The sequence below is a fragment of the Canis lupus genome, chromosome 38 (genome assembly GCF_011100685.1).
Source record: "Canis lupus familiaris isolate Mischka breed German Shepherd chromosome 38, alternate assembly UU_Cfam_GSD_1.0, whole genome shotgun sequence".
Classification (NCBI taxonomy): domain Eukaryota; kingdom Metazoa; phylum Chordata; class Mammalia; order Carnivora; family Canidae; genus Canis; species Canis lupus.
In genome coordinates this window covers 16,374,365-16,446,453 of record NC_049259.1, presented here as the reverse complement: position 1 = coordinate 16,446,453, position 72,089 = coordinate 16,374,365, and the positions used below count along the sequence as shown (strand labels likewise).

The 72,089-nt window shown below is 39.3% G+C and overlaps 1 long non-coding RNA gene across 1 annotated transcript; it reads left to right on the top strand.

The window, feature by feature from the left end:
• The first annotated feature begins 20,292 nt into the window (after window positions 1–20,292).
• Window positions 20,293–44,835, top strand: LOC111094601. The gene is made up of 2 exons (XR_005385535.1): window positions 20,293–20,363; window positions 44,659–44,835. It is a non-coding gene; the product is annotated as an uncharacterized LOC111094601 (long non-coding RNA).
• The last annotated feature ends 27,254 nt before the right edge of the window (window positions 44,836–72,089 follow it).

Genomic DNA, 72,089 nt, shown 5'->3' with positions numbered 1-72,089 from the left:
AAAACTAAACATAGTCATCCCATGATCCAGCAGTCAAGTTTTGAGGTGTTCAATAGTTGATTTGCAAAATTATATAATGTTTATAGCAGCTTTATTCATAATCACCCTAAATCAGAAGGAACCAAGATGTCCTTCAAGAGATAAGTGGATGAACAAACTGTAGTAAATCCATAACATGGAATGTTATTCTATGATAAAAAGAAATGTACTATCAAGCTCTGAAAAGACATGTACAAATCTTACTTTTTTATTGCTAAGGGGATGAAGCCAATCTGAAAAGGCTACATGGTATATGATTCTAAGTATATAACATTTTGGAAAAGGCAAGATTACATACAGTAAAAATTGCAGTGATCGCCAGGGTGTTGGGGGCTGGGGGAGACTTGAACAGGCAAAACTCAGGGCTTTTTCATGGCAGTGGAACAATTCTATGCAATGCTGTGCTGGTGGATTCACAACATCATTTGCCAAAACCCACAGAACTTACAGCACTAAGAGAAAACCTTAATGTAGGTGAATCTTTAAAAAATCATTTAGGAGGATGGGGTGACTGGGTGACTGGCATTGAGGGGGGCACTTGAAGGGATGAGCATTGGGTGTTATGCTACATGTTGGCAAATCCATCTCCAATAAAAACATATACAAAAAAATCATTTAGGAGATCAGAGATCCCAGAAAAGAAAGCAGACTGCGATAAGAAAATTAAATTATATTACAAATGTATGACATAACCTCACTGTAGGGAAGACGGGCAATGATGCTGACCTAAGCAATTTTGGAAATGATTTGCGTCCTCAAGACTAGAGACAAAAGGAACGGCACATAAATCACCAAACTCTACTAAATTAAGTTGTCTTCCATAGGGGTATGAATCAACAAATCTGATACTCCTATTCATATAGCCTGGAACTGAACAATTAGGAAAATAGATGGGAGATGGGGGGGACCAAGTGTCTCACTGCTTTGCAGATAAGTAAGGGGAGATGCTAGAATGATCCATATGGTAATGATTAGCATTCAAAACATCAGTATGATCTCATGGGTAGCTTAATATAGATTCAGATGGTTATATAGAGAAATATTTATGGATATGTGTCTATACATGGGTTAGTATTCACACACATGTATTTCCTGACTCTGTTAGCTGAGAGAGCCAAGAAACAAAGATGCTCTGATTGCAAGGAATACACCCAGCACTCGATCTTGCTTTCTAATACTATTCTGCAATAAAGGGAGCCCTTTTATTCCTTAAAGAAATGGTTGGTTCTGGGACTGGAGCAGGAAATGTACAACATGATCCTGAAGCATGTTATAGTGCCCAAAGGTAAAGAAGTGCTCAAAAAAAAAAAAAATATGTGATAGGGGCTACACCAGAGGAATGTAGGAACCAAATGAGAGACTTCTAATAGCCAAAGCTGCAATAATTTAGCAACAAAATAAATAATCATGGGCTATACAGCCTAAAGTAGAAAATAGATCTCTATGAGTCCATGCTGATATGAATAAATGATCGAGTAGACAAGTGAATGAAGAAGAGACAAATCTCCCATGAAGAATTCCAAACAATTTACATACATACTCCATCCTCAAGGAGGGAGAGCATAAATTCTCAGTCCCTAGCTATGGGTTGGGCATGGTGACTTCCTTCCAAAGGATACAGTATGGAAACAGGGGGGGATGAAGAATAACTTTACAATGGAGAAACCCAACAAACACCACCGCGGCCAGATAATCAAAGTCAGTATCAACACTGCTAAACCCCTCTAATCGTGAGGGAAAATATTAGACAATTTCTAATAAAGGGACATTTTGAAAAAAAAAAAAAAAAAAAAAACACCTGACAACTCCTCAAAACTGTTGAGGTCATCAGAAACAAGAAAAGTCTGTGAAACTGTCCCTGCCAGGAGAAGCCTAAGGAGACATGACAACGAAGCATGATGTGGTATTCCAAAGGAAATTCGAGAACAGAAAAAGGATATTGGTTAGAAACAAAGAAAATCTGAATAAACTATGGGTTTTAGTTAATAGTAATCTATCAGTATTCAATCATTCATTGTAACAAATAAACCGTACTGATGTAAGATTCCATAATAAAGGAAATTGGGTGTAGGGTATAACAGTAGGTCTCTGTACTATTTCTATAACTTTTCTGTAAATCTTAAACTGTTCTAAAAAAAGTCTATTTTAAAAAAGACAGCAACATGGGGGCACCTAGGGGGCTCAATCAAATGAATAACTGACTCTTGATTTCAGTCATGACCTCAGGGTTGTGAAGTGAGCCCCATGTAGGGCTCCACACTCAGCAAAAGAATCTGCTGAGATTCTCTCTCTCTCTCTGCCCCTCTCCCTGTACACACACTCTCTGTCTATAAATTAATAAATTAATTAATTTTTAAAAATAAAGATTTCTCTTCACTCTTTAAAAAAATAAATGAAAAACAAAAACAAAAACAAAAATAAAAAATAAATGAAAATAAGAAGACAGCAACATGATTAAATGAATAATATAATGGGTGGGTTTGTCCTGGGATGTACTGAAATTACTTGTCTGTGGGAATCAAATTCTGCAGATTAATAATCCCCTGACTCTGGTTGACTTTAGACGTTTAGACTCAGTCTAAAACTGTACTTAAAAAAGAAAAAAAAAAGTAAGTCAAGGGAAGTCATTATGTGAGTATGTGATCATACTCATTATGTGTGAGTATGATCCAAATAATGAGGAAAAAGGTCTGAACTTGGATTATCCTGAATATCCACAGCTACTGAATTCATCCCCCAAAGCCTGGGCTTGCTTTGCTTTCGATCCTCTTCTGAATATGTGGTGATATGGCCTAACCACCCCGAGCCACTCCCAGCGAGCTAACAGGACAGTAGTACCTCTGGCTTGAGCTGGTCTCCATCCACACTCCTCTCTCTGCACCCACACGGTGGCCACCTCGGACTCTGAGAGCAATGTTTTCCTGTGAAGAGGAAAAGGAATTTAACAGGACCAGTGCCACTGACTTCATTAGCCTTAGGCCCTAATGAGCTCCGGGAGCCAGACTTTCCATTAGCAACCACTTTGACAGACCGTCCAGGACAACTTGGGGTTTACAATGGCAAAAGTCAGGTTCACCTCTTAATCTTCTGCTCCTTTCAAATGGGTGTTCCATCCCAGGGATGTTCCTCCTAAATGACAGACACACTACCGTTTCCAAGCCACACTCGCCCATGGAGAAAATGATGACACAGACTTGCTGCCACATGCAGAGTCTGAGACACCATTGTTTGGTAACAGGGTGTGAGGTGCCCCGAGGCAAAGTGATCTGAGATTTCCTGTGCTAACCATGCGGGCTCATTTTTTCCAGTTACTTTCTACTAAGGCCAAAAAACATTACCAGAGTTCCCCCAGGGTCTCTAATTGCCCTGGCGGCTTTGATAATTGCCCTGGGCTCTTTCCCCTGAAGAGTAAACAATGATGTGTCCTTTTAGTTTTCCCACATCCCTTGGTCCCAACCCTCCTCCCTATCGGTGTGTGCCCAAGGAGACCAAGACCCTGATCGTTGGCATAATAGTTCCTTTTCCACATAGTGTCAAGTGTTTTGGGGTGTTTGCTTTCATCATCTGATTTTCCTCCAATTATATCCCCTCTACTCAAGAGAGCAAAGAATTCACATTGGTTTAGATTCACAGAGGCATATAAAAGACCTAATTAATGCATCTCAGGCAACTGATTATATCATCCGTAGATCTCTAAAAGCCTTAAAACCTCTCCCCCTGCCTTATAACCCTAGTTGCCCCTTGTCAACTACCATCTACTCTCGGAAATGTGGCTTCCTCCCACTGCATCGTCCCTCTCAATGCCTTCCATATTTGATGGACAACTCCTAGATGTGGGGAGGGGGTTCTTCAGCATTGCCTCATTGTCATCTTGTTGGATTAGTTGACAAGGGTTGTTAACTGTACCCCTGGTTAAAAGTACAGTTAACTTCCTACCTGGCCAAAGATACTTTGCCCTGTTAAACTATTTTACGACTTGAACAGGCACCAGGTGTGGAGGCAAAAGTATAATGAATTTGGGCATCTAAAGAAGCTGGAACAGAAAAGAGAAAGAAGGAGTTCTGGTGAGCAGAACAGGAAGCACCCAAGTAGAAATGCCACTTCCCAGGGGCGCCTGGGTGGCTCTGTTGGTGAAACACCCGACTTCTTCATCTCAGTTCACATCTTGATCTCAGTCTTGAGTTCGAGCCCCATATTGGGCTCCACACTCAGTGTGGAGCCTACCCAAAAAAAAAAAAAAAAAAAAAGTCATATCCTGTAGAGTCTCCATTGCCTCCTCCCTGGAGGGTATTTTTTGTTTTGTTTTGTATTTTTATTCATGAGAGACACATAGAGAGAGGCAGAGGCATAGGCAGAGGGAGAAGCAGGCTCCCTATGGGGAGCCTGATGCGGGACTCGATCCCAGGAACCCATGTTCACAAACTGAGCCAAAGGCAGACGCTCAACCACCGAGCCACCCAGGTGCCCCTCCCTGGAGGGTGTTGGAAGCAGCTCTGGGGAGTGACAATGTGCACAATGAGTGATGACCATTCAATGGCCCTGGAGACAGACCACAATTTGAATGTCCACTCTGCCATTTGTGGGCGGTGCTATTCAAGACAAATAATGAACTTTTCTAGACCTAAGCTTTCTCACCTGCAAAATTGTAAGAATAATAACCCTCTTGGGTTTGTGGAGATGATTAAAGATTGTAATATGAGTAAAGTGCCAGACAAATGGTTAAATGCTTAATATATGTTAACCGTGACTTTTTCCCAAGCTTCACTGAGATATAATCAACATATAATATTGTGTACGTTTAAGGTAACTGTGACTTTCTTAGAACAGGGTACAGATGGTTTCAGTGTCCTTGATTGGTTGGTAGATTGATTAATTGACCAGCTTTATCACCACAAAAAAAGTTTAATGTTCTCAAATTCATATCCCATTAAAAATCTAACTTTTGGGGGACACCTGGGGGGCCCAGTCAGTTAAGCAGCTGCCTTCGGCTCAGGTCATGAGCCCCAGGTCCTGGGATCGAGCCCCACGTCAGGATCCCTGCTCAGCAGGGAGTCTGCTTCTCCTTCTGCCTCTTCCACCGCTCCCCCTGCTTGTGGCTCTCTCTATGTCAAATAAATAAATAAAATCTTTACAAATAAATCAATAAAAATAAAAATCTAACTGTTTTCTTATCAAGCTTTTTCTTTTGTAGCTTTGTACCAGTCTGCTGGAGCTGCCGTAGCAAAATACCATAGGCTGGGTGGTTTGAACATGTATTTGTCCAGTTCTGGAGACTAGAAATCCATGATCAAAGTGCCAGCAAGAGCTCTCTTCCTGGCCTCAGACGACTGCCTTTACACTATGTCCTCACATGGCCTTTTCCTCAGTGTATGTGCAGGGTGGGTGGGAGAGAGGGGGGAGAGAGGGAGGCTCTTTGGTGTCTCTTCTTTTTTTTTTTAAGATTTATTTATTTATTTGAAAGAGAGAGAGAATGAACAGAGGGAGAGGCAGAGGGAGAGGGAGAAGCAGGCTCCCCACCAAGCAAGGATCCCAACATGGGCCTCGATCCCAGGAGCCCGAGACCATGACCTGAGCCGAAGGCAGACGCTTCATGCACTGACCCACCCAGGCATCCCTCTGGTGTCTCTTCTTATAAGGACACTAATTCTGGCAAAATACGGCCCTACCTTTAGTTCATCTTAATTACTTCTTTAGAGGACTCATCTTTAAATATAGCCTCACTGGGAGTTAAGTCTTCAAATATGCATTTTAGGACAAATATTCAATCCATGACTGGTTTCTGTAATTTCTTGCTCTCAGAAGAAAAGGAAATGTTATTTAAATGATGGCATATATGTCCCTTGGCAATGCAAGAGTTTCTCAATTGTCTACACACGATTTTATGGAAGTAGGAAAAATTAGATGCCTTTGACTCTCCTTATCAAACAAACTTTTGAAATACCTACTCTTGTGGACTGACTGCAGCAACAGCTCCAATTTGTTCACCCTTCCTACATCCTCATCCTTTGGCAGTGGCTTCTCACTGACTCTGGGCCCCACCATGTGATTTCCTTTGGCCCTTGTACCGATGCATTAGCAGAGTTGTAAAAAAGCTTTGAAGCTTACATTGAAGCTTACCTGCTTGCCTCTCTTAAAACCCAGCTGCTACAGGAACAAGTCCAGGTCACCCTGCCAGGTAAGGGACAGCCCAAGGGGGAGCTGAGGTTCCCAGGCCAACAACCAGTCTGTGTCCAGCTATTCTAACAATTGACTGCAGAAGCTTGAATGAACCCAGTTGAGAACAGCCAAGTCTGGCACAGATAAATAGTGCTACCAAAATAGCCCAGTGTAAATTGCTGACCCACAGATCATGAGCTGAATAATTTTTTATTGTTTTAAGATGCTAAGTTTTGAGTTGGTTTGTTACTCAGCAACAGCAAACTGATACATCTACAAAGTACTCAGGACTGGGCTATACTTTTTAGGAAATACAGAAGAAGCATAAAATATAATTTTAGGTGAGAAGAGGCATTCTTTTTTTTTATTGGAGTCCAATTTGCCAACATATAGCATAACACCCAGTGCTCATCCCATCAAGTGCCCCCCTCAATGAAGAAGAGGCATTCTATATATGGTATATATCCTGCAGCTTTCATAAGAAGGAAAATTTCACTTTTAGTTGGATGCAACATGATAGTATTAATAGCAAAGTGTGAGAAAGTAAGATAAACACTGAAAATTATTATCTTCATATGATTCCCGCATTTTGCATCTCATTTAGAATGAAAAGCAATGAGCTTTATGAGAGTGGATAGCGCAGGAAAAAGATAACAGGAATATTTATTTGCAGCCAAGAAAAATCTCTCGCACTGGTTCACTTCATGCTTTGGGAAACAAGTCAGATCACTTTTTCTTTCATCCAAATTAGTTTGCCCATTCCTTGAAATTACATATGATGACATAATCCAAGTCCAACTTGGCAAAATAAAGAATCTTCAGCTCAAGTCTGGTTTCTCTTCAATTTTCATTTCCCCGGGGTCCCATTCATATTTCTTACAGACACTTTCCCTTGTGACCCAATCTAATTTGATTCCCTACCACATCTCCTCTACCAAGAGCATCTAAAGCTGTTTTGCAGAGATCCTATAAATAATGGTTGGACAATTTTAAAAGATAATATTCAGAAAAGAAGCCTGGAAAACGGGATGGAAAAAGAAAAGGCTCTTTTCAGGACAGCGTCTACAGTTGTACCTGGATCTTACCCGCCAATCTGAGTGATCTCTTTTCCCAAGTGAATTAACAGAACTGACCTGCTATTTTGGCTTTATACAGAAACAGCCGCAATCAGGTAAAAGAGGAAGGAAAAACTGACCAGTCAGAATGAAGTTCTGGGGAAGAAAGAGGCCTCTGGAGAGGGCTGGTATTTGATGAAAAAGCAAAATGACAAGACTAAGGATAGTCATCTGCCATTTTATAAAGTTAGAGAAGGAGCCGGTGTTTGTCTCCATGGTGAGATCTGACATCTGAAAATGGCCACTTTTTGACATTATATAAAGAATTCCTAAGCCTCTCCCTCTGTCTTCTGGCCCCATGGCTCCCTCCCCATGGGCCTTGCTGCCTACCAAGCTCTCTTCACTCTAGCCTTTAACTAATAACACATTAGAGTTGCTTGTGAGGGCTGCCACAGCAAAGTGCCACAGACTGGGGGGCTTGAGCAACAGAAATTCATTTCCTCACAGTTCTGGAGGCTACAAGTCCAAGATCAAGGTGTCAACAGTGTCGGTTTCCTCTGAGGGCCACACTTCTTGGCTTATAGATGGTCTTCTTCTCCTTGCGTCTTTACATGGTCTTCCATCTGCGTGTATCTTTGTTCTAATAGTCTCTTCGTATAAGGATACCAGTCATACTAAACTAGCGTCCACCCTAATGATCTCATTTTACCTCTTTAGAGATCCTATCTCCAAAGACAGTTGCATTCTGAGATATTTGAGGTTGGGACCTCAATTTATGAATTGGGTGGGGGAGGGGACATAATTTAGTCCATAATACACTTTTACCTCAGAAGTCCTTTACCTCGAGACCCACTTATCTTTTCTCTTACTTCCTTAAATCAATTTCATCAGTTCCATAATTGTACAGGGGGATGAAAACACTTTCAGGTTATATATATATATATATATATATATATATATATATATATATATATCAATTGGTTTCAAGGTGCATCTCAATTTTAGAAATGTGAAATGCAAAAAATAAAATAAAATAAAAAAATAGAAGTGTGAAATGCGAGAGAAAACTCAAAAGAGGGATCCCTGGGTGGCGCAGCGGTTTGGCGCCTGCCTTTGGCCCAGGGCGCGATCCTGGAGATCCGGGATCGAATCCCACATCGGGCTCCTGGTGCATGGAGCCTGCTTCTCCCTCTGCCTGTGTCTCTGCCTCTCTCTCTCTCTCTCTCTCTGTGACTATCATAAATAAATAAAAAAAAATTAAAAAAAAAAAAAGAAAACTCAAAAGAAATATGGTTACAGATGACTTGGAAAACTAAAATATTCCTGCAATACTCAAAGAATTGAATCTCAAATGGTCAGAATTAAATGGCAATCGTTGTAGCCCATTTACAAAGGGAGAGGGAGATGGTATCTATTACCTTCTACAGTTAGTTACATCTTCTAAATATTTTTAACATCACTGAAGAGATTCTCAGGGTCGGTTGGACCTAGAGAGTGAGGAAGGGAGCAAAGGAGCTGCTCCTGCTCACATAGAGTTCCTTCATTAAGAAACAGAACACTGTACATTGACCACTATTAGACACAGGGTTATTTTTTTTCCAGAACATTCTTTTTGGATTCCAAAAGTGTTCTAGTTCTAGTTTAATTACATAAAGTAGGCAGCCAATAAATGCTGACTGACTGATTTGATATAATCACCTCAGGGGTAGCAACACAGGAGCAATATTAATGCCAAGTAGCCTCCATCTTTATTTATGAGTATGAGGATGTGTAGATGTGTTCCCCCTTGATCCTACAGGGACTTCTAAATGAGAGGAAGAGTTCCCTGTAAGGACAGCCACTTCCCAAGGGTAAATGTGAAGCCAAAATTCCAGTCTCTCTCAAGTATTTCTCTTGCTACTACAACACTTCACCCTCAAGTGAATAACATCAGTGTTCAAATTGAACATGAAACATGGAACAAATAGACACTGAACACTAACTGCTTCTCTTGACTGATTTCCCCCAAGATGGGCAGCCTCCACCTTGCACTGCCATCTCTCTCGAGGCTTTCACTTGCCTCCCAAATTCCGCCAACAGGTCCACCCACCCAGCGTGCTTCCTTCAGGAACATTGCTAATGACCAAAGACAGGTAAAGATCAAAATCAATGTCTTTTCTCCACTCAGGGTATTTCTTTGTTTCTGCAGTTTCTCAAATAACCCTTTTTGGAAATCATCTGAAAAGGGTGTCATTCTTATTTTGATGTTTCTAACCACACAACCCATGCTGGGACTGCCCTGTAATTGTTTTGCTTTGGTGAACTGATCAAAAGTCCCCTGGCTAATTATATCATCTGGGAAGCAGGGAGAGGCCGTGGAGGAAAAGTGAGTGCCATTCATACTAATTTGGCTCCAGCTACAAGGTCGCCACTGTGCAAACAGCCTAATTCTTTGGATGTTGACCAAAAAGAAACAAGAGGGAGAACCAGCACAAGCAAGACAAACAGGCTGCTATTCCTGGACCCATAAAAATATACCTTTGGAAGTGGCCTAGGGAGGGAAAAAATATTTTTTAATTCCCACCACGGCATTTATCAGTCTCGTGTCTTCCTGAATAAACAGTGCTCAGTTGGAGCTGAATGATACACGAAGTTTTCCAGCTAAATGGCTTTTTTGTCTGTTATCAAGATTGGATAGATCCAATCTATCCATGTGGATTGTTGTCCAGGCGCTTGCTCCTTCGGGTTTATGGCAAAGGTATAAATTGTGCCCATATCATCCCTTCGTTTTTGGGAGAAGGGGGCACAAGGACTATCATGAGGCATCTAAGTAAGTGCTGGGAAACTTCTTGGTCTGAGTGGTCTTTCTCAGGAGTCAGCTTTGTCCACCAGTGCCTCTATTCATGTGGGATATAATGTTATTTCATTTTCCTCTGGTCGTCTTACATCCCTGGAGAGAGCTTGACTCATGATATAATTATATGCTTGGCCGGTTCCCACTGAGAGTCGCTCCAGACTGCCACCAGCCTGCCCCCCGCTGATCTTGCACACCAGTGCCAAAGAGCACAGAACTCGGCCAGAACCAGAGTGACACTTTCTGCAGAACGGTTAACGATTAGGTTCTCGGAGAGCAGTTCGCAAGGACTATCCTGTTTCCTCCAGGGGAACGGTGAGCCCTGGAGGTTAGTGACTCACTACAGAACCAGCTTGATTTGTGGTCTCTGGGGCTGGTCAGCACAGCCTGTTCGGTCCTCTTTGGTGGTTCAGAAAATGGCTCCTGGAGGACAGATTTTTCAAATGTTTGGGAATTTAGACTTTATTTCAAAGAAAATATGAATACTGCCATTCAAGTCACAGCATGGACTGGAGGAAGGCTGCTTTGGGAATGCCCCCTCCAGCCCAATGGTTTGTTAGTGCCTTTACTTCCACCACCTGTCCTGGACAGAGGTTAATCCGGGCCATGGAATCCCAGCTCTAAGAGGACACAGGGAAATCATTTCTAGCTGCTTGACTTCACATGAGTCAATGGTCTTCGTACTTTTTGCAATTACTTCCAGAGCTGGAAGCTTCTTGACCAACGCATTTGAGAGTCACAGCAGAATTTTCTCTCCTAGCCCTGGATGTCTTCCTCTTCTCTTATACCCCAGACAAAATCAGACTGTTTCTATCCGATCTAGTTTTTCTGGGTCCCAAGGCTTTAGTCAAATCTTGTGCCTTTCTCGACCTATAACCCAACATAAATGTTCCTTGTTTTTTTATCATAGCACCCAGTTCTTCCTTCATAGCTTTTACCATTATTTGCAATTATATATGTATTTGTGCACTTACTTGTTTAAAGTCGGTCTCCTTCAACTAGGTTTCAATTCCATGAGCAAACACGTATCTATTTGTCTATTTCTTAATTTCACTATTACTAAACCCAGAGTTTCACATAGAACCTGAAACAAAGTTAGCCTTTAATATACATTAGTTATGATTAACATTATTAGCATCATCATTATTAACTGAATGGATAAACTTTTTAGCATGTACTTAGCTAAATTTTTCATGCTTTTGAAGACAGTCCCCATTCTCTGGACACTGATTTTTTCCAATTTTTCTCTTAGACTTATTTCCACATGTATCATAAAGGATCCTAGATCCTTTCTAAAGGGAAAACTTAGGAAAAGTAGTCCACATATTTTTCTGACATTTTAATGTTGTGTTTTCCTCTTGTCTGTGGGATCATGGGGTTAACCCAAATTGCAGAAGATCTCAGAAGCTTCACACTCATAGTTCAGTTGCATTAAGAGCATCCAAAAACTGTGTCAAATAGAAATGTTTTCTACCCAGTTATCTTCTTTACCCCAATGATCCTGCTGAATTGGTTGGAAAGCATTCCACTGGATAATCTTGTATTGCTACTTCTTGAAACTAGGTCCTGAGGCTCAATAAGAAAAGGAGGCAAATGGTCAGAAATAAGGGTAACATCAGACCAATGCTACTCCTCCTGGGGAGTCACTGGGGAGAGCCTATCACCCAAATGCAGTGTGATCACACACACACCCTCCACACCTCAGTGGCCCTATGCTAATTCACATTTCCTATAATATGCTTTGCACCAAGACCCCTGAAGGAAAAGGTCCTATTGTGGTTTCATTCCAACTGATTTCCCAAAGCACAGCTCTTAAGACAACATAGCAATCATCTTACCTGCCTGTTTCTGTGTAGCAATTGTAAAAAGCTCTGTCCTTGGGATTAGGATACATGGGCTCTCATCTCAGTTCTGCCATTTATCAACCATGTATGTTTAAACAAAGATTTCCCTTTTCTGAGACTCAGATACCATAACTGTAAAGTCAGGATACTACTCATAGGATTGTTGTGGTCATTTTAAAAAATAATAATTATGCTAATAATAACAACAATAATCATGCTTCAGAAATCACAGTGCCTAACACTTTCTAGAATCCTCATAAGTATTTATAGAATCTGTTCAACTAAGGGTCCTAGCGTAATTCTTAAGGTGACTGAAATGTGATTTTTAAAAACTGCTATCAATATCATCAAATATTTTTTGAACTACCACTCCTATCAAAGCAATTGCAATGCAATTAAGAAAAAGGCCTTGACCTTTTAAAAAGCTTTTGATTTAGTCAAGGGCACACAACAGAAAGATTATGTGATGCATGGTAATAGAAAGAGATGTGCACTGAGCATCAAATTAATAACCTGAAAACAAATGCCTCCAATATCCCAGATGTCAATTCTTCCTAAGGCTGGGGCTAAGGTAGACATTTTCTGGGAAGAGATAACATCACTTTTATTTTAATTAAACTTTCCTGTGTAACAATCCATTCCAAAATTTAGCAGCTTAAGAAAAATGATTTGTTATTTTTCATGACCCTGTGGGTTGATCATGATGTCCTTCTGGGAACCTCTAGGCTCAGTCCCAATGTTGCATCAGCTGGAGGGTCTGCTGCACTAGCAGTTGCTAAGGGCTGTTGACGGAGGGTCTCAGTTCTGTCCTACATGGCCTCAATCCTCCACTAGGCCACTCGGCTGTCCTTGCATGGAGATCTCAGATAGCATCCCAAGAGAGCAAAAGTATAAGCTCCAAGTCTCTTATAGGCTCAAGCTGCAAAACTCACACAATATCATTTCCCCTGCAGAGGTCTAGTCCAGATTTAAGGATTAGGAGAAGTCACATTGCAAAGAAGCATAAATACTGAGATAAGAATTGGTAACCATCAAAAGTTCTCCCAGAGCTTAGTTTTATAATTATCTGTATTTATGTAAATTTGTCTTGTCTCTATACTGACAATCTCTTCAGAGCAGGTAAGATGTCTTATTAAGTGTTAATTAACTGCTTGTCCTGGACAGAGCAAGGTCTCAGTAAGGATTAACTAATAAATAAAGGAAGACACAAATTATGAGCAGGTATGATATTATGTGTATGCATACTAATAGTGTGATAAGAAAAGTAGTTTTGCTGCCTTCCACTTCTGGCATGAGAGAATAACAGACTAGATTAATCTTTCCAACTTAAATAATCAAATAAGAGGAAAGATACAGGAAATAATCATTTTCAGACAATAGGCAGAACAGGAGAATGATCCCTGGAAATGGGAAAACAAATGAGGCGAGAGCTACAGGTGCTCCACATTAGGGTCTGTAAAGAGTTTCCAGCGTGTACTTCAGGAAGGAAAAAGCCAAACAGAGCCTGGGGCGGGGGGTGCCCTGAGTTGAGAAGACAGTAGTCACAGTTAGAAGAGTCCAAAGTGGCTAGAATTCAAGGAGAAGAACATCAAAGGAAAAGAGAAAATTACCTAGAGAATGGGAGCTCTGTCTATCTTAGATTGTCCTTGAGTATTTGACTGAAAATTAATTGGCAAAACTTTATGAAGAAACTATCAAGGCCAGAGAAAAAAGGTAGAAAAAGCAGGCAGGACTCAGACAAGACTAGAGCTCACAAAAGACCAGCTAGTGGTCTGCTTGATGCAGAGTGGAAAGACTTCGCTGTGGGATATATTGTGCTCTCCTAAAATTCATATGCTGAAGCCCTAACCCTAGTATCTCAGACTCCATTTGGCCTAGGGTTTTTAAGGATGAGACCAAGTTAAAAAGAGGCCTGTAGGATGGGACCTAAGTCTAATATGATATCTGTCCTTGTAAGAAGAGAACATGTGGACCAACCCTGCTGACACTGTGATCTTGGACTTCTAGCCTCTGGAGCTATAAGACAATAAATATTTATTGTTTAACCCACTCAGTGTATGGTATTTTATTATGGCAGCCTTAGCAATCAAATGCAGACCTCATAACATATGAGGCATTGAACTTAGATATTCAAAAGAGTATTGACTCAGAAGTTGATCCAACTTAGCTATAGACTGAAGTCTGCTTTGGATCCATCTGACAAAGCGTCAAAGCAAGCCACAAACTATTTCCAAGTAACTTGAGTACATCCCAGTGCAAAACTAAAAAAATATTTAGAGGGATACAAAAGAAAAAGAGAAGAAATCTCACACCTAACAATGTAAAAGCTCACAAGTCTGACATCCCATCAAAAAATTACCAAGCATGCGAAGAATCAGGAAACGAATTTATAACGAGGAATAAAATCAATCAATAAAAAAACACATCTAGAAATGAAGAATGCAGATAATGGAATCACTAGATAAAAACAGTTATTATAAATATAGCCCAGTGTTTCAGATGATAGAGAAAATCAGGAGCATAATAAAGATAGTTATGGGAGATAATTATGAAAATTGTGGGATATAGGAGTGCCTGGGTATCTCAATCAGTTAAGCATCTGCTTTCAGCTCAGGTCATGAACTTAGGGTCCTGGGATCGAGCCCCACATCAGGCTCCCTGCTCAGTGGAGAGCCTGCTAGCCTGCTTTTCCATCTCCCTCTGCCCCTCCTCCCCATGTGCGCGCTCTCTCTCTCTCTCTCTCAAATAAATAAAGTTTTTTTTAAAAAAAAACTATACTGTGAGCTATAGTTATGAAAGGATAGTTAACAAAAGATATTAAAAAGATCCAAATTAAAGTTCTCAAATGAAAAATGCAATGTACAAAATGAAAAATGTACGACATGAGGTTGCCCGCAGTTGGTACACTGCAGACAAAAGTGCACAAACTATCAGGGGGCCATAGGACAACATGAAGCAACCTAATACACGTATAATCAGAGTCCCAGGAAAAGGAGAAAAGCAAAGGAATAAAGAAGATGCCTGGGTGGTTCAGTTAGTGAAGCTTATGCCTTTGGCTCAGGTCATGATCTCAAGGTCCTGGAATCGAGTCCCACATCAGTCTACATGCTCAACAGAAGCATCTGCTTCTTCCCCTCTCTCTGCCCCTCTCCCCTACTTGTTCTCTCACTCTCTCTCTTTTACTCTCTACCTAATAAATATAAATAAAATCTTTTTTTTCAAAAAATAAAGGAATAAAGAAAAAATATTTGAAGAAATAATGACTAAAACTTTTCAAACTATGATGAAATTATAAACACACAGACCCAAGAAATTCAGAAAATCCTAAGAAGAAAAATGAAGACAATTATACCAGCACATGCCATAATCACATTATTTAACACTTAGTAATAAAGAGAAAAATCTTTGTAAAAACCATAGAAGAAAAGGACATATTACCTACAAAGGAAAAAGATATCTCATTGTGGTTTTGATTTGTATTTCCCTGATGGCAAGTGATGCGGAGCATTTTCTCATGTGCTTGTTGGCCATGTCTATGTCTTCCTCTGTGAAATTTCTGTTCACATCTTTTGTCCATTTCATGATTGGATTGTTTGTTTCTTTGCTGTTGAGTTTAATAAGTTCTTTATAGATCTTGGATACTAGCCCTTTATCTGATATGTCATTTGCAAATATCTTCTCCCATTCTGGAGGTTGTCTTGTAGTTTTGTGGACTGTTTCTTTTGCTGTGCAGAAGCTTTTTGTCTTGATTAAGTCCCAATAATTCATTTTTGCTGTTGTTTCTCTTGCCTTCATAGATGTATCTTGCAAGAAGTTGCTGTGGTCAAGTTCAAAAAGGGTGTTGCCTATGTTCTCCTCTAGGATTTTGATGAATTATTGTCTCACATTTAGATCTTTCGTCCATTATGAGTTTATCTTTGTGTCTGGTATAAGAGAATGGTCTAGTTTCATTCTTCTGCAGGTGGCTGTCCAATTTTCCCAGCACCATTTATTGAAGAGACTGTCCTTTTTCCAGTGGATAGTCTTTCCTGCTTTGTCGAAGATTAGTTGACCTTAGAGTTGAGGGCCCATTTCTGGATTCTCTATTCTGGTCTCATTCATTTGGGGAATATAAAAAATAGTGAAAGGGAATAAAGGGGAAAAGAGAGAAAATGAGTGGGAAATATCAGTGAGGGTGACAGAACAGGAGAGACTCCTAACTCTGGGAAATGAACAAGGGGTAGTGGAAAGGGAGGTGGGGGGGGTGACTGGGTGATGGGCACTGAGGGGGGGGCACCTGATGGGATGAGCACTGGGTGTTATGCTATATGTTGGCAAATCAAACTCCAATAAAAAATATATACAAAAAAAAAAGAAAAAGAAAAAGATAATACTTACAGACTTCGTGTTAGAAACAGTGTAATCCAAAAGTGAAACAATAGCTTTAAAGTCCTGGGAAGTGGAGTTGGAAGGGGCTCTAACAATCTAAAATTCTATACTCAGACAAAATGCCTTTCAAAAATGGGCACAAAATAAAGATTTTCTTAGGCATACAAAATCCATAAGGATGCATCACCTGAATACTGTATTATAGGAAATGTGAAGCAAAGTCCCTCAGGCAGAAAGAGGATAAGAGCTAGAAATTTGAATCAATTTAAAGGAATAAAAAGTGACAAATGCAAAATATATGGTTCAGTATAATTATTTATCATTATTTTAACTCTCTATTTTAATTGGTAATTTAAAGCAAAAATCATTTTCAAATGTCATGTTCAGCTTACAGCATATGTAGAAGTAAAATATATGATAATAATTCTAAGATAGGAAAGGAAAACATGGAAATATAGTCTTGTAAAATTCCTATACTTGTAAAAATGGCATAATACTACTTGTCATAAGCTAAAGATAGACATTATAAACCATAAAGCAATCACTAGCAATACTTAAAAGAGGTGTAACTAACAGGCCAATAAAAAAGATAAAATGAGGGCACTTGGGTGGCTCAGGGGTTGAGCATATGCCTTGGGCTCAGGTCATGATCCCAGGTTCCTGGGATAGAGCCCTGCATCAGGCTCCCTGCTCAGCAGGGAGTCAGCTTCTCCCTCTGCCTCTCTCTGTGTGTCTCTCATGAATAAATAAATAAAATCTTAAAAAAACAAAAAGACAAAATGGAGGGGCACCTGGGTGGCTCGGTTGGTTAAGCATCTGACTTCAACTCAGTTCCTGATCTCAGGGTCCTGGGATCAAGCCCTGCATAAAAAGGGGGGGCGGGGTTCCCGACTCAGCAGGGAGTCTGCTAGTCTCTCCTCCTCTGCCTTTCTCCCCACTCATGCTTTTTCTCACACATAAATAAGTAAAATCTTTGTAAAAAAAATTTTAAAGATAAAATGGAATCATAAAAAAATATGCAATTAACCCAAAATAAAACAGAAAAGAGGAGAAGCAGATGGGACAAACAAAATAGACAGCAATCATATCAATAATCACATTAAATGTAAATGAACTAAATATAACAAGGAAAGGTAGAGGTTACCAGATTGGAAAACAAACACAAAACTAAAAAGAAAGAAAATTGGGATCCCTGGGTGGCGCAGCGGTTTGGCGCCTGCCTTTGGCCCAGGGCGCGATCCTGGAGACCCGGAATCGAATCCCACGTCGGGCTCCCGGTGCATGGAGCCTGTTTCTCCCTCTGCCTATGTCTCTGCCTCTCTCTCTCTCTCTCTCTCTCTCTGTGACTATCATAAATAAATAAAATAAAAAAAGAAAGAAAATCAGTTGCTAACTACATGAAATAAAATTTAAATATAAAAATACAAATAGTTTGAAAGTAAAAGGATAGAGTAAGACATATCATTCTAGTATTAAAGAAAACGGAAGTGACTGTCTCAATATCAGACAAAGTAGATTGCTGATAAGTAATATGACAAGAGAAAAAGAGAGTTGTTTCATAATAAGAAAGCAGTTACTTTATCAGGAGTACATATCTGAAATGTTTATGCAGCTAGAAATAGAGATTGATAACATATGAAGCAAAAACTCAGAGAACTGAGAGGAGAAATAGGTAAATCCACAAATATAGTCAGATATTTCAACACCTCTTTCAATAAATGATGGAACAAGTACACGCACAAAAAGAAAAATTAGTAAGGATTTAGAAGACAACATTATCAGACAACTTTACTGAATTGTCACTTATAGAACACTCTTCTTAGAAACAGCAAAATACACTTTCCAAGTGCACCCAGAATATTTACCAAGGCCAACCATATTCTAAGCCATAAGACAAGTCTCAACAAATTTAAAAATATGTTAATCATACAAGGAATGTTCTCTGACTATAACAAAATTAGATTAAATAAAGGTAACAAAAAGACCTTTGCAAAGTTTCCCCATATTCAGAAACTAAACAATGCACTTTTAAATAAGCCATGGGTCAAAGAAGGAATCAATAGAAAATTAGGAAATCTTTTCAGTGGAACAAAAATGAAAAAATGTATCAAAATGTGTAGGGGTAAGGCTAGAATAATAAAATGTGTAGTGCTAAGTGCTTGTATTAGAAAAGAAGAAAAGTCTTAAATCAACTCTCCTGATGTCTACTTTCAGAAACAAGGAAAAGAGCAGCTAATGCAAATTAATAACAATAATAATAAAAGAGCAGATATCAATGAAACAAAAAATAGAAAAATAGCATAAAAATTTATTAAATCAAAAGTAACTTATTTGAAATGATAAGCAAATTTGATAAACATCCAGAGAAAAAAAGTGAGGAAATATAAACCAATATTAGAAATTAGACAGGGGGGATCCCTGGGTGGCGCAGCGGTTTGGTGCCTGCCTTTGGCCCAGGGCGTGATCCTGGAGACCCGGGATCGAATCCCACATCGGGCTCCCGGTGCATGGAGCCTGCTTCTCCCTCTGCCTGTGTCTCTGCCTCTCTCTCTCTCTCTCTCTGTGACTATCATAAATAAATAAAAATTAAAAAAAAAAAAAAAAAAAAAAAAAAAAAAGAAATTAGACAGGGGACATCACTATAGGTCCTGCAAAATAATAAGAGAATATTCACTGGCAAATACTAGCAAGCAAGAAAATAATTTTAGGCTGTAAATTCTTCCTATTCATGACTAGATACAACATAATCACAATCAAACTCCTAGTAGGTCATTATATACAAATTGATAAGCTGTATCTGAAATTCATATGGAAATTCCAAGGATGTAGAATAATACCCTGGTTATTCTTCAGACCACATAAATCTTTCACCTCTTAACTAAAGTTTTGAAACAAAAAGAACAAAATTGGAATTTTTTAACTACTTTTAGACTAAGTATAAATCTATAGTAATCAAGCCAGTACAGTATTTGTATCGACAGACAAACAGATCAAAAAGAGAGTTCGACAAAGGCATAGATGGTCTACTATCACATAATTATAAAAATTAACTCAAAATGAGTTATAGAACTAGATATAAAAGTCCAAACTATAAAACTTCCAGAAAACAAAGGAGAAAATCACAGTGACCTTGGATTTGGCAAAGACTTTTTAAATAAGCATAAAAGACATCATCTATAATAATAGATACCTAAAATATATAATATATATTTATAATTTATAACCTATATGTTGGGCTCCTTACAAATAAAAAAACTATTGTTTTTAAAAGACACTATAAGAAAATATAAAGCAAACCACAGACTAGGAGACAAGATCTGTAAACCTTATATCCAATAAAGGACTGGGATCTATATAAAGAACTCTTTCAACTCAATATTAAAAATACAAACAACCCTGTTCTTTAAATGGGAAAAAGATTTGACAGATACAACATTAAGGAAGATACATGAATGACCAATAAAAAGCTGAAAATGCAAGTTAAAATCACAGTGAGAAAACAACTACACAACCACTAAAATGACTCTAAGAATTTTTAAACTCACCACACCAAGTATTAGCAAGTAGAAGAACTGAAACTTTCATATCCTGCTGATGAGAATTCAGGAAAGTAAAATCGTATAATCACCTTGGAAAACATTTTGGCAGTTCCTTAAATAGTTAAACATTCATTACCCAGGCATTCTACTCCTAGACATTTTTCTAAGAGAAACAGAATCATACCCACACAAAAACTTGTACATGAATGTTCACAGTACTTTTATTTGTAATAGCCCAAACCAGAAACAACTGAAATGTCTATCAACAGTTGAATGGATAAATACATTGTGGTATAGCCATACAATAGAATTCTACTCAGCAACAAAAAGGGACTAACTCTTGATATACACAACAATATGAATGGTTAAAGCTCAAAATAATGTCGAGCTGAATAAAGCCAATCACAGAAGTGCATGCTCTACGATTCCATTTATATAAAACTCTAGAATGCCAACCACTCTATATTGACAGCATTCTGGGAGTGATGGAGATGTTCATTATCTCAGTTATGGTGACAGTTTCAGGGGAGTGAGTATTCTTATGTCAAACTTGTCAAATTATATATTCACATATGTGTAGTTTATTATACAACAGTCATACTTAAACATTTAAAAATTAATAATAATATTAATTCCTAATATGGGCACCTGGCTGGCTTAGTTAGTAGACCATGTGACTCTTTATCTCAGGGTCATGGCTTCAAGCTCCACATTGGGCATAGAGCTTACTTTAAAAAAATTTTAATTTCATTTAAAAAATGTATTAATACCTAATAATTAAAGGGAGCCTACTATAAGCTAGTCAGCAATTGTCAATCTTTTTCATCTCAGGACCCTTTTATGTTCTTAAAAGTTATTCAGAAAAAAAAAAAAGTTATTCAGAATCCCCAGAGCTTTTGCTTATGTTAGTTTTACTTAGCAATGTTTACTTTATTAGAAATTAAACCAGAAATTTTTAAAAGCACTTAAACAACAATATAAAAATGATAATAAACTCATTTCTATGGAAGTGGATAACAGTATCCACCACACAGAGTTGTGATAAGGATTAAAATTTAGCAGAATGCCTAGGACACAGGAAAGCTCAATAGATGGTAGATATCAATATGCAATTCTGTGGAATAAATTATTAAGAAATGAAATATTTTAGGGGGGCACTTGATGGGATGAGCACTGGGTGCTATGCTATATGTTGGCAAATCAAACTCCAATAAAAAATATACAAAAGAATAAAAAATAAAAGAAATGAAATATTTTACTTTCAGTATAATCAAAAGTGCTGCTGGTGACAATGATAGCTGCCTGTCTCTATGTGACTGAAGACTTAATAAACAACAAAAATCCTCTTATACACAGAAATTTAGAAATAGCCTTACAGAGAGGTCATAAACCTCCTCCCAAAAAACTTACCGTATGTTCTTAGGTTTCTATGAACATAGTACATAATTTTTTTCGAAGGCATTATAAATCAATTGGAAATTAACTGATTAACCAACAGATAATACAGAAATACAGAAAAAGAAATACCAATAAGGCAGGGAAATAAACATGAAAACTGAACTCAAATCAGCACACTAAGTCCCGAATGTTTATAAGTGAAAACACAAAAATTCTATGAAGAAGAGAATCCTAAATTTAAAAACAGTGGGAAAACTTGCAAAGAAAAATAATTAAAATTCGCAAAAAATTTAAATTTTTATTAAAAAATAAAATTTTGGGATCCCTGTGTGGCGCCGTGGTTTAGTGCCTGCCTTTGGCCCAGGGCGCGATCCTGGAGACCCGGGATCAAATCCCACGTCGGGCTCCCGGTGCATGGAGCCTGCTTCTCCCTCTGCCTGTGTCTCTGCCTCTCTGTGTGTGTGTGTGTGTGTGACTATCAAAAATAAATAAAAATTTAAAAAAAAAGAATTTCAAAAAAAATAAAAATAAATAAAATAAAGTTTTACCCAAAAAAGAGGAAATTTTTCTAGGTAAAAACTCATAAGATAAACAAATACCTATGTGGAGAAAGTATTTCCACAAACACATATCCTATATATCTTAAGTATGAAATAAACTTAAGTATATTTTTTAATTTGATTTTTTAAAATAAATAAATAAATAAATTTGATTTTTAAGTAATATTTGTACCCAGTGTGGGGCTCGAACTCATAACCCCAACATCAGGAGTCACACGCTCTACTGACTAAGCAGCCAGGTGCCCTTTAAATAAACATTTTTAAAACTAAGAACTTCATAGATAAATGAACCAAAATATGAATACACATTTACAAATGAGGGAAAAAAGAAAAGCTCAGCCTCAATCCCAAGCACAAATGGGTGTACAAATGTCAAACAAAGAGATACAATTTTTCTTGTTGAAACAGAAATTTTTTATGTTCTGAGCATTTTCTAAGGTGATAACATTGACTATGAAGGTACAGTAAGGATTCTCAATTCAAACCAATTTAACAAAAAAGAAAATACAGAGTGTAAAAGATAAGGAGGTGGGAGGGAAGGAAAAGAAATTGATGTGTTGGCTCATCTAAGTTAAAAATAGAGGAGTAGCATCTGCTGGGTCATAGTCACAGATGGACCCCGCCTAGTAGTCAGAATTTAGCTCTCCCTTCCTTCATTATCCTTCAGTCCATTTCCACTGTGGACATGTTCCCAGAAAGATAGTCTTTACATGTTAGAAAATAGGAATAACAATGCTTCCAGCATATCTGGTTCTCTTCATATAGCTCTCAAATCTGAATGAAAAAAGAGAACCCCCCTCTAATTATTAAAAAAAAAAAAAAACTGATAGTTCAGCCTGGGTACCATTCTGACCCACTATGAACTGCTATCTTATTGTTTCTATTTGGAGAAGCCAGGGAGGAAGTACTCTGACTGTCCCTAATGATGGAGATGGCAATGTATGATGGCAACCCCAGGTGCATCACAGGGTATGAGAGCAAGTTCTCAAAAAGAAGGGATACTAGAAAAATAACTTAGAACACACTCTTCCCAAAAGTAGAAGAGTGAATTGATCCAAAATCCTGGAAAGTAACCTGAAAATCTGTATCAAGAAATTTAAAATGTTCCTGTCCTTTTATCTAGAACAAGGCTGATTCTCCTTGAAAACATGGATTATATATATAAGTATGTATTTTTTAATGTTTTTGAATTACAGAACTGAGAACATTAATATAAAAGAGGAAAGCAAAAAATAAAATAAAATAAAATAAAAGAGGAAAGCAATAAATGATGAATAAAAGAACAAGTAAATAATTTCTCTTCTTGGATTCTATCTTAAGGAAATCAGTCAAAACTGATACATGGATTTTAAGACAAAAACATCTATTGTACCCAAAATGACAAACGTTAATGGACCCATTACGTAAACTAATATAGTAATACTAGTAGCCATTAAAAATACTGTTTACAATTTTACTAACATGGGAAGTGCTTATTACACATATTAAATAAAAAATACAGAATAAATGTATATATTACATGTATACATATGAATATATAAATACTATATTTAAGTATTTATATATATGAGTATATAAATATATACATTTTATAAATATGTAAATATTTGTATGAATATATAAATGTAATATATATTCATACATTAGAGGAAAATACACAAAAATATTTATACTGGTCATTTCTCCATGTATGGATTTCTTTAATATTTATGTCTCTTACTTTATTTTCAATTTTTTAAAGCTAGTATGTGCTGTTTTTAAAACCAGAAGCACAACAAAAAAACTCATTGAGAAATAGTTGAAAAAACAGCAGCTCTTCATAACATCATGATTTGAGGGTCACCATACAGAGAGGCGGGTGTCCAGACCTCGCTGGAGATGAACCAGGTGGGGCATTATTTTCAGAATAGCCTCCAGGGACAAAGGGGTTCTAGGCAATGGAACAAAGTAGAAGCGATGTTACTGAAGGCTGCACGAGGTGTGCTCTACCGTGGAGAGTCCAAACTTTAGAAGAATTAAAGCTGTAATGAAATGAACAATAAAACAAGTCAAATCTAAAAGTCCAAGAATGAAAACAAAGACAACGGAATCTGGTAGCCTCTGTGGTGGAGGAAGTTATCACTTCTTAAAGAAGCCAATCTCTGTTACAGTGGCAATGCCCCCCAAAACTCAACAGAATGTTCCACATTTCCAAAGTTTGGGGATATACAGGAAGGCTAGTAGTGGTGGTGACGGTGTGCGTTGCTTGTCCAAAGGAAAGAAGAGATTTATTCTCTCGTGACTTGAAAGAAAGACAAAGGTGTGCTTGCTGGGTTTTTGTGTGTCTCTAACCTACACTTGTACTGATTTTCTTTTAAAATGAAGCACACCGAGGGCTTAGATCCAGAAGAGAAACGACACTAAAAGGTCATATGAGACTTGAAGCACAAATGACAGAACTGCTTCCAAGATCCAAGTGACAAATTTCAACTCAGAGCTGATCAAAGGGAACCTCTCCACCCTCACTGCACCTGCACACACAGACCACAGTATGGTCTGGGCTGAGAGAGCACAGGCTCTTGCACAAGCTGGTCTCTAACCAGAACCTCCTATGCTCTCCTCTACCCCTAGTGAATTCCTCCTCAAACTCCACACTCAGCCCTATCGTCCCATCCCAGATCTTCCTGAACAGATTAGATGTACAGTGATGTGCTGTGTCGTGGATTTTACCTAACCCTCACCCTGACCCTGACCCTGACCCTGACCCTAACCCTAATCCTGACCCTGACCCTGACCCTTACCCTGACCCAGATCTTTCTGAACAGGTTAGATGTACAGTGATGTGCTGTGCCAGGGATTTTACCTAACCCTGACCCTGACCCTGACCCTGACCCTGACCCAGATCTTCCTGAACAGGTTAGATGTACAGTGATGTGCTGTGCCACAGATTTTACCTTCACAGAATTTGCCTCATTTACAATTTACATGTCTTTAGGATGACTTGATTAATGTGACTGTCCTCCGCAGATCAAAATTCCATGGATTCCTGGTGCCTCGTACAGTGCCTAAAATACAGAAAACTTGCAGGAACAACAACAAAAGAATTTTCAATGAGTGAGTCAAGGTAAAGGAGAACCACTGAGCTTTCCCTGCTGCACAGGAATGTGGTTCCTTCCTGGCAGGTCCCCAGAGCAGGGATGATGCCAGATTGCCATCCTCAAGTCGCTGGCAGGCCACAGTTGACAAAGCACTCCAACGGAAAGGAGGGGATCGAACGGTATGGGCATCCTAGACTCCAAAACAAAATGACCAAGTCACAAAAAGTGCATCTATATAGCAAGTCACCCCCTCTGCAGTATCGGAGTACACAGGACCCCAGATCTCTGCGGCCACGCCTCTCATTCCTGTAATCACATAAATCTTGCCCTAGTGGGAGATGGAAATGGACTTAACCATTGAGTGAACTTGGCTGGCTTCTCATCATTCTCAGTCCTCTTCCCCTTTCTACCCAGTGTCCTCATGTTTTTTCTGTTCTTTCACAAAACCCTCAGTTCTAGGGCATCTCATTCTGTCAGATGAAAGAAGGAAATGTCTCAGGATGCTTGTACTGTAGGGCAGGAGGCTCCAAGGACAAACCCCCAAAGTCTCCTGTGGTAGCAGATCCAGGAGTACTTGCCAATTAGCTCTGCATCTGCTTATCCCACCACAGCTGACCCCCTGGCACATAGGTGTTCGTGTGGGTTTCTATAGGGACTGTCCCTGGAATCTTACCTTCTTGGTTTGGGTTCTTGAAAGAGAAGGAAGAGAAAAAGAAAAAGAAAGAGAAGGAAGATAAGAAGAAACTAGTAAAATTGGCCCAACTGTATTTTGCCTTTGGTAACCTCTAAGTGAGTTCCTAAGGGCAGGAAATGGTGGTGATGATTGATGGTGATTGTGGTGATGGTGATGGTGGTGACGGTGATGACGGTGATGATGATGATACAAAGAGGAACAGGAGGACAAGGGGCAGGAGGCAGAAAATAACAGGTGTCCATCTACAGGTAGCACCCCACCGCTGTGCTCTCTCAGTCTGCTTACCAGGTACTGCAGGCAAAGCCTTAGTCAAACCCTAAGTGAGTGGAATTATCATGACAAATCCCCGATGAAAGTCTTGAACCTGTCCTGCTTGGAAAAACTACTGCAGAGACTGCTGCTCTGTCACTCCTGGGCTGGATCCAGATCGTTCTGACTTTGGGGTAACTCATGCTCTCCTGCAGCCCAGAATACACCCTCACCTAGAGGAGACCCTGCTTAAGGATGACTTCTAGATTGTTCCTCTATAACTGGCAGCTGAGCTTTTGGAGAATCACCTATAAGGATCAACCCATTGTGACAAGCATCTGAGTTTCTACTACCCAGAAATAGGTTAAAAGTGAAGCCACCATTGTTGGTAACTGCAGTGCTTTTTCTCTAAGTTAAGCCCACATCTAGCCTCTATAACCCTACTCTTTGGAGACAAAAAATTCACCTGGTTGACACAGCCTAACTAGCTTAACTAGTACTTTCTTTTTGCATCATCTCCGATGTCTAAAATCCTACAGACAATCGACAGGCATTGAAAGAAATATGGGAAAAGCCCACAGAGGCAATGGGATCCTTGCCTTAACTCAAGTCCATTCCTGACCTCCAAACTCACTCCCTTGGAAGGAAACAGCTTTTCAGAATACAGAAAATTGGCTATTTACCCTCTAAATTTATTTTGTTTTTATTGACTTGACTATGGAAGCCAAAAAAAAAAAGAAGGAGGTGGCAGCAGGCAACCACCAAAAAAGCTTCACTCTGTGGATCTATATTGCACCAATTTTAGGTCCCCAGCCTAATGTGCCAGTATCAATGGAGAAAAACGGCCATAAAAGGAAAAACGAAAACATATTAAAACAAAAAAAATCTCTTTGCAAGCAATCTCTTTACTTAGTAGAAAGCCACAACTTTATGACTGTTTCAGCAGAGACAGGAGTGTATTTTTTAATTCTCTCATTCCTTTGGGGCATTAAAGACACACTATAAATCAGTGGGCTGTCAATCAGTCATGAAAAGCTTAAGAAATGATGACATAAATGACAAGAATATGATCTATGGCCGTGTTTTTAAACCATAGACTAATTTTTAATTCTCCCAACTTCACATAACAAAAAGCGCTTTCTGAAAAACAAGAGAAGAGTTAACATCTTAGCGAGGAGAGGGAACACTTGGTGTTGGTTTCCAACTCCCAATCTCGTCCAAGCTGAATATTGCATACAAATCTGTATTTGTGAGACACCCTCATCTACCAGTTAATCAAAGCCCTGGAAATTCAAGGAAACCTGTGTTTATGGAAATCTGGCATTTCTGTAAAGTTTTGAATGAGGGCTAAATAGAGCAGTTCATCTCATTTTGAAACTAATGATCCCTGCCAAGTGGTTTTCCAAAGCTGGGTCTTCTGGCTCAGTCAGCATTTAGGAATTCATTTATGAGTTGGGTTAGTCGGAGACTCTGGAATTCAAATTTATGTCTGCGACTCACTAGTTTGCTCCTGATAGGTCTCCGAAAAGAGATTGTAATCAATTTACCAAACCCAGACTTCAGGAAATTTTCATATCCCAAAAAGAAGTTCTGGTTTGGAGCTTTGTCCACTTTCTGAATCAGCCCCTCCCCTACACCCCATGCTAAGAGCTGAGTCCTGCCGGGAGCAGGAGCGTGCTTAATTGTCTATGACGCTTTCCCCAGAGCTCATCCCTCCTTTCAGGCAGTCTCACTGGGTGCTGGAATCACCTCCCTTAATAGACTTGCCAGTGGTTTATAAAACAGTAGAATATATATGTGGTTTGTCACCTTGGACAGTTTCTGTGTTATCCGTCTGCTTCTTGATGGAAGTAGCAAAAGCTCTGATAATTATTCATCTAATTTCTTTCAAAGATTTATCTGTCCAGAAATGTTCCAGGAAATTAGAATATGGATACGAATCCGGTGTGCATGTGTGTGTGTGTGTGTGTGTGCGTGCGTGCGTGTGTTTCCCTCAGTCTTACAAGCCCACACTTTACTCTCACAAGGCAAGGAGCGAGCATTGAGCAGCCTTTCAATGTAACCATAAATTTACTACTTAAAAAAAATTTCTTTTGAAGAAGTCATCAAATAAATTAGCAAAGCTGGAAATGTGCCTCTAGTTTGTGTTGGCTTTGGGTTTTAGGGAGTTACTTAATAAACAAAAGTCAATGAATTCAAACAGTAACAAAGTAATTTCAATGATTAATCAAGTGTTAAAACTAGTTTAACCTCTCCTGTTTTACAAACTCTATATCACCCTGACTAAACTAATAGAGGAATAAGACACCCATCTGGAAATCTCATCTGAAATATTAGATTGGGAATCTAAAATTCAGCCAAATAGTGTGGCTTGTAGGGATATCCTGTCGGATAATAAATTGCATTAATCTTACTTAAATTTTCCATCTAAATCATGTCCTGAGGCCATATTACTCTGAGGAAACTATGCCTTACTTTGAATGCATTGTGCTACTGAAAACGATATTAAAAGAAGGGGGGGAAAGAACTTAGGTTTTTTTTTTCTCTTCTTCTTCTTCTGACTGGTTTTTCCAACATTAAAAAATTCATGTGAAACCCTCTGACTCTTCTGGAAGAACCAAGGCCGGCTCGAGCTGGCACTAGCCCTTTACAGGCACCAGTAGGAAACAGTGTTAGTCACAGGGCACTTTCAGGAACTTTTCTCTGATTTATCTGTTTTTTCCCATCTGTGAGCTCTGAGCCTTGGTGGCTTATAGCAAACATGGGGGGTGGGGGGGACACATCCTTTTCTTAGCTTCTTTTTGACTTTCACGTATAGAGAACCGCAACCAGGGTCTTTGTCAGAGATTCTACTGTGGCCTCCTTATTCCTTTCATTTTTTAAATAGAAAACATCTAAATCTGATTAAATTTTTAAATTATTAAAAAAATAAAAGTTGCCAGGAGGGGGAGGAAAATCTCATTGTGGCTTTCCTAGCACTGCAAGGAGAGATCCCGCTGGCACTAAAGGCCCCTCTCGGCTCTGTAACCCCATCTGCCATCTACCATGGACTGTACATGTTAAGTGAACTAAAAGGTGTTAGAATAATGTTGACTCAAAGTTAAACCCACAAACAAGCCCTCAGAAATGCTGAGTCGTTTCTGCTGGTTCAGAGAGTCCGCTCTCTTAGCATTCGGAGCCAGAGCCCCACCATTCCTCCACATTCTAGAAAGCAGCTGAGCGGAGAAAGGGACAGGGAGCCACTGCAGGAATGATGTCACCCACCAGGAGCCCAGCCCTCCAGGGCCATTGGCCTCCATCTCCAGAGTGGCCCTAACAGCTGGCTTCAGGCCTGGCATCCCTTTCATCACCTGCAGGTGAGGAAGCAGAGCCTGAGAGACTCACTCACCTGGCTGCCATGCCTCCCTGGCCTCCCAAGGATGGATGGAGCCAGAACCAGAGTGGGGCTGACAATCCAACTGCTGGTGGGGAGAAGGAAGTACATTCACCCCCAGTCCTCTCGGAGAAGAGATGCCGCAAGGCCCCTCACCTCAGCCTGCACACCTGAGGGGAGTCGGAAGCAGCACCACGGACTCAGCTATCAAAGCCAGAAGTCTCACCATCCCCCTGACTCCTTCCTCTCCCTATTTCTCCACATCCTAACAGTCCCAGCACCCTCAGAATTAAAAAAAATAAATAAAGAAAGAAAAAATGCAAAAAAAAAAAAAAAAGAAAAAATGCTTCCAGGAGCCATTAGTCCTTTCCCTTCTCACTGCCCCGGCCAAGTCCACAGGCCCCCTCACCTAAGAGTCTCTGAACCTAAGAGCATCGCCCTGCAGCCCTCCTTCCTCCCACTGCTGCCAGAATGGTTGTTCTAAAGCCCCCCGTGCAAGTGGCCCCCTCAGACCCCCTCCATGGGCTTTCCTTACCCTCAGGATAAGTTCCCATGATGGAAATGCGGCTCCTACCCTGGTCCCAGTTGTGTCCCTCACCACCCACCCATCTCCACTCAGACCTGAGGAACCAGTGGCTCAAACTTAGGAAGCAGCCTCAGCAAAAATCATGCGGTTTCATGTCTCCTCATGGCCTGTCTTCCAACTATTCCCTCTACCTGTCAGAACCCTTCCTGCTCCCTCCGCACTCCCCATCACACACAGACTTCCTGATTGGAATGAATCTTATGCCTCTAACAGGCGCCTGTGCTCCCCCTCATTGTTCCCTCCTTCCCGTCTCAAGGTCAAACGGGGTCCCATACCTCTGTGCTTCCAAACTTCCAAACTGGGCGCACCTCTGGCCTGGTGCTAAGCACAGCATCTTGAAATAATCCATTTACAGCTTGTCTCTGACTGAACTAAGATCCTTCAGGGCAGGACCACTTCTCAGTCCCCTGTGTCCCCCAACACCTAACCCTGGGCTCTGCAAGCGCACAACAAATGTTGGTTGAAGTGAGCCCTGAGTCTGCTTCTGTTTTAGTGTCTTAACCTAAAAGGCTTTGGTGATTCAGACAAAGTGTAATTACATTTTCTTCCTGAGGGAATTTTAGCAGGCCTGCTTATCTAATGGTTTCATTTCCCTTCTATCTCCCACAACTCATTGCTCCTTCCTCCTTTACTTCCCATATGACCCTACCCAGGCAAACTAGAATGTTCTCTCTACTCCTTTTTGTTGACCATAACTTCTAGTCCTCCTGTTCATGAGCTCAGGGCACATCTGCCTCAAATCGCTCTCTGCTGACCTTCCCTATCTCTGCGTCCCACCCCCATTCAGCCCAACTATTCGACCATCCTTGAGCTTCAGCTCCGTCTGGTTATATGCTTGCTTCTGAGCTCCGGCCACGTGAAGTCTCGGGTACCTTCTTCAGTGGCTTGCTCTGTCATCTCAGATGTGTGCTTTGTGAAGGCAGAGATGCAGGTCAGCTGGGTGTCCTCAAGCAGCACACCCTGGAGGCATCGACTTGCCGCACAAGCGACTAGAGCTGACTCCAGAAAACACTGCACTGTTTTTAATCCCTGAAAATTCCTGGGTCTAGCGTGGCAAAGCTGTGTTAGATGTGAACGGCTTAAAGTAGAAATATTACAGACCACCAACATAGAAGAAACCATCTGCTCAGCTATCACACAGTCCTGCCAGTAGAGGATTACTCAGAGCCTACTGTCCATTACTCTGTTTCAACAAGCTACTCTCATAACATTCTTTGAGGTTAGATGCTCCCACTGAAATGAATAATGGCATAGTTTATGGTAAAGGGTGAACTGAAAAAGAGTGGTGTCATTATTGCTGTAAGTACCCACAAAAGATGTTTATTATCATACACGGACACGGCCACAAACACACAACTCATTGCTAATAAACTCATTTATTTCCACATAAAGTTGCACAATGTTGTGCAATCCAGCAGAGGGCTGAGAAATGTCAGCAATTCAGACTGAGACTATTTGTCAACAAAACCAATCCATTTCACCAGCTTCAGCAAACCATTGCTGCAAGAATCACCTTTTTTTTTTTTCCATAGAAGCAAATGGTTACACACAACCTTAAATAGAATGGACAGATGCTCACAACCACACAGACAAAGCAAACATTACAAGTTGAGGTGAGACTCAAGGGAAACTCAGAGGTTGTGAGGTAGAGAAAGAAGACACCATTTTGTTGCCTGACATGGCTGGGCCATCATTTTGTCTATTACCCAAAGAAAACAAACCAAAGAAAATCAAGAAGAAAAAAGAAGAGAAGACTCTTCATTTATTACAAAACTTTTTTTTTTTTTAACAAATCCTAAGATTTTTTTTTAATGTCCTACACATGTTTATTGTGGGCTTACTATACACCAGACACCGTGCTAGGTACTTGGCACATAAAAATAAATAAAGCTGAGCTCAAAGACTAATGAGAGAAAGAAACACAGACACAGATGATGATAATACAAAATGACTGGTTATGATAGAGATAGGTCATTGGGAATTGCAAGCTTACAGGAGAGGCATTTCTAGTTTGCCTCTGGTAGACTTTTTACTCAAGCCACAGCCTGTCTGCCTAATTTGTTTTTCCTACAATAGTCCTTGTAGGTCTTGAAAGTAAATACCTGAAACTATTTGAGGGCAAAAAAATACATATGAAAAGCAAATAATTGTTGCCATGACTCAAAGAGAAACAAGGTCATTCAGAGGAAAGAGACCATGAAATAAAGCCAGAGAAATTTGGGAAATGAGAACACCCCAGGGGCTGTCATTTCACTTGTGGTAATGAGAATTCAAGAATCAATATAAAGTGAGCTGTGTCAAACTTGACTGGAATGAGTTCTGTGACAAGAAATAGAAGCAGCCTCTCAACTCGATTCTCTCCACTCCCCACCACTGTATTTCTCCTTTCCAAATCATTCATGCCCCTTACGATCACCTACTGGTCTTAGAGCTACTCATGAAGAAAATTTTGCATTCTCTAGCCTTCCAGGGTTCAAACATAGCCAGGGGAGATTACACCAAAAGGTATAAGAATCAATGTGACATGGAGGTGAGGGCCCCGGAAGCTGAGAACCTGGAAAGACCATCGCTAACTAAAGCTGTCTGGTAAAAGGAGGAGTTGGATATTTCGGGGGAAGGAATAGCAGGAACAAAAAGACTCAGAGCCCAAAATTAGCAAAGTTGAAACAAATTTTAAAAGTTGCAATTAAACCCACTAAAAGCAGAGTTCTTCTTGGGGACAAAGTGAAAATTGCAGCTGCTGAGTCAGAAGGGGGCAGACGAAGAAGAGTCCAGAAAGCCAGCCATGGGCTTTGGGAGGAGAGATCCTCTCTGTCCCCACTTCGAGCAATAACCAGTCTACAGAACTGACCAGACCAGCTGAGGAGGTGATCAAATCCCACATTCATATGTTTGAAATCCGTGTTTTGATCAGATCCAGCATTTCCCTCAATAAGCCTAAGTAAAAACATGTATTCCTATGAAATATTTTCCTATAAATGAGAAAGAAGATCTCCAAGACCCAAAAACAGACTCTTCAAGGTGCAATTCTGATTTTCACAATGTTTCTACTCCTTTCAGACATTTAAAAAATTGTGTCTGAAGACCTTGCGAGCCACGTAGTTGTAGATACTCTGTCACTGGGCATAACTTCTCTCTTCCCAGGCTATGCAGCACACTCTTGAACACTCTGCATTGTGTGGCACTGGTGCCATATTCAGAATGGTGCAGTACTGGAACCATGTGGAGAGAATGGAGAAAGCTAGTTTCTTTTATGTTCCCAGCTCTGCCACTGACTGGCCACAAGGCGTAGAAAAATCTCCATCTCTCTGAATCAGGCTCCTTTTCTGCAAGTTGAAAGGGTTAAGCTGTGATCATCCTGTCTCTTCCAGAACTAAAATTCCATCATAAAACGGTGCCATGGAAGATTGAACTAAATCTTCCTGGCCTGGAATTCTATTGCAGAGGTTACATTTTCATAAATCCTGCTATCAACATGTTTACTTGTCAAGTGTTTCATGGACATAAAATGAGAGCTCAGACTGTGCCCTCAACAAATTTAGTCATTTAAGCTTCCCAGATGTTTAGATTCCAAATAAACAGTAGTAGGTAGTTTGAAAATGACAGCAGAAAGTCATCACTCGAGGGGAAGAAGCTAAGCTTCCTAAACCACAAGCTGGGGAGAGGGAGCACTCTTGAGAGGCCTTGGGCAAGGCGGCCCCAGCCCAGACAGCACAGTGCGAGTCTGGGGAGCTCTGTGTGCATAGCCCACGGTGATCAGGGCTAGACGCCCCCTAAAGGAGGTAGATAAGCTCAAGATATACGATCTGCTTTCCTGCCAAGAGCAATTTGCTTGCAGGTCTCCTACTTAACAAAATTCGAAGGCATTCTTTTCAGTATTAAAAAGTTTGGGTCTTTGTAAATGAGCAATCTTTGCAGTGGGGAAAAAAAAATGAACAATTTGATCTTTAAAAGGACTAGGTAAATAGGGAGTGTGTTTTATAGGTTTCCCAATTGAAGTAGATGAAAGCAGTCTTCGGATTCTGGTCTGGGCACATCCCTGTGAGAGGAATTTTTGTCTTTATAGGGACCAAAACAATCTAAACATTTTAAATATATACACATTTTAATATTCTAGAAGACATTGAGAACCCTACTCTTCCTTGGTTCTCACAACAACCATACGATGTAAGCCAGGGAAGTATCACTCCCATTTAGAGATGAGGGAAGCAGATGAAAAATCTCAAGATTTTGTAAGACTTGGTTGCTCTAGACTTCACAGCCAGTAAACATAAATGAGTGAGCCTTGACCTAAGTTGAATTTGCTGACGCGCTTCCACACTGTTCTGTGCTTCTACACCTCCACTTCTGGCTCTCCTTTTGTATTGACTTTATAAGGTAAATAATTATACTGTTATTTATATTAAAGTGATGTTGCTAGGACAATTCCTTCTAAATGAATGCATAAGCTTAACATACCCATAACCAAAATGCTAACAGAAAGTTCCTTTCAAATGTAGGGTTTTTTTCATTTTTTTATTTTAATTCAGCTTAATTAACATAGAGTGTATTATTAGTTTCAGAGGTAGAGTTTAGTGATTCATCAGTTGCATATAACACCTGGCATTCATCGGGTGCCTCCTGAATGCCCATCACCCAGTTGCCCCATCCCCCCACCCACCTCCCTTCCTGTGACCCTCAGTTTGTTTCCTAGAGTTAAGAGTCTCTTATGGTTTGTCTCCCTCTATAATTTTTCTTACTTTACTTTTCCATTATTTCCCCTATGTTCATCTGTTTTGTTTCTTAAATTCCACATATGAGTGAACTTATCCGATAGTTGTCTTTCTGACTAACTTATTTTGCTTAGCATAATACCCTCTAGTTCCATCCATGTCCTTGCAAATGGCAAAATTTCACTCTTGCCATTTTTTGATGGCTGAGTAGTATTCATATATATATATACACACACACACACACCATATCTTCTTTATCCATTCATCTGTCAACAGACATCTGGGCTCTTACCATAGTTTGGCTATTGTGGACATTGCTGCTATTAACATTGGGGTACATGGGCCCTTTGAATCATTATGTTTCTATCCTTTGGATAAATACCTAGTAGTGGGTATTTAGTAGTATTTATGGTATTATGGTATTTATGACCCAGTAGTGGCTGGGTCATTAGAGTAGCTCTATTTTTAACTTTTTGAGGAATCACCATACTGTTTTCTAGACCAGCTATACCAGTTTGCAAATACAGTTTTTAAAAATCTATTTTAAAGTAATTTGAAAAAATAAACAGGTTAAGCCACTTAGTTTTAAAATGGAAGTAATAATAAGGGAAAAGTAGTAGAAGTTATTAAAATATTATGTCTATAAGAATTAAATAAGAATGGTACTGACACAAGACTAGACAAAAAGATGGAAGAAAATCAATGTTTCAGAAACAGACTTTGCTATAAATTAATGTTAAATCTATAAAAACCAAATTAGTGAAGAATGAAAGTGGTTCTACAATTGATGTTAGGATGATTGGTCAGATATTAATCCCTAAATTATAGGGATGCTTGCATGTGTCAGTGGTTGAGCATCTGCTTTCGGTTCCGAGTGTGGTCCTGGGGTCCTGGGATCGAGTCCTGCAATTGGGCTCCTTGCTGAAGCCTGCTTCTCCTCCCTCTGCCTATGTTTCAGCCTCTCTCTGTGTCTCTCATGAACAAATCAATAAAATCTTTTAAAAAATCCCTCAATTATATTTATACACTGAAATCAATATGAAACAATAAAAACTTAAATATTAAGAAAACTAAAAATCACAAAATCGAAAGAAAATCTTGATAAATATTTATCCAATGTGAATGGAGAAAAACTTGCTAAGTTTAAATTCAGTGGGAGAAATTAGAAAAGGGAAGTATAAATAAAATATTAACACTTTAGGAGCACTGGTGTGGCTCAGTTGGTTAAGAGTCTGCCTTTCACTCAGGTCATGATTCCAGGATCTTGGGATCAAGTCCCACATTGGACTCCCTGTTCAGCAAGGAGTCTGCTTCTCCCTCTCCCTTTGCTCCTGCTCTCTCTCTCTCTTTCTCTCTCTCTCTAATAAGGAAATAAAATCTTTTATATATACATATAATATATATGGATTATATATATAAAATATAAATATGGATTATATATAAAATATATATATATATATATATATATATATGACTCCTGGTCAACAGTTTAGCACCGCCTTCAGCCCAGGGTGTGATACTGGAGACCTGGGATCAAGTCCTGCATCGGGCTCCCTGCATGGAGTCTGCTTCTCTCTCTGCCTATGTCTCTGCCTCTCTCTCTGTGTGTCTCTCATGAATAAATAAATAAAAACGTTTTAAAATAATAAAAATTAATATTAATTAATTAATACTAATTAATTAAATGCTAATTATTAACATTAATAATAAATTAAATTAAATATATATAAACACTGAATTTCCACACATCAGAAGAACATGCTAAGCAACATAAAAAAAGCAAACTGGGGGAAATATTTGCATCAAATATGAGACACAACTCATATACTCTCACTAGATACAGAGCCCAATCAAAGCAATAGCAAGTGCAACAGATAAGCAAAGGATATGAGCAGATAACTCATAGAAAAGGAAATACAAATGAGCAATAAACACACCCAAAATGTTCAACCTCACTAGGACTCTCAAAGCAAATTAAGACAATAAGACATTTTGTCTATCAAATGAGTAAAGTTTTAGAAATTATAGTTACTGATGCTGAGAGGTAGCACCTAAGATACCACACAAGGTAAGCCAGGACCATCTCACTGCATAGCAATCTGACTTTATGTCTCCAAAGTCCTTCAACTGTTCCTATCATTGACCAGGAATCTCACTTAATAAGATAATCAGACACATAACCAAAGATTTCTAGATAAGGACATCTCCTTGATAATTAAAAAAAAAAATTTGAAAAACCACTCGAATGTCCAAAATTGTAGAATGTTTAGGAATATAATGGTTCACACAGAACTATTATGTACCTATTGAAAGAGTAACAAAGAGTTTTTTATTATCCAAGGAAATATTTTTAACATGTTATTTACAAAAAAAATTCAAGAAACAAAATCTATATACAATAGGAGTTCAACAACTTGCTTAAATGTCTAAAAATATACAGAAAGGCACTGTATACACATACACAGGTACATGTTATAGAAATGCTGTTGACCTGTCATCCATAGGGCTTTTTACTCTTGATTTTTTTTCCAGGAGTGCACATGGCTTATACTAATCCATCAATTCCCTGTTACTCATTTCCCTTATGACATTACAAGATGGCTGGCCTGCCCGTAAAGGCAAGCTGTAGCCATGAAACAGAACAGAGTATTGAACCCCAAACCTGTAACTTTAGTAGACTACGCTGACCGATTGATGTGAAGAAGGTACATACAGTGATGGAATCACACCCATTTCTTTTTTTTTTTTCTTACTCATGTCTTTTTTTTATAGTTTTTGTTTTTTGTTAAAGATTTTATTTATTCATGAGAGACAGAGAGAGAGAGAGAGAGAGAGGCAGAGACACAGGCAGAGGGAGAAGCAGGCTCCATGCAGGGATCCTGATGTGGGATTCGATCCTGGGTCTCCAGGATCACGCCCTGGGCCGAAGGCAGACGCTTAACCACTGAGCCACCCAGGGATCCCCTTCTTACTCATTTCAATACCATAACAGTTCAATGAACTACCACAAAAGCATACTCTACTCAATGGTTTGTGTCTAATGGATGAAAATTCATAATTTCATTTCCATCTTATTTCCAAATAGCCAATCATATGGTTGAAAATTATGAGCGAATTACCTTTCTGTGCTGCCTCTAATTATGATCTGTGCTGATCATGGAAATGGAGACAGTGCACAGAACTAAATAAAAATATCCAGTTTTTTTTATTACTCTAGTTGGTTAGAGTTTATCACCTGAATAAAAAAAATAAGTCAAATAATTTTGCTTTTTCTGGAAAGTTAGCTGAATTGTTCCATTTTCATCTGGTATTGATATTATATATATGTATTTCTAAGGTATGTGACACATAAAGTCAGATAGGGTCAGAGGTGGGCTTGAGCTGGCTCAGACTAGGTTGGCAGAGCCAATTCTGCTCCCCTCTCTCCAACTCTGTGTTCAGTAACATTACATTGAAAGCAGGAAATCAGCCACGCGGGAAGGCACACACCCAGATATCACTAAATGCCAAAAATCAAGGCTTTTTGTTCCAAAGAGGAGACTTACCAACACACTATTGCATAGTAGGCACTTAAAAATATGTATTATTTGAGCAAATGAGTTAATTAATAAACTAAACATGTTTCTTTCTTGTCATTAATAATAGATCCCTTAGGGGAAAAGGTAAACATCAGAGAAAGGCTATTCCACTTACTAGAACTTTCAAGACAAGCTGCTCTAAATAAAAAATTGAGTTCTCTGAGGCAATATTCAGGAACTATTAGAATCTAACTTCTTAATTTTTCATCTAACTTAGTGGACAAAACCATGTCCCTTTTGAATTTAAGCATCCAGGAAAGGAAGCCTAAAAGGTTTATGGATCCAAACCAATGACTTATATAATGGAAAAAATACACCACCTCTCTCCTTATATATCTGTGATTGTATAATACTTTCTCTCCATGGAGACTAAGCAAGAACCACAAATATTTATCACCTTTTCAAGGTTCTTAAGAGTCCTAAAATTTGATCTCATAGAATGTTAGACTAACATAAACTTTTTTTTTGCAAAAAAAAATAAATCTCTGCCACATGATAGTTACTCAGTTTCCAGATGATTTGATGGCTAATCCCAAGGCAGTATCTAACTAGTTTCCACCCCTGCAGTGTGATGATGCTTTGGCAGTCATAAGTGTACAGCAGGCTATAGTTTAGTACAATTCATTATAAACCAAGCATTACCAATCATTATCTAATAATCTGTTACTAAATTTTTTTGTTACCTCCGAAATAATATGAGAATTTGAAGTGATCGTATCAAGTGATTCCATAATATTTCTAGGCAGCAAAATAAAAGTTGAATAAGAAGTTCAAGCATTTTTAAAGGTTGATTATCACAATGAGACAGTAGACATAAAATAAATGAACCATGCCATGGTCTCGATACCAGTGCAGCTGGCTGGACCCAGCTTCCTCAGGGTTCTGCAGGTGCCTCCTAGAATTCAGGGTGTGGTGGTGTGCACTTCAAACACAGTAGAAGTGTAAGTCACTTAGTTCTTTGGGTCTCAGATTCTACAAACTCAGAATCACTGACCTCTCCCCAACATACAACAATAATTTTTCTCAATAAATTGGACACTTCTGGGATCCCTGGGTGGCGCAGCGGTTTGGCGCCTGCCTTTGGCCCAGGGCAAGATCCTGGAGACCCGGGATCGAATCCCACGTCGGGCTCCCGGTGCATGGAGCCTGCTTCTCCCTCTGCCTGTGTCTCTGCCTCTCTCTCTCTCTCTGTGACTATCATAAATAAATAAAAATTAAAAAAATAAAATAAAATAAATTGAACACTTCCAATGTGCCCAATAAGATGCTAAGCATTTATCATATACTAATTTCTATGGTGGTCATACAAGGTAAATACTATTGGCTTAATTTTTATATGAAAATAAATAAAGTTCAGGAAAGTTAAATAATCTGCACCAGGTCATATAACCGAAAATTGTTGAAGCTATGGTTCCTTTCAAGTACTGCTTGATTCTAAAGTTGAGACAACACAGCCTCTAATTTAAAAGGTCATATTAAGGAATGAATAAAACCAAAACTAGGCATGCACTTTTAAAATTATGAATTGCTCCATATTGGTTCTCAACAATAAAGCAACCCTTGTTAATCATATAGAAAAAGATACTTGTTATATAACTAAAATAGACATCCAGTTGTTTTCTCTACCTGACTCAATCAGCTTGTTACTAGTTAATTTATTACTTGAATAAAAAATAAGTCACAGAATCTTAGCTTTATCTGATCTCAAACACAAAAATGTGATCAACTTTATTGACAATTGCAGTGGCAGGTAAGGTCTGTTTGTTTTTAATAAGCATTTATGAAATGTTCACTGAATCTGAGTGATTTCTGAATTATTCTAACTTCCCACTAGAACATTCAGCTCCAGTCAAATGGATTTGCAAGCAGAAGGATTAATAATTTGGGTCCATGTGGCTCACATTTCTTTTTTTTTTTTTTTTAAGATCCTATTTATTTAGGGATGCCTGGGTGGCTTAGTGGTTGAGCACCTGCCTTCAGCCCAGGGCATGATCCTGGAGCCCCGAGATTGAGTCCCACATCAGGCTCCCTGCACGGACCCTGCTTCTCTCTCTGCCTATGTCTCTGCTTCTGTGTGTGTGTGTGTCTCATGAATAAATAAATAAAGCCTAAAAAGATTTTCTTTATTTATTCAGGAGACAGAGAGGCAGAGACATAGGCAGAGGGAGAGACAGACTCGCTGAAGGGAGTCTTATCCGGGACTCCATCCCACAACTCTGGGATCACGCCCTGAGCTGGAGCAGACACTCAACCCGCTGAGCCACCCAGGCATCCCCATGTGGTTCACATTTCCCAGTACACTCATGAGTTTAATTTTTTGTTTAATTGTGACATCTTAGTATTGAAACTTCTTCTTCTCCTAAAAGCCTATATGTTAGAGATTTTACTTTTAGATATCTTAAAAATAGCAAGACAAAAGCTATAATTAACTGAGCACCTTCTCGTTAAGAATACATGATGGGGAAAGGACAGTCTCTTCAATAATTGTATGTGAATCTCCACATTCAGAAGAATAAAATTGGGCCCTTACCTCACACCATATGCAAAAATCTAATCAAAATGTACTAATTACTTAAATGTAAGACTTGAAACTATGAAACTACTGAAGAAAACACAAGGAAAAAGTGGCTTGACATTGTGCTGGGCAAGGAGTTTTTGGATATGACCCCCCAAAACACAAGCAATAAAAGTCAAAATAGACAAATAGGTTGCATCCAACTAAAAAGTTCCTGCACAGCACAGAATACAATCAACAGAGGGAAGAGATAATCTACAAAATGGGAGAAAATCTTTTTAAGTCATGTATGTAAGAGGTTAGTATCCAAAATACATAAGGAACTCAGACAACTCAATAGCAAAAACAATAACCCAAATGCAAAATAGACAAGGGACCCGAATAAACATGCCTCAAAAGAGGTTACACAAATGACCAACAAGTACATGAAAAGGTGGTCAACATCAGTAATTATCAAGGGAATGCAAATTGAAACCACAATGAAATATTACCTCACACCTGTTAGAATGGCTATTATCAAAAGACAAGAGATAAATATTAGGGAGGATGTGGAGAAAAAAGAGACTTTATACATGGTTGGTGGGAATGTAAACTGGTACAGTCATTATGGAAAACAGTGTGGCATTTCCTCAAAAATTTTTTTAAAAAATAGGGACTACCATATGATCTAGCAATCTCACTTCTGGGTGTGTATCCAAAGAATATAAAACCAAGATCTCAAAGACATATCTGCACCTCCATTTCATTGCAGCATTATTCATGACTGTCAAGATATGGAAACAAGCTAAGAGTCTATTGACTGATGAATAAAGAAAATGTCACACACACACACACACACACACACACACACTAGAATACTACTCAATCTTAAAAAAAGAAGGAAATCCTACCCATTTCTGACCACATGGGTGAATCTGAAGGACATTATGCTAAGTGAAACAAGCCAGGCACAGAAAAGCAAATACTGCATTATTTCATTCATATGAAGAATGTAAAAAAAGTTGAACTCCGAAGCAGAGAGAAGAATGGTGGTTGCCAGGGGGTAAGAGGCAAGGGAAGTGGAGAAATGTTGATCAAAGGGCCCAATGTTTTGGTTATGCAACTGAATAAATTCTGAAGATCTAATATATACCTTGGTGACTACAGTTAATAATACTGTATGGCGTACTCAAAATTTACTGAGAATAAATCTTGATTATTCTCACACAAAAAAGTAACTACATGAGTTGATGGCTATGTTAATTAGCTGGATTGTGGTGATCACTTCACGATGTGCACGTGTATCATAGCATCACACTGTACACCTCAAATATGTAAATTTTTACTTGTCAATTGTACCTTAATAAGTAAAAAAATAATTGAGCATCTGCTATGTGCCATTCACTATGGTATGAATTTAACATATATTTTGATTAATCCTATAACAACCCTGCAAGATCAAAATTATTAAATGGTAATTATTGAGCGGTGCTGAAAATCGAAGCATTCTAGTATGTCAAAACAACAGAGCTGGGAACTACAGGTGTACTAAAAACTGTGACTAATTAGCTGAAATGAAAGAAACAGCAGAAAAAGTATTATGACCATACAACAAATTTCTTATTTCACTGCCACCATATTCCAACTCCCAGCTGACTACAAACATGCAGGTTTCTCCATCCCTCACCCCATGCCCCTAATTTGCTGAATTTGGGTACATTTTATCTGACTGCTTGTCGTGTATACCACAAACAAAAACAACAACAAACCCACCGTGAGGCTTACATTTATTTGAAGAATTGGGTGAATTGTTAATACATGTGCTCTTAAGGAGGTTATAATTCCCCCCTTGAAATAACTGTAAAGAAATCCTTATATACTGGGGATCCCTGGGTGGCTCAGCGGTTTGGCACCTGCCTTTGGCCCAGGGTGTGATCTTGGAGTCCCGGGATCGAGTCTTACATCGAGCTTCTGGCATGGAGCCTGCTTCTCCCTCTGCCTACTCTCTCTATGTCTATCATGAATAAATAAATAAAATCTTTAAAAGAATAAATAAATCCTTATATACCAAAATCAAGGCTTTAAAACCCAAGGCTGAAGACTGAAGTCCAATGATTTGGAAGACGAAGCATATTTCTCAAACAGTTCCTAAAATTGTCTCTTTGGTTGGCTCTCCCTGGCTCAGTGGTTCCTGGGGTTGCTTATTTAGTAGAGCGACCAAACACAAGTGTATCTCCTCTGCCCATCATGTCTTTCTTTGCTTTGCCGAGAGGGGGGGTAGTTTTATTTATTTTTTTTTTATTTTTTTGGGGGGGTAGCTTTACATCACTCAGTCAACATCAAGCTGCCCAGCCCTAAGTGAACTGTAGAACCTTCATTGTGTTGATGGCAACAAAAACAGAAAGATTGCAACTGAGTTTGAAGTTGCATATAGAGTTTAATGTGTCTGCAGTGGAAAAAAGTTGTGCTTTAACTTGCAAAACAAGAAAATGTCATATAGCAATATTAGAGGAAATAATAAAGATGGGCTGTGCCTAGGCATCAAATTTGTATACAAAATTACAGCTCACTAAAACCAACAGAGGGTAACATCTACTCACTCTCTCTCCTTTAACTGCAATAGTTTCATAGCTTCAATCACTTTTAATGCAGTCGCAGCCCTAATAAATGTCACATCCCAAAGTTTGGAAGCCTAAAAGCTATGCTGGGTCCCAGCAGTTAAAATAACAACAAATATCCACAACTGAATCACTCAAAATTCAAGTGACCTTATAATTCAATCCAATTCTACTCTCTCAAGTCAATGGTATCACATGTTACACTTGTCTAATAAATCACTTGGGCAAATTTCATCTCCACATGCGCCGTATTATTTAGTGCTCATACATTCTGATTTCTGTATTTAAAGCAATTCATTAATTAGACGTCATATCTACACAATCAGGGTTATACTTGCCATCCCCATTTCTCATACAAAGAAAAGAAAGAGCTAAGACTTATTCTCAGTAATGCATTAGACAGAAGATGATTTCCATCCTGTGTGTTGTGCCCTGTGCTTGGATTTGCTATTATGCTAAAGATCTTCGATTCCTATGCAGATTTTCTGAGGTTTTTTTTTTTTTTATATTTTTCATGCTGAAGAAGAAATCATAATAACCAGTAGGACAGGGAGTTTCACGAAGGGAATGGTAAATGGTGCAAATACAGTGAAGAGATCAATGCCTAAAAACTGAAACATTCTCATTAGATTTGGGAGGCTGGAAGTCATCGGTGGTTTGGATAAAAGTCAGGGAGGTAGATAGAACAAATGCCAGCAGCTAGAGCAGTGATGGAGATGAAAAGAATGACAGTGAATATAGATTACTGTCTCTAGAAGTGCAGCTGGAAGAGGAAAAACGGAAGGATTTGTGTTCATCAGCACCTTGATTATACTAGTCCTCCAACTCAAAAATGAGTCTTTTTTGATATTTCATCTCCCTCCCCCACTACATTGCAATTGTCATCTTGCTGAGATTTTTTTCCAAATTACTTCCTATAAAATTAACAAACTTCTCTCCATTTCCACTACTACATCATCATCCAGACCTGAATGCGAGGAGAGCTTCCTAACTTTTTGAGCCAGCATTCCACGTGCTCTGCGATCCGTAACCTTGCTACTTCATCAGATTTATCTTGAGGGGCCCATGTGAGTCTTCTGCTCCAGCCAAGCTCTCCACCAAAATTGCCCTACATTTATTTACCCACATCCTTGCCTTTGTTTTTTTCACCAATCACCACCTGTCAAATGTTTCATCATCCTTCAAGATCCATTTCAAGTATCATCTTCCCTGTGAAGCTGCCCTGCCCTCCACAGCCAGAGATGAACTTTCCAGTCTCTGGCTCCTTAGACCAACATGTCACTCATCATTCATCTTAAGGCTTCTTAAGTTCCTTCATAACAGGGGCCATATCTTGTACTTAGCTCTTATAAACACCTGAACGTGAGCAGTACTCTTTGTAGTATATAAAAAGTTACTACCTCAGGTTTTTAGAATGGTGTTTCTTGTTTGCACCTACATGACAGAAATAGCTAAAAATGTGGTTTCTATTTTTTTGGCCAACAGTTGTCCATCTTACACACGGCTCCTGATTACGATGATGCGATGTCTCAGAGAAAAAACAACCACCTTCCCAAGACTCCAAAGAGAACAGACTCCTGTAAACAAACTGTTTTCATCACTTGAAAGCACACTAATAACAAATGGAATTAAAAAAAAAAAAACAGTCGGGGGTGAAGAGCAGTTGTCATTTGAAGCAATATTATCAGGTCTCAGTTAATGTTTTGGTTAATAAAACATTATGCAGGAAATTGTGTGTATAGTTCTTAACACACGTAATATATTTGTGTTTTTTAAATTAATTTTCTCAAGTTCACTCAATTCCATCAGATTCTATTGTTTGCATACCACGTGTCCCGCACTATATTTGATGCCACCTTTCTACTACTTTTTAAAAAATTTCCAAGGAATGCTAATGCACCCTTAAAATGTGGGCTGCAAAACCTAGCATCATGAGCCTCAGCTTCAGGTTAGGGGTCCCTGCACTGAGACTTGACTCCCCTAACAGATGATCATTTCAGTTCTACTGTGCTTCCCTCTCCCCTTCTGCTTGCTGGGATGTGGAGAAAAGAGACAAAATAATTCAAATGGTAAACATAAATCAAGTAGCCACTACACATAAGAATCAGTATACAAATACTGTATTTGGAAGCAATCTGCAATAATCGCAGTAAGTATGTGTCCAAGAGATCAACAAAAAACAAGAACATTTCTTCTCCCTTCCCTTCTATTCCCTTTCACTATTATTTATATTCCCCAAATGAATGAGAACATATAATGTGGGTAGGAAATATCAGAAAGGGAGACAGAACATGAGAGACTTCTAACTCTGGGAAACGAACTAGGGGTGGTGGAAGGGGAGGAGGGCAGGGGGTGGGGGTGAATGGGTGACGGGCACTGAGGGGGGCACTTGACGGGATGAGCACTGGGTGTTATTCTGTATGTTGGCAAATTGAACACCAATAAAAAATAAATTTATTATTAAAAAAAAACAAGAACATTTTGCAATGGTATATTGAAAGAGAGAGAAATGGAATGAACATAAAATTAACAAAGGAGTTCTTGATCTTTGAAGCCTACTATTTAGTTAGGCAAAAATACACACATATGTATATGTTTGTCTCTAATATTCTTTAATATATATGTTAAAGAACCTGAAAATAACTTCAAGACCACAAGCTGTTCTTTGTTATCTCTCATAATACAATGACTGGCCTCCAAAACCAAGCTAATAACCTGAGAAGCTTTAAAAAAATATACAGATTCCTTTTAGAAGTCAAGCCAGTGGCTACCTTTTTCACTGTTAACTTTCTATTTCTTGATCTGGGTGTTGGCTGCAAAGGAATATTCATGATGCAAAATATTCAGGTTGTCACGATGTGGGCACATTTCTATGTGTACGTTATACTTCAATAAAATGTGTTTTAAATGTGGCTTCCTTAGTCCCATCAATAGAAGGCAGCTATGAATCTGCTTTTAAATATCTCCCCAGATGATTCTAATGATCAGACACTCTTGGATCGCCTTCTCCACCAAGGCCCTGGCAAAATGATGCATGGACAACAACTTTGTTTGGGTGAATAAGTGATGAAGGTGTTTAGCAGAGGTGGAGGAAAGCGTGGCCTGATAAGAGCAACGTCTTGGAGTCTTAGTCCATTAGTCAAAGATGCAAGTTGAAACTGGGGAAGATTGGAGCCAGAGAGACAAGAAACTAAGCTGTTTTTATAATGCAGGTGTGAGATGACAAGGGCTGAAATTAAGCTAGTGACTGTGGAAAAGAGGAAAGAAGGGCTGGTCAGAGAGACACTGCGGGCACATAATAAATTCCAGAGGATATATTGGCAGATGCCAAAAGACAAGGTTTCCCAGAATTAAATCCCAATGCTCATAAACTCTGGTATGTTCCGTGTGTGTGTGTGTGTGTGTGTGTGTGTGTGTATGTGTGTGTGTTCTGTGTTCCTGAAGCTTCACCCCAAAGGATCAAAGCCTAATTACCACATAAATAAACATACACCCACATAAACACAAAACTGTCTCTGTTAATTGAGAAGTGTTGAAGATGATCCTGTAACTTAGTGACTTTCACACTTCTTAAGTAGAGTCCAAAATACAAGCCATCTAATTCTGGAATCTTTATTCCAAAATGAGATAAGATACGCTATTCTTTATTTTTTTTAAAGATTTTATTCATTTATTTATTCATGAGAGACATAGGCAGAGGGAGAAGCAGGCTCCATGCAGGGAGCCCGATGTGGTACTTGATCCTGGGATTCTGGGATCATGCCCTGAGTGGAAGGCTCAACCCCTGAGCCACCCAGGCATCCCTCAATCAGGAGTTCTTAAAATCAAAGGAAGTGAGACTTCATATGCTCTTTTATGGAAAACTGATGTAGAGAGACACTATGAAATCTTCCCCACGCACCTCATTCCTGACACAGAGATTATATCGCCTAGCATTCTGGGGGCCTCTTCTGAGAAGTTGGAACACTGTGTCTAGGCATTCAGCGGTTTAGTGAAGTGAACAGACATCTCAGAAGAGGATGAGACACCTAGACATATTTCCACCAGGAAGCCAAGCCAAGCTTTCCAATAAGACCTCCAGAGGCAGGCCTCTGGCCGAATATTCACCCACCATGCCACCTACAATAGCCCTAAAAGGTTTCTTCCCATAAAGGAGTGTATTCATTGGCTCTCAGTCATGTTTGTTGAAGAAATATAGTGCTGCTCAAGTAATGGAAATGATTCCATAGTCAATTCAATAAACAATTCTATTCTATAAGAATAGATCAGAATCCATCTTAGGAGAAATTGTTTTAGAAAGCAACTGGAATCAGGGAAGGCTTGATAAACGATGAGAAGGGGAATCTAACTGCATCTTTTTCTGAACTTTGATGAGAAATAACCTTTACTGTTACCATCATGAAAATTTAAAGGTAGAAATTGTTACTCTCTCTCATCCTTTTACAAACCATACTAGCAATATTTATGAGCCAAATCTTCCAAACAAAACATTTCGTTCTTAAAGCTGAGGCTTATAGGTATGAATGCTTTATAGAAAGAAACAATTATGGTAAACTACTTGACCCAGCAATGACCAATATTATAGAAACATTATTATGTTGAATAAAATTATGTTAACTAAAAATCAAATGCTACTCTGAGGAAGGCGGCAGTAAATATTTAATATTTCTATTTAATAACACATAAATAATGCACATCTGAAAGCGAATCAGTTTGGCTTATCCATCAAGCATAGGACCTACCTATAAGTAAGCCATTTCCATCTCTTACTCACTTGAAGCTCTAAACATGGAAAGTGTTTGAAACCACAACACGCAAGGATAAGGGGAGATGTATAAGACAGATAGATCGGAAAAAGCCTACCACAGTCTCTGCTTGCTACTGCAGAATGACTGAACAACCATGGCATTTGGCAGGGTACACTAGCTCCAGGACAGGCTTGGCCAGGTAGCAAGGTAGCGTGGACAGCCCAGGTGTTGCTCGTTTGCACCCTCTGGAGTTGTGCTCCGTTGGTCTGTTGGCAGTGGGAGTGCCCCCAACAGTGAGAACAGAGAAAAGAAAGGACACAAGGGGCATGTTTTGCCAAGGATCCCCTGCACCCTGCCTCCACTGATGGCCATGGGTCAGAACCAAACTAACCACACCATAGGGAATGGAATCCAGTGCTGCCATGTCATTAGCCTTTGGGATCTTTCTTATGATCTCTGGAACACATGGACAGATACAGCCCTACCCAAACTCCCCTGAGAAAGGGAAGCTACCCAACTTTTCTACTAGACTTTAGAGGAGGAGAAGGAGGGAAAGTGGACCACAGCTTCCATCACTAGTATAGAGGAGGCTGCAGAAATGAAGTGATGAAACCTCCCCCGGCTCCCAAAATACCACCCCGCACCATCTAGACACTGAAGATCAGGAAAGTGGTACTTGCAAAAAAAAATCTGTGCAAAAAGAACTGCATCTTCAGGAAGGGATAACTGACCTATCCTTGAGTGGCGTGATGGTTCATTTCATGTACCAACTTGGCTAGACTATAGTGCCCAGGTGCTTGGCCAAATATCAGTCTAGGTGTTGACGTACGGGTACATTTTAGATCTGATTAACATTAAATCAGTAAACTTTGAGTAAAGCAGATTACCCTCCATAATGTGGGTGAGCCTCATCCAACAATTCAAGGCAATTAAGGGTACATCTGAAGAGGTATTTCCTCCAGATTGCCTTCAGACTCAAGACTGAGACATCAGCTCTTCTCTAGGCCTCCACCTGCCAGCCTGCTCTGCACATTTTGGATTTGCCAGCCCCAACAATCACATGAGCCAATTCTTCCAAAGAAATTTCTCTGTCCCTCTCTGTCTCTGTCTCTGTCTCTCTCTGTCTCTCTCTCTATATATATGTATATACACAATATTTTGTTTTATACAAATATATATTTTATTTGTTTATTACTATTTATATACACATACATTTTATAAATATATAATTAACATTATTTAGGTATGTATTTATGTAAATAAAGAATTTATATGTATGTTTAAATATAAATATACATCCCATAGGATGTACATATACATGCATGTCCCATTGGTTCTATTTCTTTGAAGAACCCTGGCTAATATACCTGGCATTGCATTAACATCAGCATCTGAAGATGACATGTGACCTCCTGCCATCAGTATAATCCTATATACCAAATCCTGGGAAGAAAATTTATTGTAAAAAAAAAAAGAAAAAAGAAAAAAGAAAATTTATTATACAAATTCCAAAGGCCCTGATGTTTATCATCAAAACCCAAGAAAACTGAATTTAGAAAAGAGAAAAAAAGCAGAGCCCAAGGCAACCTGAATATTATTACGTCTGTGATTCCTCAGAGGTCAGCATTGCTACCAGAGCAGGTCCAGTTTCACAAGATTTACCTCAGTGTGACCGAGAATTCATTTCAAAAATCTCTCCTTCCAGGAAAGTGAGTTTTTTTGTATACTTTTTCACCCACAAGAATGTTAACTGAGCTTGTTTTTCCTCCGGCCTCAAAATTTTCTTTCTTTCTTCCATTGCTCACCTTTTAAAAAGATACTTTCTTTAGTACAACCATAAAAAATGAGAGAAAATAAAAGCTGTAGGCCACTCATGGGCATTTGAGAGGAACACTGAGATCCCAGTCCTATCCATGTCCATCAGTTTTCCCTCTACAAATCTCCTTTTACCACCAATTATTCTCATCTGTTCTTCCTTTGAGAACCAATCCCAGACTATCATGGGAGATTTACCCAGTGTCATCAGCCCATGGCATTCTATTCCTTCTCAATGAATTAGAAACAGCTCCTTTTTGCACTAGTACTGTTTGTATAACTACTTGTTTTTATTGGGTTGGTTTTAAAGTTGCCTGATTATTAAAACTTTAAAATAATATTTTTTCACTGGAAAATACATAAAAATGCAAAGAAGTAAATAAAACTTATCATAAGCATGCCACTTTTTACAATGATACCAAACATAGGAGTACCTGGCTGGCTCAGTTGGTTAAGCATCTGGCTCAGGTCATGATCTCAGGGTCGTGAGATGGAATCCTGCATTGGGCACTGTGCTGGGCAAGGAACATGCTTAGGATTCTTACTCTCTTCCTCTCCTTCTGCCCTTCCTCCCATGTCTCTCTCTAAAAAATTAATTAATTAATTTAATTTAATAAAAATGATACCAGACATAAAAAGGCTCCTTCAGGAAACATCTTTGTAAGTTATTTAGAGTATATGCTTCATTTTCTACACTACTCATAACTTTATGTTAGGGATTTATCATAATCGTACCTCTCAACTCAACTGTCTGGCCTTTGAGGAAGGAGATGATGTCGTGTACACCACTATGCCCCACATCATTTTACAGTGACCTAAATAGTTAGTAGCTGCTCAAATAACAACAAAACAAGATACCTCAAGTTGAATGAAAGCAATCAGTGTTTTTTGTTTACTTATTTCTCTCCCGTTTTAGATCTAATCTTTCACTATTTAGACTTAAGTTCATGGGCAGATTATTGCAGATAAACAAGTTGTGTTGTAAATCAAACAATCCTTTCTCACAAACAACAGACTTCCATTATTGGCCCAGCTATCAGCCAAGTCTCCAACTCAGAAGAGATTCCCTTGTTGCCATGGGGATCACTACTGATATGTTATTCTTCGTGGAGCTCTCAAGTAAAATGAAGCCAAAGTATATGTCAAAATAATGTCCACATTCTCTTCCTGCCCCATGTCTGTGCAGCCTCCTCCTAGCCCTTTGGAGCTGCTGGCTGTCTTCCCCTTGACAGAGCAGAGATCCCATCCTCCCCAGGGAGCTTCTCGCCAAGCCCTGAATGTGTGGGATAGCTCCAGAAGGCATAATGAGAAGCTAGAGGGCCCAGGGCAAATGTCAAGGCAAACACAATTTGAAAGATATTAAGTGAGACCGATGGAGAGTTTCCCAAGAAGCTTAATATGGCCAAATCATAAAGCAGTCACCAGATGGTTATAATTACTATCCAGCCTTGTTCTCCTCATACCCCCTTCCTGAAGGGAAAAGAAGAGGGACAGTTATCAATCTGCAAGGTCTGCTGTGGGGTTATGCAGGGAAAGATGAGGCCTGCCTGGGCCCAGCCATGACAAGTTAGTCCAAACATGACCAAATGGTATTAAGAGCCTAAACAGAAACTGTACAGCATGAGTTTCTCCCAGACTCAAATCAAAGTCCAACTAATTTGGGGAAAAGTAGGTAGGCACTTCCATACTGTGCATTTGAGGGGAGCACTAAGCAAGAACTTGCCACCAAATACCTCCTTTAGTTTCCTGTAATGGTTCTCGACGTCATGCTGGTAGAAAAATTTTCCCTGTACTCCTGGGGCTTCCAGGTCCTAAAAAGTCCCCTGCTGTCATGTCCCCATCACACCAAGGCCCTCTCTTTCATAGCACCCTCTGCACCATCAAAAGCCTTGGAAATAGCAAGTTGTGAAGAGAAGGTGAGGGAAGAGGGGGATATATGGCTAATGAGGGTGGGCAGGGCTGCTACAGAGAGGAGGGAGGGATGGAGGAGGAATCAAACAGCTTTACAATGCAGTCAAGGGCTGACTCGGGAAGTAGGCTTTGCTGGCTTAACTCTCGAGGCATTACTACAACAAAAACATACGAGGTAGCAATTATTGAGGCCAGGAACTATGTCTCATTTCTTATTCACATTTTTCTCCAATCAGTACATGTAGATGAATGAGTACTGTTAAGTGCAATATGATTCCAAACAGTACAGAAATAGATCTTATGGAAATTCAGTTCTTGTGTTCCCATTCCCAATCTAGCCTTGCTCGATGAGGCGAAGAAGAATTATCCTTCCCTTTGACCAGCTCCTTTGGTGTTGCATTATCTGGTAACCCTGTATCTGAGCTCTATCTCCCTCTGTCCATCTAGATGTGGGCTCTTCGACACAAGGCTGCCTCAGATTGGCTTTTAGACACCAGCCCCCAGTGCACCACAGACTTTCAGTATGTGTTTGTAGAATGAATGTGGCCTGCAACCACCTTCCCAGAGTTCTTGAGTCTGGACCAACAACTCCACAGTCAACCCCATGGTGGGGAGAGCCACCAGATCTTTGGGCAAGTTTCTGTTTGCACCAACAGAAGGCTCCTGGCTCCTTCGAGAAAATCCTGTGGCTTCTCCATAGACAGCTGAGGGTGAGGACGTTTGAGGAAATACTGGATCCACAAATGAGTTCTTAGATTCCTATCCAAAATATTCTATCCAATTTTCCAAGCATATCACAGATACTGGTCTCAGATATCAGTTTTTGGTTTCAGATGTGGTCAGAGGTTAACATGGGGCCAGAGACTCCATAAGTCAGTACTTCTGGCTACTTTACCAAGTGTACATTCCCTCTGAAGAAAAAAGCAATATGGCCTAATGAAAGGGCACAGGCTCTGTAGCCCATGAGGATCTAGTTTTGTTTCTAGCTCTTGAATGTACAAGTTGCGTGGCCTTGGGCAAGTTTTATGATTTCTCAATCTCAGTTTCCTCATCTGTAAAATGTGAACAGTAATAAGATTATCTACTTAATCTGGGTAGATTAGAGATCATATATGTAAAGCATCTCACACTTATTAGACATTTATACATCATTTAATCTAAGACACTGTCCATCATAAGATGCACCTTTATATATGTATCCAAAAGAAAGAAAAAAATATTACTAGTAAACTATGTCACATTACTTTATCACCACTTAGAATTTCCATTTCATATGCATTGAAAGAGCTCCTCAGACTTATTTGACATGGATTTTTTAATCATATAAAACCTGTGTGCACACATGAAAAGAAAATATATGCAAAAGAGAATGTTAAGGTATTCTCTTTTTTTAAAGATTTTATTTAGTTATTGGAGAGGGAGACAGAGAGAGAGTGGGAGTGAGTGGGACAGGAGCAGAGGGAGAGAGACAAGCAGACCCCACACTGAGCTTGGAGCCTGATGCAGGACTTGATCCGTTAGGTCAAGACCCTGAGATCATGACCTAAGAGTCAGATATTTAACAGAGCCACCCAGGCATCCTGAAAATATTAAGGTATTCTTGAATTTTATTCACATCAATTCTTAGACCCCAGTTTTCAGAGATTTTAAAACATGAAAATAATGTATTTTATAATTGGTGCCATAAAGAGCTACTTAACGGGTACACAATAAAGCATAGCCATTGCTTTGCAGTCCCAAGCTCCACAACTCACCATGGAGCCTTTGGTAAAGTACTGATGGTCTCTAGGCACTGGGTTGTTGGAGGACTGCATAAAATAATAGCCAGACTTCGCACAGGGTATGGAACAGAGTAGAACTTAACAAATATTCCTTTTTTTTTTTTTAACCAAAATCAACAAAATAGTTAGAAACAGCAGTAAAAAAAAAAAAAAGCCATAATAATTGCTGTCTGTATGAGCAACTTCACCCACATTATCTCACTTAATATCCCCTACAGCCCCACCGGAATGGGGAAAGCAACCAACTCTCCCCTTCTACAGATGAAAAAATGGAGACACAGAGAGATCAGGCCATTTGTCAAAGGTCACAAAGCTAACTAGTACCCGAGCCAGGACTCAAGCCCTGTTCTCTTTTAGTCTATTTCCATCACACTTAGATGCTGTACTATTTGCACAAAATATTCTCACATGTTTAAGAACAAGAACATCTCTCTGACTTTTGAACACTTGCAGTATGTGTAGGATACAGAGTCTGGCCAACTTGGATCCATATTTCTATTTAGCCCCCCTATTTAAAGGAGGAATAAGAGGACCAAGTAACTTTCCCCAGGTCACAAGGCCAACAAATATGAAAGTAGACTGTAGAGTACCAGAGGGTGTGCTTTCAGCCACTCAGCTGCGCTGTCTCTTCCACATACAAGAAAATTTGTACCTACTTTTCAGAGTGGTCAGAATTTGGAGTAATTTAGGTAAAACATCTTGCCTAATGCCAGCATATAAGAGGCACACAATAAATAGCACCCATAGTCACTGTAGTCAACAATAGTAATATTTGAATAGCCCTGCAGACGCTCACATAGTCCTGACCCAGACCAGACCTGCGGGGGGACAGGAAGGCCAACCAATCCTCCCTGAGAGGACAACACCTTCCTCCATGTTCCCTAGTTGCATCATCTCCTTCCTAACTGTAGAAACAGACTGGAAGCTACACACAGAATAAAAATAGCCAAAAGATGCCATTAGCATTGAGGGACTAATTAATTTTGTATTTCCACCCAGAATTAATTTTTATTTTCAGCAAAAGTCTTCTGCTGTGAGCAGAGGATTAGTGTTACTCACAGTGAGTACACTGGCAAATTCAGCTTTCCTACAGGAAATGCAAGCCTTATGACAAAGTTCTTGTGAAATCCAAACAAGGTTTCTCACTCATGACTGCTGTTGGCTCATAACCAAGGGAAGACCATCAGCTCAACAATCTTCAGAACTTAAATGTAAACAGAAGGGCAATCTGCAAATTTGCTACTGGTTCCTCTTTACGATGGCCTAAACCTAGATTCCAAGAAAACAAAAACAAAAGCAGAAAGAACTTGGTACCTGAGGTCCCAAAGTAGTAAACATCTCATTGTCCCCTTGGCCTAAAAATCCTTACCAGTAGAATTCTTACTCAAAATGTCCCAGATGTAAATACTAATTAAAACCAGTTGTATTTGATGGGATGAGCACTGGGTGTTAAACTATATGTTGGTAAATCAAACTCCAATTAAAAAATATACAAAAAGATTAACTAATTAATTAATTAATCAATTAAAATCTGTTTTGATGTTTTAGAACAGAGCCTCTTTACCTGTAGGATCTACAGATCCATTCTAAGAATCTGAAATTTTATCCCAAGTTTTCTGGGTACTTGTATAAGTTTTCCCGGAAGAAGGCCTCAAAGCTTTCACCACTTTTTTGAATGAGATCTGTACCCCCAAAACCATAGAGAATGATTGATGTGCAAGTCTAGCTGACACGGAAAAACTGTTCACAATCCATCATTAAATAATAACAAAAAAATATTTACAGAGTGTTTTTATGTGGCATGCTACTCTCATCCAAACAATATGTGTTTTGAAAAATTTATAGAAAAATATTTGAAATATACACCAAAAATACACCAAAATATTAACACTGGTCATCTCTGTCAGGTTTATGAATAATTTTTTTAATTTTGTTCTTTTCTACAGTGAACATGTTAGTTTTAGAATCTGCAAAAGCCTGATGAATGTTATTTTCAAACTGATTTCAGAATCTTTATATCATAGTCCATATCTTCCTCTGCACCTTGATTTCCCAAGTGACTCATGATTCTCTCTGTTCATGCTGTGTGACCTGGATAACAAGAATCTATACTCCAGTCTAGGAATGCCATCCACGGTCAGACCGTCATTTCTGAGTTGTAAAATCTGGAGGCACAAATGTTAGGCCAGTTCAGATATGCACACCAGAGGCCACTACTTTTATAAGAAAAGAGGACTGGGCAGCTTTGAAAAGAAGAGGAAGGAAACAGAAGAAAAGCTGTGTAATTGAGAGAGAGTTCAAGCTGTTTGTTAAGTTTGCGAGCAAGCCCTGCATTTCAGAAAGGTGGCTGTGGCTTGTAGGATTTTTCAAACTCTTCAGGTCTGCAGTCAAAACCAGAAAATAAGGTTTATATCAAATGCCCTAGTAGTGGGGTTTTTTGTTAATTAAAGTATAGTTGACATACATTAGTTTCAGGTGTGCAACGTGGAATGACAACTATGTCATTTGTGTGTTCCTACAACACATGCACAACATAGTTTGAGAATACAACAAATCCTAGTTCTCCATGGTTTGGGGGTTTCAGATCTCATTTCTACGCGTTAGGGAATGTTGCCACAGTAAGTGTAGTTACGGTGTATCCCTGTACAAAATTGCTGCGATGCTTTTGACTATATTCCCTATGCTGAATTAATATTTTGTGTTTGTGGCAAAAATGAGGAGCTCATCCAAATGCTAGAAGCAAATGCATTACCCAAGGAGAATCTGGTAAACTATCCAGAGCTTGGCTTCCTATTGGCAGTCCTGTCCGTGTGCCGGATTTGGAAAGTGTGAGCCTTAGGGAATTGGGGATGCGGAAAGCATCCACGCTAAGTTTGCCAGACTTAGCAAATAAAATTCAGGATGCCGAGTTAAATGTAAATTTCAGCTATACAACAAAATTTTTCTTACTACAAATATGTCCCAAGTGCTACTTACACTAACAATTATTTATTGTGTAGGTGAAATCCAAACTTAACTGAGCATCCTGCATTTTACCTGGCAATCCTATTCCACAGACAAGGAAGGGCCAATCCATAGGCATATTTTCTCACCCTAAACAGACAATGTGCATATTGCAGGGAGACAGGGTAGAGATGCAGGAAGTCTGGGGTAAAGGAGCCAGAGAAGGCTCCTGGAAATACAATGAAGCAAGGAGTTATATAAAGCCTCTCTTGCTCCCATGTAAGAAAATTAGATCTTTCTAATGTTGTTCTTCTGGTGGTTAAACCAATATTACCCCAAAAGCAGAAGGTAGAGAAACCCAGGAAAGTCCCAGGGTGCACAGTATGCAAGCAGACAGCAAAAGGAACGTGCTAATGGCAAAGGGTAAACCTCAGAAGTGCTGCAGTTGGGGTTGAAGTAAGTGTTGGTTGATTATGCTTAGCTTTTCCTACAGCCAAGATTTCAACACTTCATCTGAATAACTTGCACCTTGCAAAATTGTTTTCCAGAAAAAGCCCACTGAAAAATAAAATAATACATTTTGAAAAAAAAAAACACAATGGAAAAGAGACACGTGTTGATGCCTAGGTCTATATGACACCAAATGAATGAAAAATGGAAAAATACCATCCTTCCAGATGTTTCATCTAGGTAGTAATAGGGAACATGTTTGCTTTCCACACACGAACGTTTGGCGTGTAAATGCAGACCGTGACGAAGATACTGAAAAGCATTGATTAGAAAATCAGAAAATTGTCCTTTTCACATCATTCACAGATGGCCACGGAAATGTTTTTTGTCAATTTATTTTCAGCCTGTCTTAAAAACAGAATTAGCTATGAAATAACTAGAGCTGCAATCTGCCGAAGCAAATGAAAACATTGAAATGACTTCTCAGTCTTCTGTTTTGCATGGAGTACAGCCCCCGCATTTGTACTCTGAGCATCTGATTGAGGAAGTCCTTGTCTCCCAGAAGCAAAGGGTTCAAATCCCATGAAGCCAGCCTGTCTTCTTTCTCCATACTATAGCCTACCAGAGAGTTAGAGTCTAAGAGAAGGTAATGGCTACAGTTTGATGGGGCGGAGGGAAGCTGAACCACCATACATGACATGAAATAAAGGGTTTATTAAAGGCACTAGACCAAACATAATTTGTGGGAGCTGGTGAAGAAGTATATTGGAGGCTTCTGCATCTGCAAGTGGCCTGAAGTCACTACAGGTCAGCAGAGCCAGCAATGGGAATATGAGCTGAACGCAAAGCAGGGAGATGAGGGACAACTTAGAACCCATGTCTCACTCCCATGACCTCCAACCTTGACACTATAGATGACCTGTAGATGAAGCCAGTGCCCTTTGCCACAAAACTGCATAAGGCTCCTGGCCCAGGATTCCAAGAACCTATGGGAGAGCCTTTGCTGGGACCCGGAGAAGCTCTGGAACCAGATGTTGCCCCATACCCACAAGGTAAAACAGTAGATCGGGGATGGCACAGGTGAGCTGCAGAGGTGCCCAGCACCCTCATGCCCTAATCATAAGGCCTGCCACTTCCCCTCCACCTTCCAAGTCTCCTGAAAATTTCTCTTGTGGCAGCCCCTCCCTGGAACCACACAGGGAAGGGGATTCTGGGGCACACGGCCCCCCATACAACATAAAACCTTCACATGGTACCAAGCATGATTCCCTGTCCTACCAGTATCTGGTTGGGTAAATTTGACAGAATGTGTAATCTTATTAAACCTCTGTTTCTTATTCTATATGGATGATATTGTTTAAGTCATTCAAAAAGAAAACGTACCAAGTGCTCAGTATATACAAATGAACCCAGGTTTCTGCCTTCATCCTGTTTATATTCTTTGGATAACAATATCTTCACTGAAATGTTGTTTGGATTTTTTTATATAAATTTATTTTTTATTGTGTTCAATTTGCCAACATACAGAATAACACCCAGTGCTCATCCCATCAAGTGCCCCCCTCAGTGCCCGACACCCAGTCACCCCCACCTCCCGCCCTCCTCCCCTTCCACCACCCCTAGTTTGTTTCCCAGAGTTAGGAGTCTTCATGTTCTGTCTCCCTTTCTGATATTTCCTACCCATTTCTTCTCCCTTCCCTTCTATTCCCTTTCACTATTATTTATATTCCCCAAATGAATGAGAACATACAATGTTTGTCCTTCTCCGATTGACTTCTTTCACTCAGCATAATACCCTCCAGTTCCATCCATGTTGAAGCAAATGGTGGGTATTTGTCATTTCTAATGGCTGAGGAATATTCCATTGTATACATAGACCACAGCTTCCTTATCCATTCATCTTGTTTGGATTTAATAAGAAAGTGATAAGGGAGCTAGCATAGAGAAAGGGCTCAATCTATGTTACTGACCCAAGTTCATTGTTAGAGAGAGCTCATCTTCAGTGCATCTGATGAGTTGGCCCTCCTTTGGACTTCCCCACATGTAGACTAGGAGACAACCAACCTGTGAGTGGATTCCTAATGCCATTTATGATCATTCCCAGCTTTTTAAAGGAGTGCCCCAGGCTGCCTGAGAACACCCTAGAAAGCCTTGGCTTCTCTTTCTTTAGAGTCACACACTGAGAAGAATCTGCTAAGGAAAAGGAAAAGCAGGTGAAATCTGCCAGGCAGAAAGGTTCAGGTAGGGAAGGAAGGTGTTCCTTTCCCAAATGGCTGCTCTGGTGCCATAGTCATTGTCACACTGGATGGTTAGCACAAAAAGAAAAATGGTCTCCAGCCAGGTCTGGGAGGCCAGAACAGAACTTCAAGGAGAACATAGCAAACACCCCCACACCCCTCCCGCTTACCTCACTTAAAGTCTTGTTAGTGCCATGATTTCCAACTGGGCAACAACCACATCTGCCTCCCTTCTGTATTCTCTACTATCTTCGTGGCAAGCTGGTGGTTGGTGTTGTAGGAGGCTTCTATGCTGTGGTTTTCAACATTTTGTAGCCCAAAGCCTAGCTCTCCTCTCTGCATGGAACAGCTGTGATTTATAATCTGCAGTCAAGTATTTCCTCAACTAGGGAGTATTGGGAACATAGAGAGTCTTCCTGAGTAATAACTATGATTCTATCTTGGTGCACAGATGCGCCCCAACATGAACATCCATACACAATTCTGGACTACAGGGCTTGGTAAGAAACATCAGGTTTGAAAATATCTCTGGGTCACTTACCTGCTAGGCCCAATCCCTTCTAATATCAGTTAACTGACCAGAAAAGGAGAGATCTTGTCTTACTCTTAATAGTCTCTGATCTTGTCATTTGAATAATCACATACGCAGATATATACTATCTCTCCTCCCTTGTCCACTCCTACACCTCCCCCTCTCTCATCTCTCATATATTGTCATGTTGAGCCCCCACACTGGCCTACTATAGTCAATCCATGTTACTGACCCAAGGTCCTGATCTATAGTCATATTTATGAGTTCAGATCATTATGAGAAGTAATTATGCTATGGAAATGATACAATATTTGGTTGTCGAAAAGAAGTCATCATTCTTCGAAATAGATGGCTGCTAGCTTTCTCAAGAACTCATTTTATGAACTCAAGTTAAAACAAATGAATACATGTTCCTCTTTTTGCTTCCTCTTTTGAGCAATTTTATGATTGAAAAAAAGACATTTTACCACAATGGAAAATACCTCATTTTTCCATTAAAATGTACTCTTTTTTTCTTAACAGTTTTTAATCCACTTCCTTATCCATTGGGTTAAAAGGAGCTGTTCCTAGGAGACCAAGTCAACGTCTCAACAAGGAAGGTGGAAAAGGAGGTGCTGGGCAAGTAAGTCTGTTAACCACACAGCATTACGACAACCATGGCAGTGTCAACAATAGCACCACAACAGCCAGGTGGAAAGCTGAGAACAAATCACACAACAAATTGATTGACAGTTTAGTCTCCTCTGTGCCAGACTATTTCCCCCAGAGCTGGAGGCATTGGCTCCATCAGCCCTTTTTATGGCCAGTGGGCCCAGACTGGGACTATTCATAACACAAATATCACTTTGTTTCATCAAAAGGAAAAGTCCATATGGCCCAACATCTAGTTGAAACTTGGTTGAAAAGATAAAACTGAGCTTACCAGTAAAGTGAACAACAATGTTCATTCAATTGGTTGAATTTTAAGCTTTTTGTATAAGCCAAATGGCTCCTAGTTAAATATCAACTTCTCCTCCAATTTAGTCTTCCAAAGACAAATAAGAAATCAATCAAATATACTCATGTTTAATATAATGTAAATAAATGGTTTGAAGAGTTGATTGAATGCTTTGCTCTTCAACTTGATTTTTTTGTTGTTGTTATTAGTTAGGAAGTCACAATGTCATCAAAGAGAAAATGAGGAAGCAATGGAGAGTTCAGAATTTGGCTCCACACACTAATTTTACTCTCACAAGTTAAGATTTCCTTATTGACAATAAAATTGTTCCTTTTTTTTTTTTTTTAATTCATCTTCCCAGAAAGCTCATACATCTTCCCAAAGACTGAGATATATCTATAGACAACTTTACCCCTATCTCAGGGTTTGGGCATGCCCTCAACACGTGCTGTGTTATTCATAGTATACAGATAGATTTTCCTGTCTTTAATAGTTAAGCTTTAAAAAGTCTGATGAATAAAATACAGCAATCTCTTGGTGATCTGTTCTAAACAGACAAAAAGGAGAGGTGCTTATGAGGTCCAAGTATTTTAAATTTATAGGTATCAGAAAATATCATAGGGACCTCTCCATTCTCTCTGTTTCTCATACACACACACACACACACACATACACACACCCCTATAAAATATAGGTGGTGTTTCTCACAAGAAACCAATTAATTAAATCTCATCGATTGCTCCAGGGGAATGTGCTACTAAGCAGTAACATCTACCTAAGATGAGAAACCAAACAGTTGGGATAATCTCCATGCTAGACTATAACTTAAACCATAAGTAACCTGGATTTGGCTGAAATTCATTATTTTTTATTGTTTTTTCCCTAAATACACTCCACGAGATTGTGGTGCTAAAATAGAAATACAGTAGAATCGTGTTATTGCAAAAATTTGGCAAACCTACCAGTGAAATCATGTCCCTTGAAACATAACAACCGCACATAGTAAAAGTACAATTCCTCTCAACGCGTCCATAAACAGAGTGTTAGCCCTGTTCCTCAGAGTCAACACTATAAAGGGGTTCCCGCATATTTAATGAACCCACATTCAACTCAGTAATTCTTATCTTGCCATTAGGCTAGCGTGTTAAAATCCATGTCCCAGTAAATTGCTGTGTGGTACGTGAAATGTATTAAAAGTACACGAGGTAAAGTTGTGTTCGTTAAATCCCACTCGAATGTCTGATTGTTAGAGTATCATTTTCCCATCCCTTTTGCTATGATTATTGCATTCTCTCATGGTGTTTGCCCTTGATTGTGGAGGGGTCGGGTGGGCGAAGGAGTCCAGGACTTTTTTGAGATCCATCAAAGGAGTGATAGAAAAAAAAAAATAGAGTTGAGTTTTTTTTAAGCCCCCACACATTGTACCTAGTGGGGCCAAGACTTGTCAATGCCACCCGGTTGCTGGCTTTGTGCCTCATTCACAGCAATACACACAATCTAATTACCAGGCTTCAACCATGATTGTTAGGAGGGTCCCATGTGGAACATTAGGTTAACAGGCGAGGACACTGCTGAGCCAGCCTTCACTGAGGCTCAGGGCGATCGGAGCTTCCCCGTGGAGAGGGTGTTCACTGCTTGCCTCCCATTATATGGGTTCCATGGCCCCACAAAGTCTGCTGGCACAGCCCACATCCCTTCCACTGAACACCATATCTTTTCACCTTCATCAGGAGCAAAGAAATATATCTGAGAACGTGTGAGGAGCCCGCAGATTTTCCAAGACTGTGTTTAAAGCATTCATGATGGTAAAGAGAAGTGGGATGGTTTACATTTTCCATTTCAATGGTGTGAGTTGTCTGAGGTGTTGGTGGGGCTGCTCCAGGAGGAAAGTGGAGTGAAGCGCAGACACTGACCACTCCTCGACCTGTCTGAAATAGCGACACACTCATTCTTTTGCATGAGGTACCCCGATGAGCTGACTTCACCGAGCTGTTACAATTACAAGTTCAAGGGCAGCACAGTTAGGATAAGAAAAGAAGAGAGAAGTCATTTCCACTTCATATACCTGTGGTTTAAAGAAGATTTAATTAGATGATTCCAAGACTAGACATTGGACAGATAGTAAGCCCTTTTGGAGGTTGATGGAATCCAAATGGGGAGGAGCTCCTTCAGGGGGAAAGCTGTGTCTGTCACAGAGCCTACATGAGACCTGGAGAGGCGAACAATTCAATGGAAAAACAATACTGATTTTTCTAGAATCACTGTTAAGAAGAAACAAAAACAAAACAAAACAAAAAACCCCAGCAGTTATGGCTATTTGAACATTTTGTATTTTAAGAGCTTAGGATGATGCCATTGGACACAGTCTGGCATTCAGAGCAGCTCAGAAAAAAAGAGGATGCTACCAGAAGGTGAATATACGCAGTCCAGAAATCACAAGACCTGCAGGACATTTGGAGGCAACAATATATCAAACCCACAAGGCACTTGCTGATGTCTTTCTTAGAATTCGACTAGAAAGCCTCATTTCCCTTCCTTCTTGAAAATAGCCATTTTGAGTTTTATTTCTCCAAAATGAAATCTTTCTTCCTTCTAAATCTGCTTCTCTCCTCAGAGCAGTACAACTTTCCCTGGCATCGAAGAATACCAAAACAGTTTCCCCGGGAGAATGGATTTATAGAAGATAGTTCTTTCAAATTCAACGTGGATAATCTCATCTTTCTTTCTTTCCTTTTTTCTTTCTTTCTTTCTCTTTCTTTCTTTTCTTTCTTTCTTTCTTTCTTTCTTTCTTTCTTTCTTTCTTTCTTTCCTTCTTTTCCTTTCTTTCAGCAATTAACTACTATATGCCAACCAGTGTGCTCAGTGTGGGACTGAGGTGCTACAAATGGTCCCATCTTCTAATATTTGGGGGCTTTGTATTAAATCAGGTCTGTGTGCTTTCTGTATATAGAGAGAGTATCTTATGTTTGCAATATATATATATATATATATATATATATATATATATATATTCGACTTATGTTTGCAATATATATATATGACAACTATAACAAGAAATGTGTAGTATATAGTGTAGATATGTGTGTGTGTGTGTATTTCAGATTTTTTCATTATACTTAGCAGGAGGAATTGAGAAAAGTATATCTTTTCCATCTTCCTCAAAACAGAAATTTCTACTAGGTGAGGTTTTTTAAAGTAATTGATATCAAGCAAAGAAGATTTACCCATAGCAGGAAAGCCACTTAATTCCAAATGTCTTAAGCTATGTCTAAATGGTAACAAAATACACAGTCAATTTTTCTAGAAGTCTAGCTAATCATATTTGATAACATAGAGGAAGATTTACCAAATACACTTATGTGAAAAAGCAGGCCATAGAATAAAATGTGGAACATGATTCCAAGCACATAAAAATTATACATACACACACATAAAGATAAACAGATATAGATATATGGATAGATAGGTAGGTAGATACAGATACAGATGATAGATAGACAGACAGACATATAGAAGAAATGTACCTAAAAAGTTGAATGAGTGAGAGGTGTTAGAGAATTATGGGTATTTTTTATGTGTGTCTTTCCATACTTTTAAAATGATGTAAGTGATTACAATGTCCACAATACCCAAAGTTATCTATAGATTCAATGCAGTCCCTATCAAAATTCTAGTGGCATTTTTCAAAGATACAGAAAATATACCCTTCAAAAACTTGTCTGGATCTGTAAAAGCAATTCTCAGAAATAACAAATCTGGAGGTGTCAGACTTCTTGATACCAAATTTTACTATAAAGTCATAGTGATCAAAACAGTATGGTACTGGCATAAAAACAGACACGGAAACCAATAGGGCAGAATCAAAAGCCCAGAAATAAACTCAAACACAGGCATCAAAGGATATTTGACAAGGGAGCCAGGTATACTCAATGGGGAAAGGATAGTCTCTTCAACAGCTTGTACTGGGAAAAGTGGATATCCACATGCAAAAGAATAAAATCGGACATTGATCTTACACCATTTGCAAAAACTAACTCAAAATGGATTAAGGACCTAAATGTAAGACCTGAATCTATAAAATTACCAAAAGAAAATGTAGGAGAAAATTTCTTTGACATTGGTCTTGGCAATGATTTTTTGGATAAAAGAATGAAAGCACAAGGAACAAAAGCAAAAAATAAATAAATGGGACTCCATTAAACCAAAAGCATCTGCACAGCAAAGGAAAGAACACAATGAGAAAGGAATCAGTGAAACGATAGAATATATCTGCAAACTATCTATCTGATAAGAGGTTAATGTCCCAAGTATATAAGGACCCCATGTAAGTTAGTATCCAAACCAACAAGCAAACAAATAATCTTTTTTTATAATAAATTTATTTTTTATTGGTGTTCAATTTGCCAACATACAGAATAACACCCAGTGCTCACCCCATCAAGTGTCCCCCTCAGTGCCCGTCACCCAGTCACCCCCACCTCCCGCCCTCCCCTCCCCTTCCACCACCCCTAGCTCGTTTCCCAGAGTTAGGAGTCTCTCATGTTCTGTCTCCCTTTCTGATATTTCCTACCCATTTCTTCTCCCTTTCCCTCTATTCCCTTTCACTATTATTTATATTCCCCAAATGAATGAGAACATACAATGTTTGTCCTTCTCCGATTGACTTCTTTCACTCAGCATAATACCCTCCAGTTCCATCCACGTTGAAGCAAATGGTGGGTATTTGTCGTTTCTAATGGCTGAGGAATATTCCATTGTATACATAGACCACATCTTCTTTATCCATTCATCTTTCGATGGACACCGATGTTCCTTCCACAGTTTGGCTATTGTGGACATTGCTGCTAGAAACATCGGGGTGCAGGTGTCCCGGCATTTCACTGCATCTGTATCTTTGGGGTAAATCCCCAGCAGTGCAATTGCTGGGTCGTAGGGCAGGTCTATTCTGATTTTAAAATGAACAGAGGAGGGGTGCCTGGGTGGCTCAGTTGGTTAAGCATCTGCCTTTGGCTCAGGTCATGACCCCAGGGTCCTGGGATGAGTCCTGCATTCGGACTCCTTGCTGGCAGGAAGTCTGCTTCTCCCTCTCCTTCACCCCTTCTCTGCTCATGCGCGCTCTCTCTCTCTCTCTCTCTCATAAATAAATTAAATATTTTTTTCAAAAATGAGCAGAGAAACTAAACATTTTCCCCAAGAAGACAAACAAGTGGCTAACAAGTACATCAAAAAAATAGACATCACTAATCTTTAGGCATGTGCAAATCAAAACCATAATGAGCTATCACCTCACACTTTTTAGAATGCTATTTTCAGAGAAAAGAGATTACAAGTGTTGACAAGGATGTGGAGAAAAGGGAACATTTGTGCACTGTTGGTACAAATGTAAATTAGTACAGTCACCATGGGAAACAGTGTAGAGCTTCCTCAAAATTTAAAAATAGAGCTCCCTGATGATCCAGCAATCCTACTTCTGGGTACATATCTGAAGGAAATAGAAGCTATTTCAAAGAGATATCTGTACCTTCATGTTCATTGTGGCATCATTCACAATTGCCAAGACATAGAAACAACTTAAGTGTCTATCAATAGGTGAATGCATAAAGAAGATATGGTGTGTATATATAGAGAGACACACAATGGAATGATATTGTGTGTGCGTGTGTATACGTATATATACACAATTGTATATTACATTCCATTACACAATGGAATGTGAGTCAGCCGTAAAAAAGAATGAAACCTTGTCATTTACAACATGGATGGACCTAGAGGTATTATTAAGTGAAATCAGTCAAACAGAAAAGAAAAATACTGTATAATCTCACTTACATGTGGAATCTTAAAAAAAAAAAAAAAAAAAAAGTCCAATTGATAGAAACAGAGACTAGAATAGTAGATACCAGAGCGGGAGAGTGAGGGGAACAGAATGATATTGGTCAAAGGCTACAGAAGTCCAGTCCTAAGGTGAATAAGCTCTGAAGATCTAGCATACAGCACAGTGATTATAATCAATAGTACAGTATTATACACTTGAAAGTTGACAAAAGAATAGATCTTAGAGGTGACTGAGTGGCTCAGTCAGTTAAGTGTCTACCTTCAACTCAGGTCGTGATCTTGGGGATTGGGCATAGGTGGGGGGTGGTCTCCTGCTCACTGGGGAGTCTGCTTCTCCCTCCCCCTACTTGTATATGCACTCTCTCTCAATCTCTCTCTCTCTCAAATAAATAAAATCTTTTTTAAAAACTAATAGATCTTAAATTTTCTCACCACAAATAAAAAAAGTAAGCATGTCAGGTGATGGATGCGCTAACTTATCTTATTGTGGTAATCATTTCACAGTGGATACACGTATCAAATCATCACCTCATACACTTTAAACTCATACAATGTTATTTGTCAGTTACAATTCAATGAAACTGGGGGAAAAATAGTGATTACCTCTAAGGACTGGGGTCAGATGAAAAAGAGATTTTCAGGATGCCTGGGTGACTCAGTGGTTGAGCATCTGCCTTCTGCTCAGGGTGTGATCCCAGGATCCCAGAATGGAGTCTCACATTGGGCTCCCTGTGAGGATCCTGCTTCTCCCTCTGTCTATATCTCTGCCTCTCTCTCTCTCTCTCTTTGTCTCTCTGTGTCTCTCATGAATAAATAAAATCTTTAAAGCAGAGAGATTTTCACTTTTTATTTTACATTCACTTACATTATTTGTTGCATTAATCATACTTGATTTTTTTAAGTTTTTATTTAAATTCTAATTAACATACAGTGTAATAGTAGTTTCAGGTTATAATTTAATGATTCAACACTTACATACAAGACCTGGTGCCCATCCAAACAAATTAAATTAACTTAAATTTAAATGTAAATTAAATACTTAAAAAATTACTTCTAAATTCAAAATTCAAAAATGTAAGGATATGATTTTTTGACCATATCTATGTAGTATAATCTCACAAAATTTAAAACACTAAGTGGATAAAATCTGACTATTCATGCCAAGTAGCCAGTTAATTTTCTTTTTAATTTAATTTTTTTTCATTTTGCTCAACAAATTTAGCAGTACTACTCATATAGTGTAAATTTGGCCTTAAAAATTAGGTTTTAATATCATCTTTGAAAGGAGCCCAACTCCAAATTCCCAATTTTAACAAATTCTCAACTTTTGGAACAGAGAATAGTCCTTCACTCTTGCAATTAAATTCCAAATGCTATTTTGGGTGCTATCCAGAGGCCTCAGATCATAGAAAATCATACAAGGCCTTGTGTGCCTCACTCAGAAAGTAGAGACTGGAATAAAATTCTCCAGATTGACTTCCTCCTGGCCCCTGATGCTTCAGCCACTCCACAGAAGCCTGGCTGACACCACGTGCTCCAGAAGAAGGGTCTGCCAACCTCAACAAGATGTAGAAGATCTCAGAAGTGCTCAAATTCTTGGCTGGGCCAGCTGATTTAACAGCCTCTTTATAGAGGATGTTTTTATTTTTGATCCTATATCCCAGAAATTTGAGTTTCTTGGAATAGAAAATATGAATGTGGGTGGGCCTACTCATTTCATATTCCCTCTCCCTCCCTCTTCTGCAACCCATTGTTTCACACATTCCAGTCTTTTCCTCCAAGCACTTTCTTCTCTCTGTGGGCTTCTCTTGCACCCCATTCCCCTCAGAGACTTTCTCTCTGACTCTTCCTTCATTCTCATGAATGGTTTTCTTTATCCCAGACCCAGCGATCAGATCACTTCATGGCTACTCTAATCCAGACATCGAGATGACCAAAATAAACAAGCAGCCGAAAAGTCTTCCTAATTTCCCAAACATCTTAAGTATCAAAGGAGGTCAACCGCGGCAAAATTCATCTGTTATTTTTAAGTGACTGCTTTCCAAAACCCCCAGCTCTCCCTGACAAAGGACAAGAAATCCACAGCATTTTTGACAACTAAGTTGAGTCTCTGAATATTATTTCAACATTCTTCTACACTTTCATCTCTTTCTCCCTTCCTCTCTCACTCGGCCAAAGAGATATGATAAAATGATTTTTTTCAAAGATTCTATCCTGGTCACTGCAAGCTACAAATGGAGCAAGCAGTTACAAAGTAAAGCTTGTCCCCAATTATAGTCTTCCGACCAACCATCCTCTCTTAGTTCCTTTAGTTTGCTTGCGAGGCAAAACGCAGGTTCTGCAGAGGACAGAGTAGGCTATGGAACCGTACTAGCTGTGAGGGCTTTTGCAAGTCACATCCCCTCTTTGTGCCTTTGGCTCCTTGTAGTTATGTATTAGAGCCATTCACATATATCCTTCTTCTCCTCTGTTCCCAGCTACATTTTAGAATTTCCCTTTCCTACCCCCTGAAGGAGGCATAGCCATATAATTTGTGTTGTCCAATGAATTGTTAACAGAAATGCATGGATCACTTCCAAGCAAAACCTAAGAGCCAGTTCACCAGATTCCTATTTTCTTTTCCAGAGATCATAGAAACGCATTTCAAGATGGAATCTCCATAAGCCTGGGTCCCTGTATGACCTTCATGAGTAGAGCCGCCTCTGCCATCCCATGTAGAATGTACCTCATGGTAGCACATATACTTTAAGCCACTGAGATTTGAAGGCTGTTGGTGACGTATCATAATCTAACTCATCCTGACTGATACACTCCTTATCTAGAGAGTGAGGGTGGTGATGATAACATCTAGCGACATACAGTGTTGCTCTGAAGATCAAATGTGATGACTCACACGGTTAAGTGCCCAATGACTGTTGGTGACGTATATTTCTTTGAAACACCTCAGACAAGCTAAATGGATTATTAGAGGAGGACCAATGGCCTTATCTTACAGCTAGCTTTGAACAGTAGAAACAAAAGTAGAAGGAAACACCCTTAGAATCACTCTAACTGGAAAATATCCTTGCCTTCTCTTCCCTGTCTCCTCATCAATAACCAATTATCACTTTATGCACTCTGACCTGCCTAAACAACCCACTCTCATCATAGAAATGTGAAACGAGCTAAAGACACTTTCACCTTCTTGGGATGTCTTCCCAAACCAATCCTAACTCACACAAGTTATCCCATATTATACACTAGACCACTCTTTCAAATGAGTATGTCCATAGCAAGCATTATATGCCTTTCTACTTTCAGTTTCCTTAAAAATGTCTTCAATTATGAAATGTAATTGTCCAATTTTCCTAAAAGGAGAGGAACCATGTCCGCTGTTTCTCTGATGCAGTTTCTCTGTTCCTCTTGCAGTTTTCATATTTCCCCACATGTACCCTTCCTTGTTTCTCTTGCAGTTTCCATTGCAAGATCATCCCATATGTATCCTTAACCCCCACACCTCAGAACCTATGGCAGAGACCTGCGTTTAGCTGATGCTCCATTAATGTCCTTTGCTGACTGGTTTAACTTGTGCCAAGACCTACAGAAAATGTAAAACAAATAAGGGCTTGCTCAGGATGGATCATCAAGGTGATTGCAACTCCTCCTTGACCCAAATCGGGATTTCTTATACTTTGAACGTTTTATCATCCAAAGGGGGTAGCTGTACAGGTTTGCAAAGCATCACCCCAAGAGCCCCAAATGGTTTGTCATTTTGCTCACCTGATTACAGTAATTAAGAATGTACATAAGAACCTTGACTACCCAAAGAATCCATGGGTCCATCCAGGTTCACCAGAGTAGCATAAGAACAATAATAACACACTTCCACAGCATGGCCACCTCTCCCTGCAGGAATCTGCTGTGTAGACAGTTCTCTTTGGATACTTCCTGCCAAAAAAAATAAATGTGAGCTTCCTCAGAGCAGAGCAAAGGCACTATGAGACAAGGCATGACTCAGTGGACTTCCAGAAATCATTTGTTTGCCTATTTGTTTGGGTCAGCAAACCAGCTCTCAAAAATGCACAGAAGGGTGGATCAGGAGCAGAACAGACAACAGGAATCCAGAGCTAACTGCCCAACCTGACTTCAGTCTTATACTTCTCTTTTCTCCTTTAAATAGGCAATGTGCTTTGTTTGTATATGACAGCTCGGTGGTGGCTAAGCATGTGGGGCCCAGAATCTCTTTCAGTTCCACATTGACTAGTTTCCCAGAAACCAGGCTTAGATCTCAAAGCCACAACAAAGAGATGCCCATTTAGCAAACTGACCCCCTTTATCACCACAGCAGCTTCTGTATTTTCAAACTGGTAGGCAATACCTGAAGGAAAAGAATGCATTTTATACTGCCTGCTTTCAGCCTTGAGACAGTTCCCTCTTAGATGTGTATGTTCATGGGGGCCTAGAAACAAATGGGAAAAATAAGAGCCATCGACAGCTCCCCCCTCACAGTAGCCGAGCCTTCAACATGAGTCCCCATCATTAAAGTACTCTCTTAAGATCCACTTCCTCCCTTCTTTGGTGAAGCCCCTTCTCCAAACAACCTCCACACTTCCTTCTGGTTAATACAAAAAATAGATCCTGAGTATACTCTGCTTCCAAGTGATCAAGTGAATGGACTGTGTACTGTGTGCTGTGATTGCAAGAGACACAGAAAGATAAGCCTGCTTTCACACTGTCTGTCCATATAAAATTGAAGTTAACTGTCTTATGTGAATGAAACTTAAAAATTTTCCATACAAGCAAACCTATATATGCTGATAAGTAAATGTGTCCTATTTTATTACTAAATGATAATGGTACATAGTATTTTTTAAGTACTATACATTATTTGCATCTATTATATTGTCAATCAAATTTCATCTCATTAGAGACTCCCTCTTCAACCACTCCATCTAAAATAATGGCCTCTTCCCTACTACTTTCTGTGCTCTAACCCTATTTTCTTTACAGAATTTACCATTATCTGATATTATTTTATTTATTTCTTGGATTATTACTTTTATGTACCACGGAATGTAAGCTCCACAGGCAGGAATTTTGCCTAGAACAGAGTCTGCTTAAAGTTCCTTCTCTCTTTCTTCCTCTGCTTCTTTTCCCCTAAAAAATAAAAATAAATTTATATGTGTGTGTGTGTGTGTGTGTGTGTGTGTGTGTGTATATATATATATATATATATATATATATATATATATAGTTGGTTGGTTAGAAAAATGTCAGTTAAGATGAAATACCCATGGATGGTTACAGCAATGTCAGTTAGAATGAAATACCATTTTCCCATGCATCAGATTAACAAAAATTAACAATCAGCATGAATGAGAATGCAAGGAAATAAGCTCCCCCATATACTTCTGGGTGCAGGGGTGGAGGAGAGGAGTTTAAATTGCTACAATCTTTTGGAAAGCAATTGCGCAATATCTATCAAAATTTTAAATATAGGGATGCCTGGGTGGCTCAGCAGTTGAGCATCTGCCTTTGACTGAGGACGTGATCCCAGATCCAGGGATCAAGTCCGACTTCGGGGTCCCCACAGGGAGCCTGCTTCTCCCTCTGCCTATGTCTCTGCCTCTCTCTCTTTGTGTCTCTCATGAATAAATAAATAAAATCTTTAAAAATTTTAAAATATACATATCCTTTGGTCATGAATAAATAAATAAAATCTTTAAAAATTTTAAAATATACATGTCC